The 72,089-nt window shown below is 42.1% G+C and overlaps 3 protein-coding genes across 4 annotated transcripts; 1 reads left to right on the forward strand and 2 right to left on the reverse strand.

Annotated features, from left to right (window-relative positions):
- Positions 1-18,669: 18,669 nt before the first annotated feature.
- Positions 18,670-26,156, reverse strand: LOC135547922 (heparanase-like). The gene is made up of 5 exons (XM_064977130.1): positions 25,993-26,156; positions 24,046-24,093; positions 21,678-21,784; positions 20,007-20,159; positions 18,670-19,559 (listed from the first exon to the last, which is right to left on the reverse strand). Exons 2-5 carry the CDS (start codon positions 24,058-24,060, stop codon positions 19,439-19,441), a joined length of 396 nt encoding a protein of 131 aa, XP_064833202.1. The 5' UTR covers positions 24,061-24,093; positions 25,993-26,156; the 3' UTR covers positions 18,670-19,438.
- Positions 26,157-28,294: 2,138 nt separating this feature from the next.
- Positions 28,295-32,631, reverse strand: LOC135548286 (BRCA1-A complex subunit Abraxas 1). The gene is made up of 9 exons (XM_064977732.1): positions 32,222-32,631; positions 31,974-32,061; positions 31,854-31,890; positions 31,648-31,714; positions 31,268-31,464; positions 30,215-30,334; positions 30,023-30,107; positions 29,805-29,913; positions 28,295-29,719 (listed from the first exon to the last, which is right to left on the reverse strand). Exons 1-9 carry the CDS (start codon positions 32,405-32,407, stop codon positions 29,298-29,300), a joined length of 1,311 nt encoding a protein of 436 aa, XP_064833804.1. The 5' UTR covers positions 32,408-32,631; the 3' UTR covers positions 28,295-29,297.
- A 1,252-nt stretch (positions 32,632-33,883) lies between these two features.
- On the forward strand, positions 33,884-42,537 carry LOC135548285 (glycerol-3-phosphate acyltransferase 3-like). 2 transcript variants are annotated; one of them, XM_064977730.1, is made up of 13 exons: positions 33,884-33,999; positions 34,307-34,505; positions 34,895-34,967; positions 36,725-37,019; positions 37,210-37,284; positions 37,477-37,566; positions 37,673-37,766; positions 37,885-38,000; positions 38,241-38,296; positions 38,638-38,723; positions 39,101-39,229; positions 39,416-39,495; positions 40,899-42,537. In XM_064977730.1, exons 2-13 carry the CDS (start codon positions 34,338-34,340, stop codon positions 41,029-41,031), a joined length of 1,395 nt encoding a protein of 464 aa, XP_064833802.1. In that variant the 5' UTR covers positions 33,884-33,999; positions 34,307-34,337; the 3' UTR covers positions 41,032-42,537. The 2 variants fall into 2 exon arrangements, with proteins under 2 accessions (XP_064833802.1, XP_064833803.1); XM_064977731.1 differs by having other exon boundaries at positions 33,891-33,991.
- Positions 42,538-72,089: the final 29,552 nt, after the last annotated feature.

A 72,089-nucleotide genomic window follows, 5' to 3' on the forward strand; every position in this document is an offset into this window, starting at 1 on the left:
GATCCCCGTTAACAACGGCATTAAAAACATACAGCTGGCGGGTTATACACTCTATCGGCAGGACAGAACTGCAGCCTCTTTATTGCAATAATTATTCAATATTAAATAAAGATAATTGTTTGAAGAAATGACCAAATCTCTCTCAGTACTGAATTTCCACGACAACATACCACCACAGACTGATGCTGGCGTAAAAAAAAAAACGCACTCAATGAGTTGCATACCGCCATAAGCAAACAGGAAATTGCTCATCCAGAGGCGGCGCTCCTACTGCCTGGGGACTTTAATGCAGGGAAACTTAAATCAGTTTTACTTCATTTCTATCAGCATGTCAAATATGCAACCAGAGGGACAAAAATTCTAGACCACCTGTACTCCACACACAGAGACACGTACAAAGCTCTCCCTCACTCCCCATTTGACAAATCTGACCATAATTATATCATCCTGATTCCTGCTTACAAGCAAAAATTACGGCAGGAAGCACCAGTGACCCAGTCTGTAAAAAAGTGGTCAGATGAAGCAGATGCTAAGTTATAGCACTGTTTTGCTGGCACAGACTGGAATATGTTCCGGGATTCTTCTGATGGCATTGAGGAGTGCACAGAGGACGTTGTCCCCACAGTGACTCTACGTACATACCCCAACCAGAAGCCATGGTTTACAGGCAACACTCGCACTGAGCTAAATTGTAGAGCTGCTGCTTTCAAGGAGCAGGACTCTGACCTGGAAGCTTATAAGAAATCCTGCTATTCCCCCCGACGAACCATCAAACAGCCAAAGCGTCAATACAGAACTAAGATTAAATCGCCTCTGACACTCGTCGGATGTGGCAAAGCCAACAAACTATTACAGACTACAAAGGGAAGCACAGCCGAGAGCTGCCCAGTGACACGAACCTACCAGACGAGTGAAATAACTTCTATGCTAGTGTAGCCGATGCGAAATGGCTAGCTAGTTAGCGGTGGTGCGTGCTGGTAGCATTTCAATCAGTGACGTCACTCGCTCTGAGACCTTGAAGTAGTGGTTCCCCTTGCTCTGCAAGGGCCATGGCTTTTGTGGAGCGATGGGTAACGATGCTTCAAGGGTGACTGTCTGTGTGCAGAGCGTCCCTGGTTCGTGCCCAGGTCGGGGCGAGGGGACGGACGTAAAGTCTATACTGTTACACTCGCTTCGAGGCAAGTAACACTGAAACAGCTCTCCGCAGCTGATGTGAATAAGACCTTTGAACTGTCTTGGTGTGCTTGGACCATGTTAGTTTGTTGGTGATGTGGACTCCAAGGAACTTGAAGCTCTCAACCTGCTCCACTACAGCCCTACCGATGAGAATGGGGGCGTGCTCGGTCCTCCTTTTCCTGTAGTCCATAATCATCTCCTTTGTCACAAGGCCGCAGGGCCAGACGGATTACCAGGAGGTCGAGTCCAAACATGTGCTGACTGACAAGTGTCTTCACTGACATTTTCAACCTCTCCATGTCTGAGTCTGTAATACCAACATGTTTCAAGCATACCACCATAGTCCCTGTGCCCAAGAACACTAAGGTAACCTGCCTAAATGACTACCGACCTGTAGCACTCACGTCTGTAGCCATGAATGCATTGAAAGGCTAGTCATGGCTCAAATCAACACCATTATCCCATAAACCCTAGACCCACTCCAATTTGCATACCGCACCAACAGATCCACAGATGATGCAATCTCTATTGCACTCCACCCTGCCCTTTCACACTTGGACAAAAGGAACACCTATGTGAGAATACAAATTAATTGACTACAGCTCACCGTTCAACACCATAGTGCCCTCAAAGCTCATCACTAAGCTAAGGGGCCTAGGACTAAACACCTCCCTCTGCAACTGCATCCTGGACTTCATGACATAAAGATATAAAACTGTATTTTTTTGTGAAGAATCAACAACAAGTGGGACACAATCATGAAGTGGAACGACATTTATTGGATATTTCAAACTTTTTTAACAAATCAAAAACTGAAAAATTGGACGTGCAAAATTATTCAGCCCCTTTACTTTCAGTGCAGCAAACTCTCTCCAGAAGTTCAGTGAGGATCTCTGAATGATCCAATGTTGACCTAAATGACTAATGATGATAAATACAATCCACCTGTGTGTAATCAAGTCTCCGTATAAATGCACCTGCACTGTGATAGTCTCAGAGGTCCGTTAAAGGCGCAGAGAGCATCATGAAGAACAAGGAACACACCAGGCAGGTCCGAGATACTGTTGTGAAGAGGTTTAAAGCCGGATTTGGATACAAAAAGATTTCCCAAGCTTTAAACATCCCAAGGAGCACTGTGCAAGCGATAATATTGAAATGGAAGGAGTATCAGACCACTGCAAATCTACCAAGACCTGGCCGTCCCTCTAAACTTTCAGCTCATACAAGGAGAAGACTGACCAGAGATGCAGCCAAGAGGCCCATGATCACTCTGGATGAACTGCAGAGATCTACAGCTGAGGTGGGAGACTCTGTCCATAGGACAACAATCAGTCGTATATTGCACAAATCTGGCCTTTATGGAAGAGTGGCAAGAAGAAAGCCATTTCTTAAAGATATCCATAAAAAGTGTTGTGTGTTAAAAAAGTTTGAAATATCCAATAAATGTCGTTCCACTTCATGATTATGTCCCACTTGTTGTTGATTCTTCACAAAAAAATACAGTTTTATATCTTTATGTTTGAAGTAGTCACCACAAGCCAGCCTTCGTCCCCATTACCCTGCCCTGAAACTTAGTCACCATTCTAGGCTGCCACCCAGTACTTTGCCCTGCAACTTGAGACTGCTGCCCTATGTACATAGAGTCATTAGTCACGCTCTGACCTATTGCACCATAGAGAATCCCAAGGATCCCCCCCCCAAAGGTCTCTGACCGCAAAACATGAACCTGGAAGGGGAGGGCTAGGGTGGGCAATTAGCGCCGGTGGCGGCTCCGGTGCGGGACGTAGCCCACGCTCAGACCACAGATCTGGTCATGAATGCGGGCTGAACGCCATGCCCGGACTGAGCACCGGAGCAGAGGAAGGCTCCGGCCATGGAGCAGGACTGGACGCCGTGCCTTGACTGGGCACCGGCGCAGAGGAAGGCTCCGGCCATGGAGCAGGACTGGACGCCATGCCTGGACTGAGCACCGGCGCAGAGGAAGGCTCCGGCCATGGAGCGGGACTGGACGCCGTGCCTGGTCTGGGCACCGGCGCAGGGGAAAGCTGGACTGTCACTGGAAGCTCCAGACCGTTGACCGTCACTGGAGGCTCCGGACCGTTGACCGTCACTGGAGGCTCCGGACCGTTGACCGTCACTTGAAGCTCCAGACCATTGACCGTCACTGAAAGCTCCGGACCGTTGACCGTCACTTGAAGCTCCGGACCGTTGACCGTCACTTGAAGCTCCGGACCATTGACCATCGCTGGAAGCTCTGGACTGTGAACCGTCGCTGGAAGCTCTGGACTGTGAACCATTGCTGGAGGTTCCGAGCTGTAGACCGTCACTGGAGTCTCCGGACCGTGGACCATCACTGGAAGTTCTGGACTGTGAACTGTCGTTGGAGGTTCTGGGCTGTTGAACATCGTTGGAGACTCCGGACTGTACACACGCGCTGGTGGACGAGTGCGGGGAGCCGGCACAGGACGTACCGGGCTGGGGAGGCGCACTGGAGGCTGGGGAGCTGGCAGGCGGACTGATGACATGCTCTTCCTGGTGCGTGCGCACTGAATGCCTGGTGCGTGGAGCTGGCACAGGTTTCACCGGACTGATGAAACACTCTTCAGGGCGAGTGCGGGGAGCCGGCACAGGACGTACCAGGCTGGGGAGGCCTGCGCTGCAGCATACTCCTAACCAAAACCTCTCTCCGATATCCTTCCCTAAACTGCTCCACCGACTCCCAGACGGTCTCTAGCTCTCTCCTCAGTTCAGCCGACAGCTCTTTGTGCCACCCCCAAAAAAACTGCATCGTCGCTGTCCTCCTATACTCCTTGGCGACTACCGCCAAGGAAGGGTCTCGCATCCACCCATTATAGCACATAGCACTAAACCAAAACAAAACAACATAGAAATTCTAGACTAGAACACCCCCTAGTCACGATCTGACCTATTGCACCATAGAGAACCCGCATGACAAAAAAATGAGCAAATCAGATCTGAAAACTTACTGGTACTGTGCCGAATTTCAAACAAAAATCTTAAAACTAATAGAAATAAAAACTAATATAAAAACATCAAATTATTTTAGCCTTGGATAAGACTGATACAGCATGTCAGTTCACTAATGCTTATTAGTAGGCTGCTACAACATTTCTGTAGAGTTTTTTCTTGTGTCTGTCGAGAGAGTTATTTTCCCGTTTGATGAAATAATTCCAGAAGAAAGTGGAGAGCACGCTACTTTCAGTTGACATGCGCCATGCCAGAGATACTGTATACAATAACGACATGGTCTTATCTCCTGCCTAACAATGGGAGTCGTTGTCCATTTGGAAGACCCATTTGCGACCATGCTTTAACTTCCTGACTGCTGTCTTGAGATGTTGCCTCAATATATCCACATAATTTTGCTTTCTCACGATGCCATCTATTTTGTGAAGTGCACAAGTCCCTCCTGCAGCAAAGCACCCCCACAATATGATGCTGCCACCCCCGTGCTTCATGGTTTCTGAGGTCTTGGCTGATTTCTTTTGATTTTCCCATGATGTCAAGCAAAGAGGCACTGAGTTTGAAGGTAGGCCTTGAAATACATCCACAGGCACACCTCCGATTGACTCAAATTATGTCAATTAGCCTATCAGACTAAGCCATGACATCATTTTCTGGAATTTTCCAAGCTGTTTAAAGGCACAGTCAATTTAGTGTATGTAAACTTCTGATCTACTGGAATTGATACAGTGAATTATAAGTGAAATAATCTGTCTGTAAACAATTGTTGGAAAAATCACTTGTGTCACGCACAAAGTAGATGTCCTAACCGACTTGCCAAAACTATAGTTTGTTAACAAGAAATTTGTGGAGTGGTTGAAAAACGAGTGTATGTAAACTTCCGACTTCAACTGTATGCAAGAGGTTAATAAAATGAGTGTCAATTCACATCTACCTGTTTTTACTCATAATATATGTTGTTAACTAGATCATCTGAAATGGCTGTAGGCAAAAGGATCAGCACTGCAGCAGTCACACAATGCAGTGACTGTCAGACTCCTGACAGTTGGCCTGCTTTGGAGTAGCAGCCTATTCCCAGAAAGGGTTATAGCACCACAAGGTGGCCACATTGTGCTTTTGCCACCTCTTTTTCACGAGGGAAGTATTTTTGGCAATTTTTTTGTAAAGGGGCGAGAGAAAAACATTTCTCTCTGTGCTAATACAGAAGTAGTAAAGGCCCAGTGCACTACTCTTGTGAAAAGAAAAAAATCCAGTGCTGCAGACGGCTATATTGTTCCACTAATACAGAAGTTGTAAAGGCCCAGTGCACTATTTTTGTCAAATACAAATATATACAGTACCAGTCAAAAGTTTGGACACACCTACTCATTCCAAGCTTTTTCTTTATTTTCACTATTTTCTACATTGTATAATAATAGGGAAGGCAGCAAAACTATATGGAATCATGTAGTAACCAAGAAAGTGTTAAACAAATCTAAATTTATTATATATATGAGATTCTTTAAAGTAGCCACTCTTTGTCTTGATTACAGCTTGATTGCTTAAAGCTTTGCACACTCTTGGCATTCTCTCAACAAGCTATATATATATATATATATATATATATATATATATATATATATATATACGCACACACAATATTGAACAATCATATCCTATTTACTTTTCATACGTTCTTTGAGTGGGGCAGAGGCGATTGATGCATGCACCTGGCACCAGTCAGTTTAACTTTCTTTTATCACCTTGCATACAGTGATGGATCAGATGTCACGTGTTGCTGCTTTTGACTTTGAAACACAGACACTGAACAAACACAGGATAAGTTTACCATTCTGCTTGGGATGTTTGGCACGTGGGCTTGGCACGTGGGCTTGTCACAAGGGGAAAGAGGAACTGTTTGTAAAGGCTTGCACTAACCAGACTTCACATGAGTCTGTCAGATAAAGGATGTACTTTTCAGTCTGAACACCGTAGAATATGTCAATTTGTTTTATTTTCATTCTTCAACCACAAACATTTTAATAATACATACACTACCGGTCAAAAGTTTTAGTACACCTACTCATTCAAGGGTTTTTCTTTATTTTTACTATTTTCCGCACATTGGCTAACCGGGCTATCTGCATTGTGTCCCGTCACCCACCACCCGTCAACCCTTCCTTTACGCTACTGCTGCTCTCCGTTCATCATATATGCACTCATTTTAACCATATCTACATGTACATACTACCTCAATCAGACCGACTAACCGGTGTCTGTACGTAGCCTCGCTACTTTTATAGCCTCGCCACTGTATATACCCTCGCTACTGTTATTTTTCACTGTCTTTTTACTGCTATTTTTATTTCTTTACTTACCTATTGTTCAACTAATACCTTTTTTGCATTATTGATTAGAGCCTGTAAGTAAGCATTTCACTGTTGTATTCGGCGCACGTGAAAAATAAACTTTGATTTGATTTCTACATTGTAGAAATAGTGAAGATATCAAAACTACGAAATAACACATATGGAATCATGTAGTAACCAAATAAGTGTTAAAAAAAATCTAAATATATTTTATGTTTGAGATTCTTCAAATAGCCACCCTTTGCCTTGATGACAGCTTTGCACACTCTAGGCATTCTCTCAACCAGTTTCATGAGGTAATCACCTGGAATGCATATCAATTAACAGAAATATATTATTTACATAAGTATTCAGACCTTTTGCTATGAGACCCAACTCGAATTTGAGCTCAGGTGCATCCTGTTTCCATTGATCATCCTTGAGATGTTTCTACAACTTGGAGTCCACCTGTGGTAAAGTCAATTGATTGGACATGATTTGGAAAGGCACACACCTGTCTATATACAGATGATAGTGCATGTCAGAACAAAAAGCAAGCCATGAGGTCGAAAGAATTGTCCGTAGAGGTCTGAGACAGGATTGTGTCAAGGCACAGATCTGGGGAAGGGTACCAAAAGATCTCTGCAGCATTGAAGGTCACCAAGAATACAGTGTCATCCATAATTCTTAAATGGAAGAAGTTTGGAACCACCAAGACTCTTTCAAGAGCTCGCAGCCCGGCCAAATTGAGCAATTGGGTGAGAAGAGCCTTGGACAGGGAGGTGACCAAGAACCCAATGGTCACTCTGAAAGAGCATTAGAGTTCCTCTATGGAGTTGGGAGAAACTTCCAGAAGGACAACCATATCTGCAGCACTCCACCAATAAGGCCTTTACGGTAGATTGGCCAGACAGAAGCCACTCCTCAGTAAAAGGCAAATGACAGCCCGCTTGGAGTTTGCCAAAGGCACCAAAAGAATCAGATCATGAGAAACAAGATACTCTGGTCTGATGAAACCAAGATTGAACTTTCTGGCCTGAATGCCAAGTGTCATGTCTGGAGGTAACCTGGCACCATCTCTGCGGCGTAGCATTGCGGTGGCAGCATCATGCGTTGGGGATGTTTTCAGCTGCAGGGACTGGGAGACTAGTCAGGATCGAAGTGAAGATGAACAGAACAAAGTACATAGAGCATGAAGACATTCTCCAGAGCGCTTTGGACCTCAGACTGAGCGAAGGTTCACCTTCCAGTGTCACGAACCTCTCCGAAGATGGTGCCTCTTCCTCTTCGGGCGGTGCACGGCGGTCGTCGTCGCCGGCCTATTAGCTGCCATCGATTCCCTTTCCGTTTGTTTTGGTTATTGGGTAATTGGGTACACCTGTTTTGTGTTAGGGTTTGTTTGTAGGCTATTTAAGGGCTCTAGGCCCGCTGGGTATTTGTGCGGGCTTGTTTCTTGTTAATCTGTTTGGATGGTGTTATTTTGTTCGTGTCTATTTTGTCCTGTTGTTTGGACTGAGAACTTGTACACGCCCTGTGTGTTGGCGTGACCGGTTTTGTTGCGCCGGTAAATAAAATTGACAAACGACTGAACCCTGCTCTCTGCGCTTGATTCCACCCATCACTCCTAGTTTATCGTAACAGAAGCCCACAACACCAAAATGGAATCAGCAGGAGCAGCGACCACCCCTCTCCCCACTATGGAAGAGCACGTCCATCACCACACAGCTGTCCTCCATCGGATCGGTACAGCGATGGACCAGATGATGGAGAGGATGGAACGATGGGAGAGGAGTGGTCTACCGACATCTCCCCCAGCTCCCCCACAGCTGACACCACCTACTCCACCTACGTCGTCCTCTGGGTCCAGCGCACTGCGTCTCTCCCCCCCGAGGGAGTATGATGGAGCAGCGGCTGGGTGCCAGGGAATTTTGCTCCAGCTAGAGCTCTACCTGGCTACTGTGCGTCCGGCTCCCTCGGGTGAGGAGAGTGTGTGTCTCCTCGTCTCCTGTTTAACGGGTAGGGCCCTGGACTGGGCCAACGCTGTCTGGAACAGTCCGGACTCGGCTCGGGACAACTACCTGGAGTTCACCCGCCGTTTTCGAGCTGTGTTTGCAGGACTTCGCGTTGGAGTTCAGGACCCTAGCTGCTGGTGCTGGGTGGAGTGACAGGGCCCTGATGGACCATTACCGGTGTAGTCTCCAGGAGGACGTCCGCCGGGAGCTAGCTTGCAGGGACACCACTCTCTCCCTGGATGAACTAATAGACATGTCTATTCGATTGGACAACCTGCTAGCTGCCCGCGGGCGTTCAGAAGGGGTCCTGTCAATTCCACCTTCCAGCTCTCCCACTCCCACTCCGATGGAGTTGGGAGGAGCTGCATCTAGGGGGACCAGAGGAGGAGGCTCCTCCTGCTCCTAGTGTGGACGGAGAGGACACACTTCGGACCGGTGCTGGAGGAGTTCCTCTGGGAGTCGAGCTGGTCGGCGGAACACTCCTCGGCCACCCCAGGTGAGTAAGCACCATACTCACTCAGAGCTCCCTGTTGGTCACATGTTTTTGTTTATTTTTTTTCCTGCGTTTTTCCCCTCTCTTCAGCATAAGGCGCTAGTCGATTCAGGCGCAACTGGGAATTTCATGGATCGCGGACTCGCCCGTAAATTGGGTAGACCCACCTGTCCCCATGCACTCCTTAGATAGCCGACCGTTAGGGTCAGGGCTGGTCAGGGAGGCCACGATTCCGCTGGACATGGTAACGCAGGGGAATCATAGGGAGAAGATCAGTTTCTACCTTATCGATTCACCTGGGTTTCCAGTGGTGTTGGGGGTTCCCTGGCTGGCTATTCACAATCCCCTTATTTCCTGGAAACAGGGGGCTCTTAAGGGGTGGTCAGACGAGTGTTCAGATAGGTGTATAGGAGTTTCCATCGGTGCCACGACGGTGTAGAGTCCAGACCAGGTTTCCACCGTGCGCATTCCCCCAGAATATGCCGATTTGGCTATCTCTTTTAGTAAGAAGAAAGTGACCAAATTACCACCCCATCGACGGATAAACCTCCAGGAGAACGCTGCACTTCCCCGGAGTCACGTGTACCCACTGTCACAGGAGGAGACGCTGGCTATGGAGACATATGTCACGGAAGCTCTGAGACAGGGGTACATTCGGCCCTCCATGTCACCCGTCTCCTCAAGTTTCTTTTTTGTGAGGAAAAAGGAGGGAGGTCTGCGTCCGTGCATTGATTATCGAGGTCTCAATTCGATCACAGTGGGTTTTAGTTATCCGCTACCTCTCATCGCTACAGCGGTGGAATCATTCCACGGAGCGTGTTTCTTCACAAAACTGGACCTCAGGAGCGCGTATAATCTGGTGCGTATTCGGGGAGGAGACGAGTGGAAAACAGCGTTTAGTACCACATCAGGCCACTATGAGTACCTCGTCATGCCGTATGGGTTGAAGAATGCTCCAGCCATCTTCCAATCCTTTGTAGATGAGATTCTCAGGGACTTGCACGGGCAGGGTGTGGTAGTCTATATTGATGACATCTTGATTTATTCTACCACACGCGCCACGCTCATGTTTCCCTGGTACGCAAGGTTCTTGGGCGACTCCTGGAGCATGACCTCTACGTCAAGGCTGAGAAATGTGTGTTCTCCAAACCAGCCGTTTCCTTCCTGGGTTATCCCATTTCCAGCTTGGGGATGATGATGGAGTGTGACCGCGTTAACGCCGTGCGTAATTGGCCGACTCTGACCATGGTAAAGGAGGTGCAGCGGTTTTTAGGGTTTGCCAATTACTACCGGAGGTTTTTCCGGGGTTTTGGCCAAGTAGCGGCGCCCATTACCTCACTGCAGAGGCTGATGGAGCCTTCAACCAGTTGAAGGCGCTGTTCACTTGGGCTCCCGTGTTGGCGCATCCGGACCCTTCGTTAGCATTCATAGTGGAGGTGGATGCGTCCGAGAATGGGGTTGGAGCCGTGCTGTCTCAGCGCTCGGGCACGCCACCGAAGCTCCGTCCCTGCGCTTTCTTTTCTAAGAAGCTGGGTCCGGCGGAGTGGAACTATGATGTGGGGGACCGGGAGTTACTAGCTATGGTAAAGGCCCTGAAGGTGTGGAGACACTGGCTAGAGGGGGCTAAACACCCTTTCCTCATCTGGACTGACCACCGTAATCTGGAGTATATTCGAGCAGCGAGGAGACTGAATCCGCGTCAGGCTAGGTGGGCCATGTTCTTTACACGTTTTAGATTCACGATCTCTTATAGACCAGGTTCCCTCAACACTAAGGCCGACGCGCTGTCCCGTCTCTATGACACCGAGGACCGGTCCATCGAACCCACTCCCATCCTTCCAGCCTCTCGGCTGGTGGCCCCAGTGTTATGGGAGGTGGACACGGACATCGAGCGGGCGTTGAGGGTTGAACCTGCGCCTACACAGTGTCCGACCGGTCAAAGTTACGTACCGCTTGGTGTCCGTGATAAATTGATTCGGTGGGCTCACACACTACCGTCTGCAGGTCATCCGGGGATTGATAGGACAGTGCTGGGTCTTAGGGGGAAATACTGGTGGCCCACCTTAGCTGGGGATGTGAGGCTCTATGTCTCTTCCTGTTCGGTATGCGCCCAGAGTAAGGCTCCTAGGCACCTTCCTAGAGGGAAGTTACAGCCCCTCCCGATTCCACAACGGCCATGGTCCCATCTCTCGGTAGATTTCCTTACTGATCTTCCCCATCTCAGGGGAACACTACCGTTCTGGTCGTTGTGGATCGGTTCTCTAAGTCCTGCCGTCTCCTCCCATTGCCTGGTCTCCCTACGGCCCTACAGACTGCAGAGGCTCTATTTATCCATGTCTTCCGGCACTATGGGGTTCCAGAGGATATCGTCTCCGATCGGGGTCCCCAGTTCACATCCCGGGTTTGGAAGGCGTTTATGGAGCGTCTGGGGATCTCGGTTAGCCTTACCTCTGGTTATCACTCTGAAAGTAATGGGCAGGTGGAGAGAGTAAACCAGGAAGTGGGTAGGTTTCTGAGGTCGTATTGCCAGGACCGGCCAGGCGAATGGGCGAGGTACATCCCGTGGGCAGAGTTGGCCCAGAACTAACTTCGACATTCATCCACGAATATGTCGGCATTCGAATGCGTACTGGGTTACCAGCCGGTCCTGGCTCCGTGGGATCAGAACGAAGCTCCTGCGGTGGAGGAGTGGGTACAGCGCTCTAGAGAGACCTGGCGGGCAGTCCAGGATTCTCTCAGGCAGGCCAGTGAACGGCAGAAGAGAGACGCTGACCGCCACCGCAGTGAGGCCCCGGTGTTCGCACCAGGGGACACGGTCAGGCTCTCGACCCAAAACCTGCCCCTCCGCCTGCCCTGCCGGAAGCTGGGGCCGCAGTGTGTGGGGCCATTTAAAGTCCCGAGGAGGAAAAACGAGGTGTGTTATAGATTGCAACTTCCTTCCTATTATCGCATTAACCCCTCGTTTCATGTGTCTCTCCTCAGGCCGGTGGTAGCTGGTCCCCTACAAGACAGTGAGGTACCGGAGGTCCCTCCACCCCCTCTGGACATCGAGGGATCCCCGGCGTACACAGTACGAGCGATTCTGGACTCGAGATGCCGGGTGAGGGGCCTGCAGTACCTCGTGGACTGGGAGGGGTACGGTCCGGAGGGGAGGTGCTGGGTACCGGGGAGGGACATTTTAGATCCTTCCCTCTTGAGGGATTTCCACCGCCTCCATCCGGGTCGTCCTCGAGGCCGGGGTCGGCGCACTGCGGGAGCCGCGCGTCAGGGGGAGGGGGGGTACTGTCACGAACCTCGCCGAAGATGGTGCCTCTTCCTCTTCGGGCGGTGCTCGGCGGTCGTCGTCGCCGGCCTATTAGCTGCCATTGATTCCCTTTCCGTTTGTTTTGGTTATTGGGTAATTGGGTACACCTGTTTTGTGTTAGGGTTTGTTTGTAGGCTATTTAAGGGCACTAGGCCCGCTGGGCATTTGTGCGGGCTTGTTTCTTGATAATCTGTTTGGATGGTGTTATTTTGTTCGTGTCTTTATTCTCCGGACTATTTTGTCCTGTTGTTTGGACTGAGAACTTGTACACGCCCTGTGTGTTGGCGTGACCGGTTTGTTGCGCCGGTGAATAAAATTGACAAACGACTGAACCCTGCTCTCTGCGCCTGATTCCACCCACCACTCCTAGTTTATTGTAACATCCAGCAGGAGAACAACCCTAAGCTCACAGCCAAGACAACACAGTAGTGGCTTTGGGACAAGTATCTGAATGTCTTTGAGTGGCCCAGCAAGGGCCCAGACTTGAACCCGATCGAACATCTCTGGAGAGACCTGAAAATAGCTGTGCAGCAACGCTCCCCATCCAACCCGACTGAGTTTGAGAGGATCTGCAGAGAAGAATGGGAGAAACTCCCCAAATACAGGTTTGCCAAGCGTGTAGAGTCATACCCAAGAAGACTCAATGTTATAATCGCTGCCAAATGTGCTTCAACAAAGTATTGATTAACTTGTTGAGTGTAGGGGGCAGTATTTTCGTTTTTGGCAAAAATAAACGTACCCATTTGTAGCGGCCTATTTCTCAGGCCCAGAAACTAGAATATACATACAATTGTCAGATTAGGATAGAAAACACTCTATAGTTTCCTAAATTGTCAAAATATTGTCTGTGAGTATAACAGAACTGATATTGCAGGCGAAAACCTGAGGAAAATCCAACAAGGAAGTGCTGTTTTTCCTGAAAGCTCTCTGTTCCATTGGATGCCTTGCCTCCATTTAAAGGGATATCAACTAAATTCCTTTTCCTATGGGTTCGTCAAGGTGTAAACAGTCTTTAGACATAGTTTCAAGGCTTTTATTTTGAAAAATGAGCAGAGTTTTTAATGCGCAACAGCTATTTTCTCTCTCTCTCCTATGGAAGAAGCTACATTCCTGTTGACATATTATCGATTATATATTGTAAAAACAACCTGAGGATTGATTATAAAAAATGTTTGACATGTTTGTACGACCATTACGGATACTATTTGGAATTTTTGTCTGCGATGTCGTGACCTCTCGAGCCTGTGGATTTCTGAACATAACGTGCCAAACAAATGGAGGTATTTTGGATATAAAAATAATCTTTATGGAACAGGAGGAACATTTATTGTGTAACTGGGAGTCTCGTGAGTGCAAACATCCGAAGATCATCAAATTTATAGCTTTTCTGACTTTCGTGACCAATCTACCTGGCTGCTAGCTGTTTGTAATATTTTGTCTACTGAGAGAGATGTTCTTACATAAACGCTTGGTATGCTTTCGCCGAAAAGCTTTATTGAAATCTGACACGCCAGGTGGATTAACAACAAGCTAAGCTGTGTTCTGCTATATTGCACTAATAAATATTCCTAGTAATTTAATTTGAATTTGGCGCGCTGCGATTCAGCGGATGTTGATGAAAATGATCCCGCTAACGGGATGGGTGCGTCAAGAAGTTTTAAAGGGTCTGAATACTTATGTAAATGTAATTTAAAAAAAATGATATATATATATATATATATATATAAAAACTGCCAAACATTTATAAAAACCTGTTTTTGTTTTGTCATTATGGGGTATTTTCTGTAGATTTGAGGGACAAAAAAAAACATTTAATCAAGTTCAGAATTAGTCTGTAAAATAACAAAATGTGGAAAAAGTCAAGGGGTCTGAGTACTTTCCGAAGGCAATGTAGATACTATAACTAATGCGTTAGTAAACCCGCCATAATCAGTGTACAATCAGCAGCAAGCAGTTTAGCAGTATTGCCCCGGTGGCAATAATTTAATAAAACCAAAAGCATACCTTGACTTGGAAGAGTTCCAGTGTTGGACAGCCATAGTCAGCTAGGTAACATAGCATCCCTTTCTGTTTGAGCTGGGTGTTTGAGTAGGCTAAACTACCTAGCAGCATTCCCTAGTTAAGTATGTTTAAGTGAAAAACAATACAAAATCTGTCTCTTGATGCTCCTTCATTTTTGAATAAATAATTTGTTAAACTATTGTCTTTTCTCTCTTCGAGAAAACTATCCATCCTGCCATGCCTTTCTAAAATCTTCGAAAGCATAGTTAATAAACAGATCACCAACCAGTTCGAATCCCACCGTACCCTCTCCACTATGCAATCTGGTTTTCGCGCTGGTCATGAGTGCACCTCAGCCATGCTCAAGGTCCTAAACGATATCATAACCGCCATCGATAAAAGACAGTACTGTGCAGCTGTCTTCATCGTTCTGGCCAAGGCTTTCGACTCTGTCAATCAACGCATTCTTATCGGCAGACTCAATAGCCTTGGCTTCTCAAATGACTGCCTTGTCTGGTTCACCAACTACTTTTCAGATAGAGTTCAGTGTGTTAAATCGGAGGGCCTGTTGTCCGGACCTCTGGCAGTCTCTATGGGGGTGCCAATTGTTGGACCGACTCTTTTCTCTGTACATATCAATGATGTTGCTCTTGCTGCTGGTGATTCTCTGATCCACCTCTACGCAGACGACACCATTCTGTATACTTCTGACCCTTCTTTGGACACTGTTAACAAACCTCCAGACGAGTTTCATTGCCATATAACTGTCCTTCCGTGGCCTCCAACTGCTTTTAAATGCAAGTAAAACTAAATGCATGCTCTTCAACCGATCACTGCCCGCACCTGCCCGCCTGTCTAGAATATGTGGACAACTACAAATACCTAGTTGTCTTGTTAGACTGTAAACTCTCCTTCCAGACTCATATTAAGCATCTCCAATCCAAAATTAAATCTAGAATCATCTTCCTATTTCGCAACAAAACATCCTTCACTCATGCTGTCAAACACACCCTTGTGAAACTGACTATCCTACCGATCCTTGACTTCGGCGATATCATTTACAAAATAGCCTACAATACTCTACTCAGCAAACTGGATGCAGTCTATCACAGTGCCATCCATTTTGTCACCAAAGCCCCATTTACTACCCACAACTGCGACCTGTATGCTCTCGTTGGCTGGCCCTCGCTTCATATTCGTCGCCAAACCCACTGGCTCCAGGTCATCTATAAGTCTTTGCTAGGTAAAGCCTCATCTTATCTCAGCTCACTGGTCACCATAGCAGCACCCACCCGTAGCATGCGCTCCAGCAGGTATATTTCATTGGTCACCCCCAAAGCCAATTCCTCCTATGGCCACCTTTCCTTCCAGTTCTCTGCTGCCAATGACTAGAATGAATTGCAAAAATCACTGAAGCTGGAGACTCATATCTCCCTCACTAACTTTAACCATCAGCTGTCAGAGCAGCTTTCAGATCATTGCACCTGTACATAGCCCACTTGCCATCCAACTACCTCATCCCCATATAGTTATGCTTTTCTATTTTGCTTCTTTGCACCCCAGTGTCTCTACTTGCACATTCATGTTCTGCACATCTTTCACTCCAGTGTTTAATTGCTAAATTGTAATTACTTCGCCACTACAGCCTATGTATTGCCTTAACTCCCTAATCTTACATCATTTGCACACACTGTATATAGACTTTTCTATTGTGTTATTGACTGTACGTTTGTTTATTCCCTGTGTAACTCTGTGTTGTTGTTTGTGTCACACTGCTTTGCTTTATCTTGGCCAGGTCGCAGTTGTAAATGAGAACTTGTTCTCAACTGGCCTACCTGGTTAAATAAAGGTGAAATAATAAAATAAAACTACTCGCCACATTTTATGCACTACAGTGCTAGCTATCTGTAGATTCATTCTCTGATCCTTTGATTGGGTGGACATGCTGCAAGTACTCCGATTGGTTGGAGGACGTCCTCCGGACGTTGTCATAATTACTGTGTAAGTCTATGTAAGGGAGTGAGAACCACACGCCTCCTTGGTTATGTAATGAAGTCAATGTAACCAGAGGATGACAAAAACTAGCTGTCCTCTGTCTACACCATGGTGCTACCCTACAGAGTGCTGTTGAGGCTACTGTAGACCTTCATTGCAAACGGTGTGTTTAAATAAATTATTTGGTGACGTGAATATATTTTGTATAGTTTTATGTGAAAAGGTTAGCTTTAATGCTTTACTATTTTTTATGAAAATCACTGACGATGGTCCTCTTGCCTCTCTGAGGAACCTCCACTGCTACAAGCGCGTACTGATGACACAAGCAAACAAGTTTACAGCCGAGGTGGTAAGAGGCAGATAACTTTTAATACTGTAAACCTTTTTAAATGTACGATATAAAGATTACTTTTGTGGACAATTTGGAGCATCCGCAGGTCAGGTGTACAGCAGGCTAGATAAACCCAGTACCACACTTACAGGCTGTGTGCTACCCTCTGTTTATTGTGCGACAATAAGTAACGTGAATACCCCATGTCTGTGATTCATTTTAGGTGAAATAGATGTTGCAGTCATCTACCCCGACCCAGCAGGATACATGGACTATAAAATACCTGTTACATTATCACACACACAAGGAGGAACAGGAGGAGTAAAAGATCTGTAAGCGACATATCAACATCCATGTTAGTGTTGTCAGACAGGAGCTGGTGGTTCTACTGCCTGTTCCGTGTATAAAGTCTGCATTAATGACCCTCACTGATTCAAATTAAGTTCAGTAATGGTATTAAGAGAATATTAAACAAAGAATATGAACTTTATAGCATGACATGCTTTGAATTCATTAATGAATTTATTTTCTCTTCAAAAATAATTTTGTACAAAGATATTAAAAACAAAAAGTTTATAATAGAGTTGTATCCCAGTGTACCAAAATAGAAAACTGAAAAATGCAACTAATAAGTGTAAACAGAATGTAAACAAGTTGTGTTTAGTGTCAGGGTTTTGGGATCAAATATGAAACAATTGTACATTAATTAAGTATTGCCTATATATACAGTTGAAGTCGGAAGTTTACATACATTTAAACTCAGTTTTTCACAATTCCTGACATTTAATCCTAGTAAAGATTCCCGGTTTTAGGTCAGTTAGGATCACCACTTTAGTTTAAGAATGTGAAATGTCAGAATAATAGTAGGGTGACTGATTTATTTCAGCTTTTATTTCTTTCATCGCATTCCCAGTGGGTCAGAAGTTTACATACACTCAATCAGTACTTGGTAGCATTGCCTTTAAATTGTTGAACTTGGGTCAAACGTTTCAGGTAGCATTCCACAAGCTTCCCACAATAAGTTGGGTGAATGTTGGCCCATTCCTCCTGACAGAGCTGGTGTAACTGAGTCAGGTTTGTAGGCCTCCTTGCTCGCACATGCTTTTTCAGTTCCGTCCACAATTTTTCTATGGAATTGAGATCAGGGCTTTGTGATGGCCATTCCAATACCTTGACTTTGTTGTTCGTAAGCCATTTTGCCACAACTTTGGAATTATGCTTGTGGTCATTGTCCATTTGGAAGACCCATTTTTGACCAAACTTTAACTTCCTGACTGATGTTGCTTCAATATATCCACATAATTTTCCTTCCTTCAATGCCATTTATTTTGTGAAGTGCACCAGTCCCTCCTGCAGCAAAGCACCCACAACATGCTGCTGCCACCCCCGTGCTTCACGGTTGGGATGGTGTTATTCGGCTTGCAAGCCTCCCCCTTTTTCTACCAAACATTACGATGGCCATTATGACCCAACAGTTCTATTTTTGTTTCATCAGACGAGAGGACATTTCTCCAAAAAGTACGATCTTTGTCCTCATGTGCTTTTGCAAACTGTAGTCTGGCTTTTTTATGGCAGGTTTTGGAGCAGTTGCTTCTTCCTTGCTGATCGGCCTTTAAGGTTATGTCGATATGCGACTTGTTTTACTATGGATAGAGATACTTTTACTCCAGCATCTTCACAAGGTCCTTTGCTGTTGTTCTGGGGTTGATTTGCACTTTTTGCACAAAAATACGTTAATGTCTAGGAGACAGAACGCGTCTCCTTCCTGAGCGGTATGATGGCTGCGTGGTCCCATGGTGTTTATACTTGCGTACTATTGTTTGTACAGATGAACGTGGTACCTTCAGGTGTTTGGAAATTGCTCCCAAGGATGAACCAGACTTGGCTGATTTCTTTTGATTTTCCCATGATGTCAAGCAAAAAGGCACTGAGTTTGAAGGTAGGCCTTGAAATACATCCACAGGTACACCTCCAATTGACTCAAATGATGTCAAATAGCCAGAAGCTATCAGAAGCTTCTAAAGCCATGACATCATTTTCTGGATTTTTATTTGCCATTTAAAGACACAGTCAATTTAGTGTATGTAAACTTCTGAACCACTGGAATTGTGATACAGTGATTTAATTTGTCTGTAAACAATTGGACAAATTACTTGCGTCATGCACAAAGTAGATATCCGAACCGACTTGCCAAAACTATAGTTTGTTTACACAAAATTTGTGGAGTGGTTAAAAACTAGTTTTAATGACTCTAACCTAAGTGTATGTAAACATCCCGACTTCAACTGAAATATATATATATTATATATGTATAGAACAAGTTTGGACACACCTACTCATTCAAGGGTTTTTCTTTATATTTACTATTTTCTACATTGTAGAATAATAGTGAAGACATCAAAACTATGAAATAACTGATACGGAATCATGTAGTAACCAAAGAATTGTTAAACAAATCAAAATATATTTTAGATTTGAGAATCTTCAAAATAGCCACATTTTGCCTTGATGAGAGCTTTGCACACGCTTGGCATTCTCTCAACCAGCTTCACCTGGAATGATTTTCCAATAGTCTTGAAGAAATGTTTGACTGGCTCTGTAGCTGAAAACAAAGTTATTTAAAATATATATATTGAATCATTTTACCACATTCACCTTTTTAACATTCTTTGGCAAAAACATACAGCAGTGTTTAGAGTAATAGTCAAGTGTTTCCCTGTTAGTCTAGACAGTGAATATACATCCATCTTCTCAAGTCCTCCTCTCCAGTTGGGGTCATCGGCAGGCCAGTGCCTGGGCCTCACTGAGGAGATATTAGGCAAAGGAATAACCAGGGAGTCTGAGATGTTCTCCTGCAGCAAGAGGAGTTCCCTGGAGTGATGGAAGAGTTCGATCATCCACCATCTTCAACACCTCTCTGTTGAGTTTCACAGACCTGGAGATCACAGCACACAGATAGTCTCCATTATAGTTTTTTAGCACGGTATTGTTTACACTGACAATGTTACAAGGCAAGACAAAAGCAGAAACAGGTAACACTTCCTTGTACAGGGTTCCCGAGTGGCGCAGTGGTCTAAGGCACTGCATCTCAGTGCAAGAGGCATGGCTAAAGTCCCTGGTTCGATTCCAGACTGTATCACATCCGGCCATGATTGGCAGTCCCATAGGGCGGCACATAATTGGCCCAGCGTCGTCCGGGTTTGGCCAGGGTGGGCTGTCATTGTAAATAAGAATTTGTTCTTAACTGATTTGCCTAATTAAATAAAGGTTCAATAAAAATAAAAATTACAATAATAATAATAAAAAGCCAGCAAAAAGGTTCAAGCAACAAACTTAAGGTTAGTGGCCCCATTGATGGGAATAAAGATTAATGGTAGCCTACTTCGAGTAGAGTCCCTCCTCGCCAGGCTGTTCAGACTGAAGAACGAAGGCCTCTACAGGGCTTTTAGGGACCATGGCAAGCACAGCAATCCTCACAGGGCTCTTACTCAGGTTCAGAGCAAACAATGTGACTGCTCCACTTTTGTAGCTTGTACTGGAGAAGAGAGGAAGAGAAAATTGAGGGACAGGCAGGATGGTTGTCTCAAACACAAGTGATTGTCTCACATCTTAAAGCTGGAATGCATAATTGGTGAAACTCCCACGTCCGTTTGAGACACTACAACAAGGAAATTACTGCAAACAGTGAACACTTTCTGTCACATTGCATGCGTTATAGAACAGCAGAATGTGCTGGAATTTCTTTTAATACGCTGCCTGTTTCGTCTAATTCGTCTAATTTCGTCTTGCGGATTCCATCTTTAATACAGCTAGATTGTGAAATGCCTTTTCTTGTTAGTGCAGTGTAGGTAGACCCGTACTCTTTCCCAAAATGGAAAAGGCTTCTATACTCAGCACCTCTGGTCCAGCAAGCCTCTTGTACAGAACTGATAGCCAGTAATCCTGCCAAAGTGATACAAATATAAACCAGATAATTTACTATATATAGAAAAATGGAATACTCCTAGAATAGACAAACTCTTTTTTTTAATAAAAAAAATACTTAATTGGATCATTGGCGTTTTTTCAGGAATTCAAAAGACATGAGGAGAATAAACAAGAATTTCTCTTACAGGATGTGGATCGAGGTTATCATCTACCAGGTGGTAAGTCCCAGATCCAATCAAAACCTGCCTGATTACAACATCTAAACCAAGCTTTGCACCAAGGCCCAGTTTATCCAGTCACCTGTAATCATTAAAGAGTTATTTTACACCACAAATACACTACTGCAGGGGTAGGCCACCCTGGTCCTGGAGTGCCGCAGGCACTTCATGTTTTTGATTTAACCAACCAGGAGGACCAGGTGTGTTGAATTTAGAAAATCACTGAACTGATCAATTAGCTCAGTTGGTCAGGTGTGGTGCCTAGTTGAAACAAAATCCTGCAGTACCTGCAGCATTCCATGAACAGGGTTGCCTACCCCTGCAGTACTGTTTCAAGACACTATAAAAAAAAATGGGACAATAATGAGATTCAGCCACATATCATCTGATCTAGAAACAATCAACTGTATTCATGCTCAATGAGAATTACATTAGATGTAATCCCTTGTAAGAAAATACTTCCCTCACACTGGATTAAGTCAATGTTGGATACATCATGGGACATGCATTTTTGTGGCATTCCTTTAAAATAATTTGGCACGCGAGACTACTATTGTAAGTCTTCCTGGAACAGGGCATGGTTGAAAGATTGATCATGAGATGCAGGCTGACAGGTGACCTGTAAATTCAATGAATTCCACATTCCCAAATAGCAGAGATTCCCTTCCATGAGAGTAGACTAAAAACATAATTGACTCAATTGCTGCTAGTGCACTGAGCATGCAAAGCTAGGCTGTCTATAGTCTCTCTTCCCACAGTGGAGCGCCATGAGTCTGGCCAGTATGAGTAGGCTGCCTGTTACAACATCCAGACTAAGTCAGACTAAAATGATCACTCCGGCTCACGTGGTATCAGGGTATGATTCTGAATGGGTCTATCTTTCTGTCCTCACAGACACACACACTCACATGAATCCAGCGACAAATGTGTCAGACAGCCCCTTAGCCCCGCCTCCATAGGCAGAACTAGACTCTCCAAGCCACACCTTCTTCCCAGGGGATGCCAGATCAACGGTCTGAGGATACAAGACACCGGACAACCAGTTAATTGCCTTTACTGAAATATAAAACATACACATTTTTATTTCCTGTGAAATTGCTGTGCACTGGCACTCATCTATAAAATGAAAAATATCTTATATACTATGATTAGACTCGTACTTCCACATCTTTTCATTACCTCCATGTGTTTTCAGGGCTAAAGTGTATAGCACCTCAGGGTCTAGGAAATATTTTAAAGATGTGTGTCTTCCGTTGACATAGTAACTAATAAAAATACAGAGTAGTCGATTAAAGATCAGTTCTTCAAATTTGGGGCGGCAGGGTAGCCTAGTGGTTAGAGCGTTGGACGGTTGAAAGTTCAAACCCCTGAGCTGACAAGGTACAAAACTTTCGTTCTGCCCCTGAACAGGCAGTTAGCCCACTGTTCCTAGGCCATCATTGAAAATAAGAATTTGTTCTTAACTGACCTGCCTAGTTAAATAAAAAAAATAAAAAATCAAAGTGACATGACAGAAACATACAGTACCAGTCCAAAATTTGGACACACCTACTCATTCAAGGGTTTTTCTTTATTTTTTATACATTGTAGAATAATAGTGAATACATCAAAACTATTAAATAACACACATGGAATCAAGTAGCAACCAAAAAAAAGTGTAAAACCAATCAAAATATATTTTATATTTGAGATTCTTCATAGCAGCCAACTTTTGCCTTGACAGCTTTGCACACTCTTGGTATTCTCTCAACCAGCTTTATGAGGTAGTCACCTGGAATGCATTTCAATGAACGTGTGCCTTGTTAACATTTACTTTGTGGAATTCCTTTCCTTCTTAATGCGTTTGAGCCGATCTTTTGTGTTGTGACAAGGTAGGGGTGGTATACCGAAGATAGCCCTATTTGGTAAAAGATCAAGTCCATATTATGGCAAGAACAGCTCAAAGGAGCAAAGAGAAATGACAGTCAAATCAAATCAAATGTTATTTGTCACATACACATGTTTAGCAGATGTTAATGCGAGTGTAGCAAAATGCTTGAGCTTCTAGTTCCGACCATGCAGTAATATCTAACAAGTAATCTAATCTAACAATTTCACAACAACTACCTTATACACACAAGTGTAAAGGAATGAATAAGAATATATACACAAAAATATATGAATGAGCGATGGCCGAACAGCATAGGCAAGATGCAGTAGATGGTATAGAGTACAGTATATACATATGAGATGAGTAATGTAGGGTATGTAAACATTATGTAAAGTGGCATTGTTTAAAGTGGCTAGTGATACATTTATTACATCCATTTTTCATTATTAAAGTGGCTCAAGACGAGTCAGTATGTTAGCAGCAGCCACTCAATGTTAGTGATGGCTGTTTAACAGTCTGATGGCCTTGAGATAGAAGCTGTTTTTCAGTCTCTCAGTCCCCGCTTTGATGCACCTGTATTGACCTCGCCTTCTGGATGATAGCGGGGTGAACAGGCAGTGGCTCGGGTGGTTGTTGTCCTTGATGATCTTTTTGGCCTTCCTGTGACATCGGGTGGTGTAGGTGTCCTGGAGGGCAGGTAGACCAAGAAGGAGAGTGAAGGAGTGCTGCATCGGATGACCTGGCCTCCACAATCAACCGACCTCAACCCAATTGAGAAGGTTTGGGATGAGTTAGACCGCAGAGTGAAGGAAAAGCAGCCAAAAAGTGCTCAGCATATGTGGGAACTCCATCAAGACTGTTGGAACAGCATTCCAGGTGAAGCTGGTTTAAAGAATGCCAAGAGTGTGCAAAGCTGCCATCAAGGCAAAGGGTGGCTACTTTGAAGAATCTAAAATATATTTGGATTTGTTGAACACTTTTTTGGTTACTACATGATTCCATATGTTATTTCATAGTTTTGATGTCTTCACTACTATTCTACAATGTAGAAAATAGTAAAAAATAAATAAATAAAATGAAGGTGTGTTCAGTCTTTTGACTGGTGCTGTATATGTATCATTAAAATGTCTGGAATTAAACAATGGAAGAAAAAAAAAGTTACATATTCTATGGTGTTCCGACTGAAAAGTACATCCCTCATCTGACAGACTCGTGAAGTCTGGTTAGTGCAAGCCTTTACAAACAGTTCCTCTTTCCCCTTGTGACAACCCCATGTGCCCAACCTTACAAGCACACTAATAAACTAACACTGTGTTTGTTCAGTGTCTGTGTCAAAGTGAAAAGCAGCAACATGTGACATCTGATCCATCACTGTGTGCCAGGTGAGGACAGACAGTTCAACTTACTGGTGCCAGGTGCATGCGTCAATTGCTTCTGCCCCACTTTCCAAGAACCTATGAAAAGTAAATAGGATATGACTGTTCAATATTTTTTATATACATCTCTGGAAAAAGTTAAGAGACCACTGCAAAAGTATCAGTTTCTCTGGTTTTATTATTTATAGGTATGTGTTTGGGTAAAATTAACATTATTTTTTATTATATAAACTAGTGACATAATTTCTCCCAAATAAAAATGGTCATTTTGAGCATTGCTGTTATTTGGACCAGTTGCCATTTTCTGCAAATAAATGCTCTAAATGTCAATATTTTTATTCGGAATTTGGGAGAAACGTTGTCAGTAGTTTATAGAATAAAACAAAAAAATGATAATTTTACCCAAACAAATACCTATAAATAGTAAAACCAGAGAAACTGATAATTTTGATATAACAGTCAAAATTTTGAACACACCTACTTATTCAAGGGTTTTCTTATTTTTTTTACTAGTTTCTACATTGTAGAATAATAGTGAAGCCATAAAAACTATGAAATAACACATATGGAAACATGTAGAAACCAAAAAAGTGTTAAACAAATCAAAATATATTTCTAGCCACCCTTTGCTTTGATGACAGCTTTGCACACTCTTGGCATTATCTCAACCAGATTCCCCTGGAATGCTATTTCAACAGTCTTGAAGGAGTCCCCAAATATGCTGAGCACTTGTTGGCTGCTTTTCCTTCACTCTGCGGTACAACTCATCCCAAACCATCTCAATTAGGTTGAGGTCGGTTGATTGTGGAGGCCAGGTCATCTGATGCAGCATTCCATCACTCTCCTTCTTGGTCAAATAGCCTTTACAAAGCCTGGAGGTGTGTTGGGTCATTGTCCTGTTGACAAACAAATGATAGTCCCACTAAGCGCAAACCAGGTGGAGTGGCGTATCGCTGCAGAATGATGTGGGAGCCATGCTGGTTAAGTATGCCTTGAATTAGAAATAAATCACAAACAGTGTCACCAGCAAAGCACCATCACACCTCCTCCTCCATGCTTCATGGTGGGAACCACACATGCAGAGATCATCCGTTCACATACTCTGCGTCACAAAGACACGGCGGTTGGAACCAAAAATATCAAATTTGGACTCATCAGACCAAAGGACAGATTGCCACCGGTCTAATGTCCATTGCTCATGGATTCTTGGCTCATGATTCTTCTTCTTATGGGGTCCTTTAGTTGTGGTTTCGTTGCAGCAATTTTACATTGAGGCCTGATTCACGGAGTCTCCTCTGAACGGGTTGATGTTGAGATCTGTCTGTTACTTGAACTCTGTGAAGCATTTATTTGGGCTTCAAATAAATTCATTAAAAATCCTACAATGTGATTTTCTGGATTTTTTTTCTAATTTTGTCCGTCATAGTTGAAGTGTACCTATGATGAAAATTACAGGCCTCTCTCATCTTTTTAAGTGGAAGAACTTGCACAATTGGTGGCTGACTAAATAGTTTTTTGCCCCACTGTGTATATATTTTTTTGTCTGCCGTTTCCAGCTTCAATAGTAATTTACAACATTAACAATGTCTACACTGTATTTCTGATAAATTTTATGTTATTTTAATGGACAAAAAAATGGTTTTCTTTCAAAAATAAGGAAATTTCTAAGTGGCCCTACACTTTTGAACGGTAGTGTATAAATTATTAAAAATAAAGAATTAAGAAGCACATAAAGGCTCTACTGCTGACATAGAGCACTTTGGCTAGAGTCATCTCAATGATAGCTCCTCTGCTACCATCACCCAACATGTGGAGCTAATAAAAACAGAGAAATAATTACACACTGTTGTACAATATAATTGATTGCATCAAATACACAATGCATCAGAGGATTCACTTTTAGTGTTTAGTGAGTGGCTATTCTATATTTGCCAATGATAATGTCTTAGATGTTTATGTAATAAGATATTTTCATACCTCGTCAACAACCACCAGCCCCACATTGTCCAGTCTGATGGCCTCTGAGGGAGTTGACCAGGCTGTGGGCCTTCTCTATGGTGCCGATGTACAACTTGCCCCTTCTCTTCACTGTAGGGAACCTGCCCTTACTGCCAGCATACTCCTCCACCATGAAGTCCAGCTCCAGGCCAAAACTGGCCAACCCTCGAACCTTGAAATGCATGCAATACAGTGCTCAGATTTGCCATTGGCATGAGTTTTGTGACAATTTCCTAACCCAAATGTGACCTCGAATACTAAAATGTTGGATAATAACCCCTGTGTAGTTGGATGAAAGGGGAATTATAGATATTTTGTAAACATAATATAATGACCACAATACCTTCTCCTGCACTAGAGATATGTATGGCAGGGTGAAAAGGACATCCCTCTTTCTGCATAGAAGCTCTGTGAGGATGAGAATCTCAGCCACCAGAGTCTTCCCACCGCGGGTGGGCAGAGAGTAGATGAGGTTTCTCCTCTGCTGAACTGAGTCCAGGTTTAGACAGTTCTTCTGCCATTCTGAAATAGAAGAGAGCATTGATTATGATCCTCTGTAATATGAAGCAGGGCAATAAATACAATTACTCAAGACAACCACACACTTTTAAAAAGTGGTAAAACATGGTAAAATTGACAGAACTATAGTGAGGACATGCAATTAGACAGGGAAAAGGGGCAGAAAGCTATTCAGCATATACAGTGGTGCAAAAAAGTATTTAGTCAGCCACCAATTGTGCAAGTTCTCCCACTTAAAAAGATGAGAGTGGCTTGTAATTTTCATCATAAGTACACTTCAACTATGACAGACAAAATGAGGGAAAAAAATCCAGAAAATCACATTGTAGGATTTTTTATGAATTTTATGTTAGCAACACATACCTACTGTAATGAATTAGAGTTGGATCCGTTGAGATTTGTCTAATGCTTTACTAGTAAACATGCGTTTATTTAACGGATTAGCCCATCAGAGACGAGTAAATATATAAATCTAACTTCAAATTGAGTCCAGTGGAGTAAATAGACTGTCTTTATTCCGACCTATTGACGGTGATACAATTAGTTCATATTTGCAGTACCATATTTTTATATTTTAGATTCATTATATTTGTTATAAGGAAGTATTAATAAGGAAGTATTAAGATGTGTTATATGGAAATTTAACAAACTATCACTTTGAAAATCCATTAATTTTGGGAGGAACTACTGATCATGCACCAACATTTAAACTTGAACAGGATGTGACGTCAATGTTGTTTTCTAAACACAGCAGGTTAAAAATGCTCGCTGTCCGATCTTTATAATGAAATGTTTCACGGCTTGAAGGCAAATATAAGAATGCAGTTTTATTATTGTGTATACAATTCATTGCTAGGGACAAAAGCACAATCATACTGACGTTTGTAATGATTAAGATAACCTAGTATTAGCTAGCCAAATGGCTAACCTCTAACTGTAGCTATGCCATCCATTGCTAGCTAACGTTAACTAGCCACATGTGTCCTATAAACTAGCTAATTATCCAGCATCCGACCCGTTTACTTACAGCTGCATTGGGGTCGGACATCATTCCTGTGTAGATTAAGAAACCACAGAGCCAGTGCTGTAATATTTGGGATACTGAGACATTTCGGGGTACAAAGCATTTGTCATCCCTGGATTGATGTACATTTCCCAAACCATATATTTTGCCAGTTCCGCGGTGGCTTAATTTACACAGGAATGCTGTCCGACCCTATGTAAGCAAACGGGTCGGATCTGCTGGCTAATATACTAGCTAGCTGGCCAGAGTAAACTCTATATTTGATGTAAACTAATGTCTCCTTTACTCTTATCGCAGAACAATGTCTCGGAAGTATCCCAAGCTCGTCTAATGTAGTCCAGAATAACGATGAAAGTCTGCATATGTAACGTTACTATAAGCTAGCTATCCATCTAGGAAGAGTACACAAAGAAAAACTATATGGATGGAATAATTGGGTTTCGGATGACATTTGAAAATGCAAATATAATTTGATTATGTACTCTTAGTGCTCAAGGTGTGACATTCCACATGACGAACATTAAAGTTTTAAACAGGATTTGAAGCTGTCTCATTTGTTTACGTATATGGCAACGACATTGTTGGATGTATTCACATAACTTTCTGTACATTTTTATCTCCCCAACCATTATGGATGGAGAATCGATATGAACAACCACAGAAGGGCTGCATTCTGTGACATCACAGTGGACTTCAAGAATGTTCAGGTCTGTCAGACTACAGTACATAATACCATACTGATGAGCAGAGATGCAATTGAGCAATGTTTAATTACAAAATGCATATAATCCAAACTTCTTTCCAATAGCTGCTGTCCCTGTATATAAACCCCAACACAGGAAGAATTTACAGTAGGCACGTAACATGTGAGAATTTGGTCAGATAAAGCTAAAACATGTTCATATCACATCACCAGAGGCTGTCATGCCATTTTAACAAGGTGTTATTCCTTTCCAGGACTGTGGTAAGAAACAGAGGGAGATTTCCAAAGCCATGAAGAAAGCTATGGGTAAGTCATCAAATCACTCACTTAATTATTGACTGGTCTTGGGACAGAATATTATATGATCCAATACTCTTGGGTCAGCAGCATTAAGCCTTGAGGTTGCTCTGTGATAGTTTCTCTTTGCAAATGCACCATCACTACTTACCAGAGGGTACTGATGACATTGTGCGCGACAGACCTATAGCTCAAAATGACCATGTTTTGATCGTTTAGGCCTTTCTATAATAAATACTCCGAATATTTTCCTCCGTAAGATTCATGTCTGGACCCACATTATGAAAGATACAAACACCGTCGACAACCAGCACTTGGAGTAACTGTGTCAGCCTGTACTAGTGTAGCATATATACTGTAATAATTGTATTAAAATAATTCTTAATGTGGAATATTGCTTGTTAATCTAGTCTGAGCTGCTATGCTTGGGTTGAGCCATGAGACCAATAATCATAACTCACTACACGTAAAAATAATTGTATGTAATTATGTACAAGTTCAATAACCGCTTGAATATAAAAAATTGTTGATAAACTAAAGTTATTATAATCAATAACTTGGACAGTCACTTTAAAACATGTTGCCCCTAAAAATAAGCTAATTGAAGGCATCCCTGCAAACATATCAAGTTTTCAGTTATTGATGGAGGACTGTTACAGGGGAATGTCACAGAATGTCCTATAATCCATACACAGTGACATGTAATGCAAAGTGACCATTCTTGAGCGGTCCTTTTGGTCCTCAGAAGACGGGGGAATTGGACACATCTAAATCATTTCCGTTCTGATTGGCTGGAATCAAATCATCCTCGGTCTCGGACCCACTGACTGACAAAGAGTCCTCAGTCTCCTCCAGCATGCCTTTCTTCCTCTTGGGCACCTCAGATGATTCACGAAGGGGACGTTTTCTCCAGGATGTACCTCCGCCTCTCCCAAGCCTCCCCTTCCTGGCTTTAGGGAGTGTATGACTCAGGATCAAAGGCAGTGCTGTAGCGATGTCTATGCCATGGTCAGTGCTGCAGCAGAACTCAGGCAATGGAAACCCCTGGAAGTTTAGAGCCTGCGTTTGGAGTAGAGATGCCCCAGGAAATAGTGTTTTGATGACCTCACAGAGCAGCACATTCTCCTGGGGCTGTGCCGGGGTGGAGGCTCCATCTGCTGAGACTGGAAACACAAACGTAAATAAAATGTTTAATACACACAAGAGAATAAATCAAGACTGATTCATCAATAGAAACAAAGGTTATACTTTCTCCCAGCTCTTGTTTCCTATCATTGACCATCCTTCTTAGATCAGAAACGTCTGCAAGCAGCTTCTCGACCAATCGTTCACTCTCCTCCACTTTCTTACATGCCATCTGTGAAAAGAAATAAACAAATCCCAGGTGACACCATGTTTACCAAAGGTTGTACTGTACAGTCTTTTGTACATGTTTTTACATTTCTCTTGCCATCAATTCAACTTACCGTCAGTTCACCCTGCAAGGAGTTGTTCATGTCATTAATCTCATCCACCTCATGCAGAGATCCATCGGAGGAGAAGAATTTAGATCTACACAGGGCAAAAAGTGTAAGACTAGTCATACAGGTACCAGACAAACACACATATTACATTTTTCAAAGTCAACAGTGCCCAGTGCTGAGGCCCAGTAGTAGTACCTGTGTTTCCTAACAGCATTGTTGTAGTTGACTGATGAACAAGATGCAGAGAGTCTCCAGTAGTCCTGCTCTTCCAACAAACCCAGGTTGCTGACCAGGACAGGTACACTGCAATACTGACTAATAATAATAATTTAAAAAAAAAGGTATTTCTTGAAAGGTGCTTTAAATCCAAGGACTGTACAGCAAGAGTAAAAAACAAAACAAGGATAAAACTACAGTATACAGGACATTAGGAATACCTGATGATTCCATTTTATTTAACTAGGCAAGTAATTTAAGAACAAATTCTTATTTACAAGGAAGGACAAAGCCTCCCCTAACCCGGACAATGCTGGGCCAAATGTGCGCAGCCCTATGTAACTCCCGATCACAGCCGGTTGTGACACAGCCTGGGAATGAACCAGGGTCTGTAGTGATGCCTCTAGCACTGCCTTAGACCGCTGTGCCACCCGGGAGGCCAGGTGAAGGCCATGATCCCTTATTGATGCCACTTGTTAAATCCACTTCTATCAGTGTCGAGGGGGAGGAGGGGACGCGTTAAAGATAGATTTGGTTTAGCCTTGATACAATTGAGAAATGGATTGTGTATGTGTGCCATTCAGAGGGTGAATGGGCAAGACAAAAGATTGGAAGTGCCTTTGAACAGGGTATGGTAGTTGGTGCCAGTCACACCAGTTTGAGTGTCAAGAACTGCAACACTGCTGGGTTTTCCACATAACAGTTTCCTGTGTGTATTAAGAATATTCCACCACCTAAAGGACATCCAGCCAACTATGTGAAGCATTGGAATCAACATGGGCCAGCATCCCTGTGGAACGCTTGACACCTTGTAGAGTCCATGCCCCGACAAATTGAGGTTGTTCCGAGAGCAAAGTGGGTGCAACTCAATATTAGGAAGGTGTTCCAAATGTTTTGTACTCGGTGTAGAATATATAAATATACACGCACACACATTTTTAACCGCTTAAGCTAGAGCTGACAGACTACTCACAGTGCAACACAGTTTGTTTCAAAACAGTGTGAAGGCCATCAAAATGTGAATGTACTGACCTGCCATGTGATCTGAAGACTGCATACTCCAGTTTGTGAGTGGAGCCTGATGTTGTGATCTCACTGGGTGTCAGTAGCAGAAAGACCAGCTCGTGGTTGGAGAGTGCTCTCTTCAGGTTCTCGTGGACTACTTGCTCTCTGAAGGTAATTTGTTGATCTGTGTTTCTCCGCTGTTTATACCAACCAATCACATTCTCCTGGATAGAAAATTGAAATAGAAGAAAGAGGGTGAATAAAAGTGTGCTTTGTTGGCTATCAAACAAGATAGGAAAGAAATGCAAACAACTTGCCTAATGGCACAGGTTCCTTTACTCCCTGGACTTAGTTGCAATACCACCATCTGTGACATCAATATTACCACACTATCTTCTTCCACTTACCTCCTTATAGTTGGATAAAATGTGCCTTATTTCATCCTGGTTCACCTCCCCTATTCTATTATAGAAGCTAAGGGAGGTGGAGAGAAAAATAGATTTGTTTAAGTGACATGCTTCCAGAAAGAATATATGATAGTAAGTGATACTGTTGAAATAGTTACACACAGCTGAATCACACTTTTAAGAAACCTCTAGTCTCTGCAGTTTACCTATTGAGCTTGCGACATGATATGTGTTTCTGAATGTCTGGAATAGAAAGCAGGGTGAGACAACAGTCAGTACACACCAAGATTATGTTATAAAATGTAAGTACACAGCTGATGACTCACTTATTGTATGCTCAAACTGTATGTTGTCGATTTGAGAGTCAGTGATGTTGCTTCGCTCTTCGCTCTTCTCCCCGAGAATGAGACCTTCCTGCAAAATGTTATGAGGTAACGTTACATACATGTTTACGGTCAGTTTAATAAAATAACTAGTATTTGAATGAGTAAGCTATTTGGTCAGACCTATCTGTTGTGGTGTTAGCCAACTGGCTAACGTAGCTAGTTAGCTAGCGATCTCGCCAACTACTTACCACATCAGAATCACTGTTCAAGTGCTGAAACATCAATGAACCAAGAACAAACCCGGAGACGCGTATATAAGAGTTTGAGTCCTCCATGCTTCTTTTTGTCAGAAAGACAACATCAAAAGTGTTACCACACAAACATAAGGAGTAACCCAGACACGTCACGTCACAGGGGCTATAAAGCTGAAGCATCCGTTTAGAACGTTTTCTCACCGCCAAATATGGTAGTGAGAGGAAGTTCAGTCGCGGGTAGTGGGAGAGGATGTGACTAGGTGAAACTGTACTGACATTCTGCTAATTTTATCATCGATGAAACATCTGATCTCCAATACATTGTTCTGTTCCCAAAACTACAATCTGTTACGAACACAGTGCACTAAGATGAATACACTTGACGTTTTGCCAAAGTTTTAAAAAATGGCGTCGTTTTGTCGAATTGCGTTAATGCACACGCCCATTTCATTTGCGAAGACGCTCCCTAAACATAAATATGCAAATATATGCCAATAGGATCTCCGCTCGCTCGTGCTTGGCTTTGCCCACCTCCTTGCTTGTTCTGCCCACTAATGCTTCATTTCCTCCCACTGTAAACGTCACAGATAAACTATATCGGGTTAGTTATAAATATATTTGGTGTTACGATTGCGTAAAAACAGCGCTACCTGCAATTGCAGACGCATCGCTTTTTCTGTGTAGCTGAATATGCACGAAAGCTGAACTTTTTTCGAGCAACTCGCCAGTGGGGGGAGTGGTTTTATTATTTCCACTAGATACCACAGCCATAAAGTCAAATGGCTATATAGTAAAAACTCATATAAACAAAAAATAGCTTTTGGTCTTAATTTATGGTTAGGGTTAGGTCTAAGGTTAGCTGTTTGGTTAATGTTAGAGTTCGGTTTAAAATCGCTTTTTAGGGAGATACAGTGGTGTACATTACTTAAGTAAAAGCACTTGAAAGTACTACCTAAGTCGTTTTTTTTGTGTATCGGTACTTAAGTTTACTATTTATATTTTTGACAACTTTTACTTTACTACATTGCTAAATACAAGTATGCACTTTTTACTCCATACATTTTCCATGACACCCAAAAGTACATTTTGAATGCTTAGCAGGACAGGACAACTGTCTAATTCACACACGAATCAACAACCCTGGTCAACCCTACTGCCTCTGATCTGGCGGACTCACTAACACAAATGCTTAGTTTGTAAATTATGTTTTGGAGAGTGCCCCTGGCTATCCGTAAATAAATTTAAGAAACAAGAAAAGTATGCCATCTGGTTTGCTTTATATTAGGAACTTGAAATGTATTTATACTTTTCCCTAAGTATATTTTAGCAATGACATTTACTTTTAATACTTAAGTATTGTAACGACCCTGGGTTTATAAGCGCCGAAATCGACCCTGCCGCATCTGCTCCCTGCTGTTTCATTACAGTATATTTAAAACCAAATACTTTTAGACTTTTACTCGAGTATTATTTTACTGGGTGACTTTCACTGTTACTTGAGTTATTTTCTATTACGATATTTTTACTTTTACTCAATTATGAAAATGGGGTACTTTTTTCAACACTGAGAAGATGCATTGTATTGTAGAAATAGGCGCGGTTTCTGACTTTGTGAATTCGGTAACTAGTGACGTCCTGGTTTTATTTTTACAGCAGATCTTGCGCACTGTCCTGTGGCTGACTACACTGCTGGGTTGCAACCTGCAACCACTACCGCTACAGCGAGGTACAGAAGAATGGAAAACTCGTTAAGACAACGAAGAGGTCTTCAGGTTACTATTTCTCTTTAATACATTTGGAAACATTTCATGTTCTGCAGTCAACCTCGGATATGGTATGCCCAATAATGTAAGCTATTTCTAGTGCTTCTCTTCTCGGCTTGGCTGCACATTAGTTAGCTAGGCTATTTCGGTGTTCATATCCCGTTTCAGATCCTGTTTACCTAGCTAACTTTACATAGCTAACTACCTAGCTCGGCCCAAGTCAAACATATGAATTCAGCCTCCTCTATTATAAAAAACAAAATGTAATGCTTATTTGGAATGAATAGCTAATAAACGTTATGTCTCTCTTCTGTAGATAACTTGAACCCTATGTGCCATACCAGTGGATGACAGATCTCTGTGAGGGAGGGATGGGTGACCTGTGGAGTATAACGACTTTGTTGCTGCAGGTGTGGTTCTCGGTGATGATTGGGCTCATCATGATACCTGCTATGTTTGGCCTCTCCCTGGGGGTCACTTCGGTCTATATTCAGATTCTGGTCAAGATATTGGAGGTAACTGCTGGAAGTTCTGGAAGAGCTCAAATTCTGAAATTTCGGGAATAGCTCACTATTTCTTATTTTATTCTGAAACATTTTATTGAAGCATAACCTCATATAGCATCTAATAAAGAACTATGTTATTCTTTTTGTGAACAGATGATTTATGAAAATATAAATATTTTTTGTATAAATGCATTAATCGGATGTTAATTGATTTAGATTCACTACTATATGTAGGATATTGTGCTCTGTATACTGTATTCATGTTTCCCCCTGACCCCTTAGAACAGACTGACATAGTTAATGTTCAATGCGGGGAACGCGGGGCAGTTGGGCAAGATGCAGTATGTAGAAAGCATTGTGTGTGAGGTCAGCTGAAAATAACTCTGTTCTATGGGCAGTGGGCCACCCTGCGGATCCAGAGAGGACACAGGGATCGACCCACTCTGCCAGTGCCTGCTCCGCTACCCAATGGTGAGTGACATTACACTCACTACCCATCGATGAATGAGTTCATGCTGAGGTCCGGAGGGACCCTGTCTGTGTAACGTATTGTGGATGACTATCAAACTGTAGTCTAATCTTTATTTTCTTCATTAACTTTTGTACTAAGCAATTATTTTCTATGGTTCCTGTGCTGAATGATACCATTTGAATCAACACTCTTTAGTTTGTATTTGCCCCTAACTGAAATGTGAATAGCCCTGTGATAATTATTAGGCTAATTACACAGTAATAAGGTAATTATACATCCAGTAAGTTGAGTTGAGTTCTGATGGTCTATAGGAGATATTTGAATTCAGCAGAACTGCATTTCAAACATCCCATTGGCATGTGGAGTTCTTGGTTCTGTTCTTAGAGCATATTGTTCTGTAGTATGAGGAGTTGAATTCAGCTCTATCTGGAAGGAGTAGAGTAGACCCTGTACATGTGACTGTGTGTCAGTGTGGTGACTTATGATTGGTCAGCTTATGATTGGTCAGCTCAGCTGATGTGGGGTTGCGGAGTGGTCATCACGAGCTTCTATACCCACAATATCATAAATAAAGTCTGCCCATTTCTATAATTTATCTTCTTAAAAGTATATATTTAAAAGTAACCTTAACTCTAACCATAACCACACCGCTAACCTTACGCCTAACCCTAAGATTAAATTAAGACCGAAAAGCACATTTTTATAGCCAAGTTTTACTTTGTGGCTATGGAATCTGACTTTGGGGAACCGGAAGCTAGTGGAAACCGTGCGGAGTGGAGCAGCTGTGTCCCACTCTGATGATGCAATAGAGGATTGCATAACTTCAGGCAGAAAACTGACTCTCTATGTGTAGCTTAACTCTCAACCCATGCTGTGAAATACTGTATGCCCCCTTCATCTTCTCTTCCTGGATACTGTACAACGTTTGAAAGACGTCACGTCACCATCTTCAGTGGAGCTATGTTGAGTTAAATTTGATACCTATTAGACATGTATATCATATTCTATTTTGAACTGCTTTGAAGATTCCAGAAGATTGGATTTATACTGGGGACTTTTTGTGGTGTCTCTAAGTTGTCTATCTGTAATCCTACCCTATGTTGTTGAATTAACACTCAATCATGTTTTGATCACAGAAACATTGGCATTCTAAATCAGGGTTGACAGGAAACTTAAAAAAGGAAATTATTTCTTTGTATGGAAGGACAAAAAGGTCACGTCAACGCAACGTTATTATGCAATAAGATTTAGAAAACCATTCAGCAGCAGAGATGACAAAACCCACCATACTTTTGTCTAAATCTCTTCTGTGAACATAATACTAAAGCATATATAACTGTATAATCATGACACAAGCTAATTGTTAACTAGTAAGTTATTAGACAAGTATTCATGTTTTACTGGAACTGGGTAAAATACAGTACATCAATGCTGAGTACAGAGAAAAGGAATGTAAGCTCAGTGCTCTCACTGGTAATTGGTACTGATAGGCTATGCCACAACAGTCTTCCCATCGCATTCCTCATCGGCATTTCCTTCTCTGGGATCTCTTTATACCAATAGAGGAAGAGCACAGATACAGGTAGATACAGTGCCTCAATTAGTAGGTGTATATTTTACTCTATACATACAATCCTTCTTATACATCCCCACTCTACAGGCTTTTCCATCATATTTAATGTCCTACATCTGAAAATCTCTGACTATGCTACCCACTCAGTGATTTATCTGTGCTGTTCCTCTCTTCTCTTCCCAGGACTCATCCAGAGGGAGGGTGGCTCTATGGAACAGGAGATGGGGGAGCTGCGTCGGTATCGTACCCAGTCCATATCGAGGGGAGAGTTTGCGCTGAGCGACTCATTCTACTTCTACAGAAAGGGCCTGGAGAGCATCGTGGATGACCAGATCACTCAGCGCTTCTCCTCTGAGGAGCTGGTCTCCTGGAACCTCCTGACTCGCACCAACCACAACTTTCACTACATCAGCCTGCGCCTCACCGTCATCTGGGGCCTGGGCGTGATCATACGTTACTGTGTCCTTTTCCCTCTCAGGTGGGTCTGACCACACCTCCCCTTAACTCTATCCATCTCAGACCAATCAACAGCCCATTTGTTCAGTTGAGTTTCTGTCAACTGATGTGGATTTATTGGATAGAGTGCAATTATTACTACTAATATTATTATTATTAAACACGATTTGAATGTTATTTATTTTTTACATTTGTTTTGTTTGTACTTTCAGGATAACCCTGGCAATCATAGGGATTAGCTGGCTGGTGATCGGGACAACTTTGGTGGGGTTTCTACCTAACAGGAGGTAACGATGTACACAACAAAGGTTTTAAAGAATGTTTTACAACTTTCATAAAATGTGGTGATAGGAACATTGATAGGAACATTCAATGTTCCTATCTCTTATAACAGCTAGCTAGCTAGCTCGAGAGTTGATATACGGCTTGAGAGAATAGAATTTCCCTAGCTGTTACTGTACTTTGCTCTTGTGTTCTAGAGTGAAGAACTGGCTCAGTGAGTTGGTCCATCTGATGTGCTATAGGATCTGTGCCAGAGGCCTCTCTGCCACCATCCAATACCACAACAAGTTAGTATACAGCCCAACCTACCTAAAATAAACATTTAGGAAGTAATATTAGTATCAATGTTTTCAATGTCATGATGTCATTGAAATAAATACTTATTTTTTACAGAAATAATAAACCACAAAAAGGAGGAATATGCGTAGCAAACCACACCTCACCTATTGACATTGTCATTTTGGCCAATGATGGATGCTACGCTATGGTGGGTAACATGAACATGGCTGTGTCAACATATCACTGATTTTTGATATTGTATACATCACTTTTGGTTCTCAGCAGACTAGAGTTGTCATGCTCACTGTGTCCGGGTTTATTCCCAGGTGGGTCAAAGTCACAGTGGGCTGATGGGGGTCATCCAGAGATCAATGGTGAGGTCCTGCCCCCATGTGTGGTTTGAGAGGTCGGAGATGAGAGACCGGCATGCTGTTACTAGTAGGTGAGACAGCAAGTACATGGGAAAAGATGTCAGGAGATGCATTTAGTATGTCTTTTTCATCTATACATTTACTCAGTTGTCTTCTGTGAAGTGAATAAATTGCTTGCCAATGTCAATTTATTGCTTGTATAACGATATACATTACCATTACTGCCACTCAATCTCCTCATACATTGTATTGTTTTCATCGTGATTAGTTTTGTCCTGGTTATTGATCTCCCTCCCTCCATCCTCTTCTAGATTGAGGGCTCATGTTGCAGCGAAGCGCAATCTACCCATTTTGATTTTCCCAGAGGGTAAGTCTTTATACTTCATTGTAGTCTTTATACTTTATTCTACTCCTTATACTATGATTTTATTGTAGTCCTTATACTATGATTTTATTGTAGTCTTTATACTAGGACTTTATTGTAGTCTTTATATTAGGTGTATCGTCCACCTTTATCTGCTGTCTGGAATGTGTAGTTGGGGTCAATTCCATTTAATTTCAGTCAATCCATAAAGTCAACTCGTATACAATTTTTCTGATAAAATGTCAGTCTACTTCCTGAATTGACTTGAATTGAAATGCAATTGACTCCAATGCTCCTGGAAGTTTGTGGTTGTGTTGGTCTTGTGACCTTTTTATCTCCTGCAGGAACCTGCATCAACAACACATCAGTCATGATGTTCAAAAAGGGAAGCTTTGAGATTGGAGGGACAATATACCCAGTTGCAATCAAGGTACTCTCTACAGTCTTCAGTAAATTGTCCATTGTCTGAAATGCCTCTCTTGTGTTCTAACCCTGGCTCTGTCATCAATCAGCAGTTACTGTATGAGGTTTAACATTGTTACATATTGACCTTCACTTGTTATGTGTTGACCTTGTCGGCTATTTTTTATTTCATTTCCATGTAAAAGTCTTTTGATCAGTGGAGGCTGAGGGGAGAACAGCTCATAATATTGTACTGAACGGAGCAAATGGAATGGCATCAAACACCTGGAAGCCATTCCAGTAATTCCGCTCCAGTCATTACCACGAGCCCGTTCTCCCCAATTAAGGTGCCATCAATCTCCTGTGCTTTTGATTAAAATACGCTTGGATCTCCTTCCCTGTTAGTATGACCCACGCTTTGGAGATGCCTTCTGGAACAGTGCCAAGTATAACATGGTGAGCTACCTACTGAGAATGATGACCAGCTGGGCCATCGTGGTCAATGTGTGGTACCTGCCCCCAATGACCAGACAGGTAGGTCGTCACAGTCTATATACGGTATTACTGCTACTCCCTCCCATGACCAACTGGTCAGACCTTATGTTGTGTTTTATTCCCAAACCTTTATAGAGTGCACACTCCTCTTACCCCCAGGACCATAGACTCCTCTGTATATATATATTTTTTAATGATATCCTTCTTCATTACCGCTTTGAATAGGAAGGGGAAGATGCTACCAAGTTTGCCAACCGAGTGAAGTCTGCTATTGCACATCAGGGAGGGCTGTTGGACATGGCATGGTAAGGAAACCCTCAGCAAACTTTATTTTTCACTGCTTTATTCTCACTAAAGATCCTTTAAAACATGTCATTCTGTCATAATAGAGTTCTGTGATCAAAAGAAAATGTGCTGGGAACCATACTGCTCTATAATAATGTGTTTCTAGTTAGAAGCTGGAGACTCTTACCTCCCTCACTAGCTTTAAGCACCAGCTGTCAGAGCAGCTCACAGATCACTGCACCTGTACATAGTTCATCTGTAAATAGCCCATCCAATCTACCTCATCCCCATACTATATTTATTTATTTATCTTGCTCCTTTGCACCCCAGTATCTCAACTTGCACATTCATCCCCTACATATCCTACCAATCCAGTGTTTAATTGCTATATTGTAATTACTTTGCCACCATGGCCTATTTATTGCCTTACCTCTTATCCTACCTCATTTGCACACGCTGTATATAGACTTTCCTACTGTATTATTGATTGCATGTGTGTTTATTCCATGTGTAACTCTGTGTTGTTGTATGTGTCAAGCTGCTTTGCTTTATCTTGGCCAGGTCGCAGTTGTAAATGAGAACTTGTTCTCAACTGGCCTACCTGGTTAAATAAAGGGGAAATACAAAATAAATGAACAAGTAGGCCGCAGCTAAAGTCTGAATTGCAGTACACAGCACATAGAAGTAAACATATCTCAAGGTGCTTAAAAAGCTAAACAAACATCAATAAGAAAAATTGAATGACATGAGTATAGGTCTGGACTACAAAGTTCTGAGTAGGCTACTTCAATGTTCTGAGTAACTTACTTCAAGTTCTGGGTAAGCTACTTCAATGTTCTGAGTCGCGTACTTCAGGTTCTGGGTAGGCTACTTCAAACCTCCAACAGATGGAGTGACAGTCAATAGCACAAGGCTTGAACAGAGGGAGGTGCAGGTGGTCAACAGGGAGAGCTGAGCAGCCAAATCAGGTCGTCCGGGGGCAGGTACCTGAAGCTGGGTGTCTTGCCTTCCGCGTCTTCTCCGTGCTGTAGGACACTGCCGTTGGTTTTTTATCTTCCCATGCACTCACTCAGGATACAGTATACTCAACTTTGAAGGAATGCTCTTGAGCAATGAATTCCTCACTGCCAACTCAGCACTGCATTGTAGTCTTGGATCAAGGAGACCGTAGAAACATTCCAATGTAGGCCGACCGAATTCAAGTCAAAATAGCAGATTTTGAAAAGCTGTTTTGCTGTTCATTCTCAGGCAGGAAACAAGTAAGATGTAATCCAGACTAAATCTATACTCGTTTTGCTAATCAAAAACAAAAATTGAAAAAACATACATTTATGAAATATTTACTAAATATACAGGAGCTCTCTGCCAAGGCTGCCAAAATGGCACCATGGCATCTGTAGAACGTCTGACTCTCTCTCTACAGGGATGGGAGCTTGAAAAGAGACAAGGTGAAAGAAGAATTTAAAGAGCATCAACAGAAGATGTACAGCAGTATGGTTGTGGGAAAGAAAGCTAGAAACTCACAAGAGCCTCACACAGAGAGCACCAAGAGCTAATGACATTGGAATTAACACTGGACAATCTCTGACAGTGGGCGATAACTTCAAAGTGTTTTACATACTGCAATGCATACGGACTGAAGTAATTCCAAATCAATGGCCTTTGTTATTGAATACAAGGATTCATTATAATTGTGTGGTATCAGACTCTGATACGCAACATATAGTTTATCCGTTTTTAATGCATGAAATGCCTTTTTTTTAAAGAATTGTTTTATAGAAACTTAAACATATCAAACTTAACTGCAAGTAGTACTAATCTGTATGATATATTAAATTATCTCTGATAATGTTACAGTAATACTACGTTTTCAGATTGCACTAAACTTAACATTATTCAAGAATGTGTTTACGTTGACACAGAATTTGTACTGGTATTAGTATTCATTTGTGCAATTTTCTTTCTTATGTTACGTTATGCTCCTTACAATGCAACTCCTTACCCTAAATAGCCCCCTACAATATACACTGAGTGTACAAAACATTAAGGACATCTACTCTTTCCATGACATAGACTGACCAGGTGAATCCAGGTGAAAGCTATGATCCTTTATTGATGTCACTTGTTAAATCCACTTCAATCTGTGTAGATGAAGTGGAGAAGACAGGTTACATAAGCATTTTTAATTCTTGAGACATGATTTGTGTATGTGTGCCATTCAAAGGGTGAATGGGCAAGACAAAATATTGAAGTGCCTTTGAACAGGGTATGGTAGTAGGTGCCAGGCGCACCGGTTTGTGTCAAGAACTGTGACGCTGCTGGGTTTTTCAACAGTTTCCCGTGTGTATTAAGAATGGTCCACCACCAAAAGGATATCCAGCCAGCTTGACACATCTGTGGGTAGCATTGGAGTCAACATGGGCCAGCATCCCTGTGGAACGCTTTTGACATCCTGTAGAGTCCATGCCCCTACAAATTGAGGCTGCTCTAAGGGCAAAAGGGTTGGGTGGGGGACACAACTCAATATTAGGAAGGTACTCATAATGTTTGTTCACTCAGTGTATACTGTTCACCCATGGTCATGTTTGAAGGTGCTTTGATCAAAGTCCAAAACAAAGACTGGGGGTTTATTGTTAATTATTTACATAATTTAAATGTTATGAAATCTACATTTTGGCCTGGTCCAGAATCAACCACTTGCCCTGCTCTAACCCGTAGCCACTTATGCAGATCTGAGAGGGTAGATGTATAGGTATAAAGAATATGGAAATGCCTATTTGACATTTACATGTTAGTCATTTAGCAGATGTTCTTATCCAGAGCGACTTACAGGAGCAGTTAAGGTTAAGTGCCTTGCTCAAGGGCACATCGACAGATTTTTCACATATTCGGCTCGGTTACTGGCCAAACGCTTTTAATGGCTGGGCTACCTGCTGCCTGTAGAGGCTAATTAGAAGTTGTCTCTGGACCTATACTGAACAAAAATATAAACACAACATGTAAAGTGTTTATACAACGTTTCATGAGCTGAAATAAAATATTCCAGAAATGTTCCATACACACATGAAGCTTATTTCTCTCAAATTTTGTGCACATATTTGTTTACATTCCTGTTAGTGAGCATTTCTGCTGACAGTTGTGGCATATCAAGAAGCTGATTAAACAGCATTATCATTATACAGGTGCACCTTGTGCTGGGGACAATAAAAGCCCACTCTAAAATGTGCTGTTTTGTCAACCAACACAATGCCACAGATGTATCAAGTTTTGAAGGAGCATGCAATTGGCACACCGACTGCAGGAATGTCCACCAGAGCTGTTGCCAGATAATGTAATGTTCATTTCTCTAACATAAGCCGTCTCTAACGTAATTTTTAGAGAATTTGGCAGTACATCCAACCGGCATCAACCACAGAGCACATATATGGAGTCTTGTGGGTAAGCGGTTTGCTGATGTCACGTTGTGAACAGAGTGCCCCTTGGTGGCTGTGGGGTTATGGTATGGGTAGGCATAAGCTACAGACAATGAACACAATTGCATTTTATCAATGACAATTTGAATGCACAGTGATACCGTGACAAGATCCTAAGGCCCATTGCTGTGCCATTCATCTGCCACCATCACCTCATGTTTCAGCGTTGTAATGCACAGCCCCATGTCGCAAGGATCTGTACACAATTCCTAGAAGCTGAAACCTTCCCAGGTCTTTCATTGCCTGCATACTCACCAGACATGTCACCCATTGAGCATGTTTGTGATATTCTGGATTGACGCTTACGACAGCGTGTTCCAGTTCCTGCCAATATCCAGCAACTTCGCACCGCCATTGAAGAGGAATGGGACAACATTCTCATTTTCTCTTCCACACCCCTACTTTTTTTTAAAGATAACTGTGACCAACAGATGCACATCTATATTTTCCAGTCATATGAAATCCATAGATTAGTGCCTAATGAATTTATTTAAATTGACTGATTTCATTATATGAATTGTAACTCAGTGAAATTGTTGCATGTTACATTTGTAATTTTGTTCAGTAGTTTTCAAATTTTGCTTGTACTGTCGTAAATGAAACACTAGGAGTCAGTGTTTGCAAACAAATAACAATCATGTCACCAACTTACTCGGTCAACGATCAGAAGGATCCACTCACACAAAAAGATCTCACTACCTTGACTAAATATCAACACCTCATTTACAATCCAAAAGTTTCAATATAAGAAAGAAAGATATGCTATTAAGTTGAATAGTATGGGGTGTGGGGATAATGTTAGACGGTGGCTGATTAAAACTGTAGTTTACCATAAAGCTTTGGTTTTACTCATACAAAACACAAACAAACTATATTTGATTTAATTTATTTAAATGTATTTAAATGTATACAAATGTGATATAATGATGACCTAAATATTTACTAAATAAGCTGAGGTCTTGGTGTGTAAAAGTAATACATTCCTGTTCTGTTACTTTGTGAAAGGATGATGAGAATGATGGTTGACCGTGTGATAATATTACTTATTTTACTAATAGCCTGATACATATAACAATATGACACCTATCATCTAACCAGGTTCACTCTTTTGGGACAAGGTTTCTTGTCTGTGAGAACCTGTATGTGCCCTGAGAGTGACACGGTGGGTTAGGGAGGTGGGAAGAGAGAGAGTGAGGGGGTTAGATGATCCCAAATAAAAAAGGCTGTACAGATAAACGTGGGTAAGACATGTTTACTGTGCCGGTGCTTTAATAAAGAAAGCAGATACTGTGAAATAGCATGGAGTTATTCTTCCACACACAGCGAGCTGGAGCCAGCTTAAATTTCACAACCTCTCCTCTGTCGCAGACCCACACCGAGACCATCTCCCAGCACGGCTCAAGCACCCGGCTATAATAACAATCCCACAACTTAAATTGCTTGAACAGAAATGTTTGTTCTCTTCTAACAGGATTGTGAATTATTAATCGGATCTAAAGCCGATTTTATAACCTTATTGTTGAGGTGGGACTCTTGGCAAGTGATGCTGCACCACACCATTTACTGTGATGAATGTGTGTGCACATCTTTATAGCCAATTTAATGTGATTCGTATAGATTTCGAAGGGACATCATATAGAAAGCATGGGAGTGACCCATGCAGGACCTATATGACTGCAGACTCCATACAACTGCCCAGTATGTCTTAATATGTTGATTAGATTTTCTCCATTTCATTTTTACTTTGAAGTGATCTATACAAATGTAATGCAGGTACACTCAGTAAATATGAATACATTGTCAAATTGAATCATTTCCTCCAGAGAATATAGTTCATGGAGGACATCATTTTAAATCGAAGTTTGTCTGGAACTGAGCATCTTAACCATTCAGGAGGTTAAATGACTCTAGCTCTGTCTAAGACCTGACATTAGTTACAGCATAATGTCTTTAAAAACATTGTTCTGCCATCCCTTCTGTGCTTCGAGTGGAACTCCTACGCTAATGTAGGGCTATGTTATGTTGAAGAACAATGTGACTCACAGAGAGAAATCAATATAGAGGCATTTGTATTTGTATTTATTATGGATCTCCATTAGTTCCTGCCAAGGCAGCAACCTACTCTTACTGGGTTCTGGCAAAATGAAGGCAGTTATACTGTACAATTTCAAAAACATTACAATACATTTGTTACAGAATTCATAACACACCGAGAGTAATATCTGGAAAGTCTATTCATTCTAGACCCATGATGCACCTCAATGAAATAGTCTTCTTCTTGTTTTTATCTCTGCCCACAGCCCACCCTAATGTTATTGCATTAAATTCATCACAAACTCCCCCTTAGTGCATTTTGGCTTTAGTCAAAAGACAACCGTTGGGTACATGGATGGGCAGAGTATTCTGATGAGCTGGAGTGTGTGTCCTTCCTCCAGCAGTCATCCGTCGCTTAAATCCCACTTCTTCAGACTGTGTTTCTGACTGAGAGAGAGATCAGGAATTATTCATCAAGACAATTTATTGTTTGCTTATTGTGTGATTTGACTTCATTCTTCATAAGAAAGAATAAGTCAATTACAATATATTCAATACCTGCTTTATTCCATCACATACTTAATCAGACTGATAGTTATCAAATATGATATGTTTTGGGGAAAAGTCATTGTTTTTATTATTTTTGTTGCACGGCACCAGTGAAAACCTGACTATATATAAAAAAAAAATAGATTCCTGCTACAATTGGAATGAAGGATGTCTGTCTGTCTGGCTGATAAATAATACAATGTGACAATCTGTCAGTGTTGTGGACAGTGTGTCTGCTGTTCCTCGGCATGGTCCGGACTGGACCCTAGCTCCAGTCACAGGGTGAGTGTGATGCTGTGACATGTCACATTATAGCCAGGACCAAATCAGGCTGAACACAGGTCAAAGCAAGCCTGTCACATACAGACAGACAGTATTTCCAGGGTTTTTGGTTCTTAACAAACAGCACAAAACATAAAGTGTGAAAAAAAACATCAACAAAGTTGTGCAAAGTTTCAAGGATTTCCATCTCCAGTTGTTTTTAGTGTGTGAATGTGTGTGTTCATTCCCTCTATACAGTGACTTGGTGGCCAGGAGGGGGAATATATGATTTGCCTACACTAATGAAACAGGCTATAATTGGTCCACATTGATCTATTTGATTGAGCTGCAATGGAGTCTGAAGTTGTTCAAGTGGAAAGCTGATTGATTTGTGGTTAAATTCAAAATCATTTAGTTTGGAAATAATTATGTTCTTATCTAGTTATCTTCAGATGCTGAAAGGAATCTTTTTGACTAGATTGTATGGTTGACTTGAAGGAATGTTCTCTCCTTTTCCCTCCACTATTTGCAAATCTATTGGTGAAAATGGCATAAAGGAATATTATTTTCCATAAGATAACTTGTACAGTATAGTAATTTAGCAGATGCTCTTATTGCGAGTGCATACATTTTCATACTTTTTTCATACTGGTCCCCCGTGGGTATCGAGCCCACATCCCTGGCATTGCACAGGACCACAATGTAGCCATATTATATGAGGGAAAGGTGTTGCCTTATGACAATATTATAACCATGAATATAACATTTTAATACATCTAACAGTGAAGCAAAGTTTTGTTGTGCCCAGTAATTTTCATCACAATCCTTAAACACAGTTTAGAGAGTCCACAGATTTTTTTCCCCCCTCATTTTGACAAAAAATAAATAAATGCATTGTGTTGGGGGGGGGACAGAAAATGGTGAGGTACATGACAAATGTCCTTTGGTGAGGTACATGAAGGTGTGTAATTGCAGACTACACTTTGCCCTCAGCCCTGTGCCTCAAAAGGTATTTCTTCTGTTATTGACAGAGTTGGAGCTGAGCTGGCAGTGGCTCCCTGCGTCCACCCCCCTCCCTCTGATTGCTTTTGTTTCCAGGTCACCTCCTATCTATTGCAGCAACTTTTCCAATTTCTTAGGACTTGTTATAGGAGGATAAAAGACATGGCCAGTGGTTGCTGAAGGCAGACTGAGACCGCTCTCTGGAAATGTACATAAACCTATAACGAAACAATACCAAAAAGAACAGATTCAACACTCCTCACTTTCATGCTCACTGAGCAATGGAGATGATCTAATCTAAGAATTGGATTCAATGAAACTCACTGTGGTGCAAGTTTATCAAATAAATAATGTAATAAAAAATGTTGTCCATTAATATACAATTATCTTTAGCCTTGATGATTAATTGCATTAAACTTTTGAAAGTGTGTTTTGTACAAATCAAGGGAGGGGGGGAAATGATGGATGAGGAGTAAGGGTATGATGAATGAAGAAAGCAACAGAACTAAATTGAAAGTGTACTCATCCATTCTCTCTTTCACAACTAATGATAAATTGAGCATGTCACATTGAACAATACATGTTCAGGTTTAAACATCGTCTCCTCCATAGAGCAGTAATGTGGACTGACGGCAAGGCAAGCAGGTAGCTCACTCTGACGGAACTCTTCACACTTCTCAGATGACTTTTCCATTGCAGGCAGGGTGTAGAGTAAGAGAAACGCTACTTTGCTTTGATTTGCAGGGAATAATTGAGTGCCTTTGATGAACGACATATCCTTTGTGTACCTACAAGAGTCATGGCCTGTGGGAGACCAGTTTTCAGAAGTAGATTTAGACCTGATTCAGGATCTGATCCTAAACTACATTTAATTAATCAACATGAACAATACGTATTCATATACAGGTAACTGCCAAAATGACAGAAACACTTGAGTAAATGAGGGAAACAAAGTATATTGAAAGCAGATGCTTCCACACAGGTGTGGTTCCTGAGTTAATTACATCACATCATGCTTATCATTTATAAAACTGCTGGGCAGAATTAGTTTGTCTACCATGGCTAGAATGACAATGCCCCCATCCACAGGGCATGAATGGTCACTGAATGGTTTGATGAGCATGAAAACGATGTCAACCATATGCCATGGCGGTCTCAGTCATCAGATCTCAAACCAATTGAGCACATGGGAGATTCTGGAGCAGCAAGTGAGACAGCGTTTTCCAACACCGTCAACAAAACACCAACTTATGGAATGGTGTCACATTCCCCCAATAGAGTTACAGACACCTGTAGAATCTATGCCAAGGTCCATTGAAGTGTTCTGGCTTGTAGTGGCCCAACACCCTATTAAAGACATGCTCTGGAACTTTGGCGACTCCTCAGTATTTTTTAAACATCACGCTTTGGCCTGGATGTGTCAATGTGTAGTTCATACATGCACAATCTATGAGCAGAATTACTGTCTTACCTCAATTAGAGACGAAGTCCCTAGTTTGAAAGTAATTGTTTTTCTGGAAGCTGTGCTGCGCCATTTTCCGCAAATTTTCTCCAATGCGAGCCAGCCCCCTTGGAATTTGAGTTCAACCAATGAGCTTCATCCCCTTGCAATTTGAGTGACAGCTAGCAAGATGCAAATCATGCACACACATCAGAGTGAGAGAGAGAGGGCAATGATGTGGTGCACATCTCCTCACATATGTGAAGTTTACGGGGACCACTTTTGGCTCGTGAGCTCTTTCAGAACTACTGGCTAAAAAGTATGCAACGGTACTGTAGAATCTCTTTAAGACACTTTATGTTGGTGTTTACTTTATTAAGGTAGTTACCTGTATATCTAATGTAAACAAGAAGCATATACTGTGTACTTATTCACTTGATTTATGCAATTCCCGTTTCCTGTGGAGATTTTGTATTTGTGCGTGTAACCTTCTCTTGCACAGCCTTTTCACAGAAGTCTCAACCTTTCACGTTGTCTTCCCAGAAAAGTTTCAACAAGTCAAAAGAACTGGGTGCTGCCATATTGTTTGCTTTGTTAAAAAACTAACTAATTGACACACAGCCAAAGTTACAGATGATCAAATTCCTATTAAGATTGCATCTGGCTTGGCTCCAGGCGACAGCCTATATTGTAAATAATATTGCCATCTGTGAGATGGCGACAGCTGGGAAATTAAGAAGACACGACGAGGATGGAATTAATAGGGAGAAAATAAGGATGGTTTCTTGGGATCTCTATAAACATGCAGTAATGCAACTTAAATTACACTACTCTTAGTTATTAATTTTCAAATAAACACAATTTAATAACCATTGCTAACCATACACATTGCTGCATAGTATGGATATCTCTGTTACAGATAACAAATTAACAAAAGCTATGTCAAGGCTTAGTCCCCAGAAATGAAAATGTTCATCCTTCCATCCCAGCAATTGTGTGAATAACATTTCCCCCTGCTTTAAACAATTATTATAGTCACAGTAAATAAATATTTTATTGAGCATATGCAGTAGTAAAAACAGGAATGGACTGACATACCGGACCATTTTTGTCTTTGAGGACCATATTTTCTGTGACGCTTCCATTGTTTGCACGATAATTAACATTTTTTTTGGGGGGGGGGAACAATAAGACAGGCCCATTGGGCAAAAAATGGACCAGCCCATCCAGTGGCATAAAGCAGTTTCGTGGGGCCCCGCACAAGGATCGAGCAAGCAGCCAGCTCGTGCTCGGGTGTGTACTATGCCAGTGAGCCCATCTGCCATTTATGGCCAGTCCGCCCCTGAGTAAAAGTCCAGACTAACATTTCCCATCATTCCTACAGAATGTGACCTAACATACTGTATGTAGCCTTTCCTGATCATAAGGAATCTCTCATAATAGGTCTCTTAGGCATTTGGGGGATTCAGCTCCATTTTTTCTCCAGCAGCGCCATAATCCACAACTCCACTGCTGTAATTTCATTCTCTAAAGCAGCTCTGCAAATATCAGTTAATCGGAGCACTTTGCAACTTCTAAGCGAAATGTATACTTTTTAATTTATCTGCCTGGGATGGCCCGAGGCCCCAGGACAATGTTGATGGATGATATTTTAATGCTGATGAATGTTATTTGTACTGAACATGGGAAACTATAAATGTTACTTCATTGGCAATGATCGTGCCCTATGCATAAAAGTGTGGCGGGTGTGCGTTGCTCATGAATAATTGCCTTTAGCAGCAGATGTTACTTTGCAGAAACCAATTCCTCGGATAAGATTTGCAAAGATTAATTGTCTACAGCTGTTTCATGGCCCGGTGCAATCTTAATACATTTATGATAAGTTTAAAAGCTCACTAGAGGCAATGGAGGCTCCCATGTGAGACTGCAGAGAGAAAGGGCTGCTTTATTCCTGCATCTGGATTCATATCCTCTGTCATATTCATCATTAGCCTTTATGCAAGCCGACCCAAGGCGCTGTGGATCATTATTGTGCAAGGTGCAACAGTGTCCTCCCCCTTCCCCCTCTTTTTTATTTCTTTATCCTTCCTCTCTTTCTCACTCATCATCCCATCATATTTCTTTTTTTTTGTGAGCGAATTATTCAAATTTGTGCAAATGAGTTGTTTCCATTTTTCTCCTCTCCGAGTGGAAATTGAAAGTGACCTGGAGTGACCCACATCTATTACTGGTTCTAAATTGCAGGGGATGTGCCGTCCGTATCACTCTAATGGCACAGGGCCGCGCCAGAGATTCGTTAACGACTGAGATATGACCCTGCCCATGAATAGCACTTGCAGTAGTTAGGAACAATCAGAGTTTTATGGCCCATACTCCAGGCTTTATAAAGCACTGTTTGAATATTCCACAGAGAACCCCGGCAATCATGTTCACTATGCCAATCGTGTGTCAGGGGTCGCACTCAACAGGACAGTCATTTAAAGAGGAGAGTTTTAAAGAATCATTTCATGTTTAAAAGTTCTTGACATAAGCAGCAGGAACACAGATTGTCTGTGGATTTCATTTGCTCTGTGTTTAACCCTGTGCAGCTAGTCCCTCTAAGTCATTGTGTGCTTTTCATTCCACATTAGCTCATATAATAGCATGGCAGGGTTTTCTCTCCCAGATGACACAGCTGCCGATAGATTGTCTGCATCCATTATTTATATGTGAATCCTCAAAACACTGTGACCTGTGAGTTACATTACTCTCCTGCACTGTGACCTGTGAGTCACATTACTCTCCTGCACTGTGCCACTATCTACATGTTTATTTATGCTACAGATATAATTTTAGTCTCTTGATTTCCTCAAAAATATATAACCTCACGTGTACTATACCATATCTCACCTATAGTGTTATTGTATAATGTGCACATTTTGTTACTGTCTGTAGATAATGTATCACAGTCGTGGTTCAGTTAAATCTAGGGCCTATTGTTGATGACCATTTTCAAATAAGAAATGTTTTTACAGGTGTACAACAGTTTGAAATGTAGTTGAGGCCTATGTCTAAAGCCCTTTTACCTAACCAAAGAGCCAGTGTGATTCCAACCTATCAACCCAATGCTGATATTTCAAGTGAGGACATTGTAATGACCCGGTTGTTGTCAATGCGAGGGTAATCAGTGTGGGTTAGAGGCTATGTGTGGTTAGAGGCTATGTGTGAATAGAGGCTATGTGTGGTTAGCGGCTATGTGTGGTTAGAGGCTATGTGTAGTTAGAGGCTATGTGTGGTTAGAGGCTATGTGTGGTTAGAGGCTATGTGTGGTTAGAGGCTATGTGTAGTTAGAGGCTATGTGTGGTTAGAGGCTATGTGTGGTTAGAGGCTATGTGTGGTTAGAGGCTATGTGTGTTAGAGGCTATGTGTGGTTAGAGGCTATGTGTGGTTAGAGGCTATGTGTGTTAGAGGCTATGTGTGGTTAGAGGCTATGTGTGGTTAGAGGCTATGTGTGTTAGAGGCTATGTGTGGTTAGAGGCTATGTGTGTTAGAGGCTATGTGTGGTTAGAGGCTATGTCTGTTAGAGGCTATGTGTGGTTAGAGGCTATGTGTGTTAGAGGCTATGTGTGAATAGAGGCTATGTGTGGATAGAGGCTATGTGTGGTTAGAGGCTATGTGTAGTTAGAGGCTATGTGTGGTTAGAGGCTATGTGTGGTTAGAGGCTATGTGTAACCTGTAGCGTCTGTCTGTCTGATGATCTTTGTCAATGCCCTCACCTTCCCCTATAGCACATTTAAGTGCAATAAAAGCCAGCTTAGTATTAATTGACAGGTAAGCCATGAATAACGCTGGCTAACCTTGAGTGTTGCTTCATTTCCACACCAGCTCCTACATCGAACATGACTTAATATACAGCAATAAAACTAAACCTTCAATTCATACATTTGCATGATTTATATGTAGGATATTAAATTAATTTAGCGTAATAAATATTCAACAACATGAAAACGATGTAGCTGCATAATGTTAATTTATTCTAATATGATGATGGCCATGGGACTTAATTAGTCATTAGCAGAGGTGGAAAGTAAAGTCATACTTGTCATACTTGAGCCAAAGTAAAGATACCTTAATAGAAAATGACTCAAGTAAAAGTGAGTCACCCAGTAAAATACTACTTAAGTAAAAGTCTAAAAGTATCTGTTCTTAAATATACTTAAGTATCAAAAGTAAAAGTATAATCATTTAAAATTAATATTAAGCAAAGCAGACGGCACAATTTTCTTGTTTTTAAAATGTCTCGATAGCCAGGCGCACACTCCAACACTCAGACATCATTTACAAATGAAGCATTTGGGTTTAGTGAGTCCACCAGATCAGAGGCTATAGGGATGACCAGGGCTGTTCTCTTGATTAGTATGTGAATGGACCATTTTCCTGTCCTGCTAAGCATTCAAAATGTAACAAGTACTTTTGGGTGTCAGGGAAAATGTATGGAGTAAAAAGTACATTATTTTCTTTAGAAATGTAGAGAAGTTAAAAGTTGTCAAAAATGGAAATAGTAAAGTAATTAATACTTTAAAGTATATTTTTACTTAAGTACTTTACACCACTGAGAATTGGTTCCTCTTTCTCCGCTTTCTGTTCATTATCTAAAATAATTAACTCAATGCATTTAATATTTGCCTCTACCTTTTATTATGTTTGCAAGTAAGTAGAACCTGGTGTATGTGCTGAGGATGGATGAAGGTGCTTTACAGTAACTGATGTGTAACATCACGGTAGAGGGCAACATCACCATAATGTGTACACAACAAAGGGTGTGCCGACATGGCCATACTTGTATTCATAAATTGAAAAAACTGAAGTGGTTGCAGGCACCCTAGTGGTTAGAGCATTGGACTTGTAACTGAAAGGTTGCTAGATCAAATCCCAGAACTGACCAGGTAAAAATCTGTTGTTCTGCCCCTGAACAAGGCAGTTAACCCACTGTTCCTAGGCCATCATTGAAAATAAGAATTTGTTCTTAACTGACTTGCCTAGGAAAATAAAGTTAAAATAAATAAATATGTCTAAATAGATGTTAGCTAAATTCCTCCCTACACATTCTCACTGTAAAAAAATAACAACTGCAGATTAGGAGCAGCGTGCAGAGGGATGTGTGTGTGTCCTGAATTTGTAGTGGGCAACCAAGTTTGCTGCCACTCAGTCAGAATGCTCATCAGCATTTCATAATTTTTCCTTACCCTTGCCCCGCTTGTTAGATATTATACACATTGATAGCAAATGTCCTTGCCATGTGATTTATCATAATAGCAGGCAGCAGCAATCTAAATGATCAGACCGAAAACATGTGAGGAAAACTGATCGGGTGAAATTATTAAATGAGTGGACGGAGAGATACAGATTCACTCTATCCATTCAGAACAGCAGGATCAAAGTACAGCCCACCAGACATTCAAACTACCCATTTGATTTATTTAGACCACATAGAACCTCACACATGTCTGACTGACTGACATGTGAAAGATGCCTGCTGGCACCTGAATATTTTTTTTCCAATCATTAAAAAGAATACAAAAATACTTATAATCGTATCCAGAAAATTGTCCGTATCCTGGTACGATACTCGTTTTGTCTAACTAATCGGCACATCCCTATGCACAAAATGTTTAACCATTTGGTTGCTATTAAGTAAAGCAAGGATGACCAGGGACATGGAGAATACTAACCCTTTGGTAATCTACCAGTAATGCCTTGGATGGTTTAACCAGGGACCTGGAGAATACTAACCCTTTGGTCCTCTACCAGTAATGCCTTGGATGGTTTAACCAGGGACATGGAGAATACTAACCCTTTGGTAATCTACCAGTAATGCCTTGGATGGTTTGGCCAGGGACATGGAGAATACTAACCCTTTGGTAATCTACCAGTAATGCCTTGGATGGTTTGGCCAGGGACATGGAGAATACTAACCCTTTGGTAATCTACCAGAAATGCCTTGGATGGTTTAACCAGGGACATTGAGAATACTAACCCTTTGGTAATCTACCAGTAATGCCTTGGATGGTTTAACCAGGGACATGGAGAATACTAACCCTTTGGTCCTCTACCAGTAATGCCTTGGATGGTTTGGCCAGGGACATGGAAAATACTAACCCTTTGGTCCTCTACCAGTAATGCCTTGGATGGTTTGGCCAGGGACATGGAGAATACTAACCCTTTAGTCCTCTACCAGTAATGCATTGGATGGTTTAACCAGGGACATGGAGAATACTAACCCTTTGGTCCTCTACCAGTAATGCCTTGGATGGTTTGGCCAGGGACATGGAGAATACTAACCCTTTGGTAATCTACCAGTAATGCCTTGGATGGTTTGGCCAGGGACCTGGAGAATACTAACCCTTTGGTCCTCTACCTGTAATGCCTTGGATGGTTTAACCAGGGACATGGAGAATACTAACCCTTTGGTAATCTACCAGTAATGCATTGGATGGTTTAACCAGGGACATGGAGAATACTAACCCTTTGGTCCTCTACCTACAGTATATGAATAGCAGTGTGCGAAGCCAGAGTAGATCTGGACATGAATGCGTATCCTCTTCCTCTCCCTGGAACAGTTAACATCATCATTCCCCTGTGCCTCCCTTCCTCCCCCGCCTGCTCACCTTCCCGGCGTATAAGAGGAATTGGATGCCTCCTTAACAAATGCCTCATTCTTTGCAGATTATTTACTTTTAATGGGTGCGAGGATGAGAAAAGCACTTAATATGTGCTCACACGAGGCGTGATGTATGGGGTCACCGTAACGCTGGTGGCATCGCCCCCACTTTGCTCTTTTCATATAAATCTATCAGAGGGGAGGAGAGGGGTTGAGTGGAAGGTAAACTGTATACTACAGGGACCTGGGAAAGCTGTGTTCTCTCAGGACAGAGAGGATAGTCAACACCTCAGAGGAATAATACATTGTTTATTTTTTCCCCCTTTTGGGTGCGACCAAGCATGTGTTTCGTCAGTAGTGGTAACTTTTTTAGTATGTCACATTCTTGAAAAGGGATTTTTGTGAGAACCAAAAATGATCTAAAAGGGGCCATTTATTTGCAATTGGCTAATAATATTCACGTTAAATAGCTGAATATTATCAACAAGACATCATAGAGGCATTAATAGTATCTTATTAATGACTACCGGTAGGTTCACCTAACCCTTTATAACTACTTGCCCCACTGCTTCCATTCATTCATCTCTGAACTCTTTTAACGATCAAAAGTATTAATTCCCACAGTATTCTATTATTAATATCCTGAACAGAGATAAAAGTCGTATTAACATAAAGACATAGTCATTACTTTATCCCTGTCACCATTTGTCTTATTTAAATATCAAAAGATAACACTTTATAACAATAAAAAAAAGACATTCAATTTATTACATTTTTTGTGCCAAATAATCAAAATAATGTTTTGCAGAGCACTAATCAAAACTTGTAAAGTTCTATTATAAATCTTCTGAAAGATATGGATCATTTATACCATGTATGTTTTGAATGAATCTAATTTCTCTTTAGCCCTATCTGAGTGGGCAGAGAGAGCATCCTTAAAACAGTCATCACATTTTATCCAATATGAATATGTACAGCAATAAAACATGTTTTTGCATGAAATCAACAATTTAATTTGTCAACATTTACATTTTTAATCTGACACTTAATTTTGTCATATTTTACAACAAATTACATTTGTTGGAGCATCTGATACATAAAGGTCAAATATTATAATGTCTTTGAGGTCCCACGGGTAGCTACGTCAAATCAGAAAATAATACAATTTATTTTATCTTTCTGTTTTAGTTCAGATTCAATTGTGAAAATACTCTTGTTTCCTTAGCTGTGTTTGTTTGGAAAGACAACTAGTAAAAATCCAATTTCTTCAAGACAATGCCATCTGAGAGGGAAAAAGCTACCAGTAACACAGACTCTCTGTATTGTATGCACTTTGCGGTTTCCTTATAAATTCTTCTCTAAACATTTTTGACAATATATTTTGCTACACTCTCTGCCCTAATCTTGACTGGCTTTATTATAAATTGCAGGGTTGAGGTCAATTGACATAATCATTTAATTAGGAACATCTGCGTAAAGAGTTAACTGTTGATTGCTGATTTTGGAATATTAATGTTTTTCCTTTTTATTCTCAAAATCCCCATTTTGAGTGTGAAATCAAAAAGGCATACAGACAGACTCCAGACAGTGTACTGTACGCTTTATGAGAAGTGTACTGTACTCTCACAGAGGGGACCTCAACTGGATTGAGAGGCATTTTGGCTGGCTGGTTGGCTGACTGGTTCTCCAGCTGGCTGACTCATTGTCTGTATGGCTGGCTGGTTTACTGGCTGACTGGTTGGTTGTCTGGCTGACTGGCGGTTTTTCTGGCTGGATGACTGGCTGGTTGTCTGGCTGACATGTGGGTTGTCTGGCTGGTTGTCTGATTTTTGTTGTGTGTAGAGTGAGCTGAACAGTGTTTCATCAGCAGGGGGACTAGGGGGTACTGGGGGGCTGCTACACTTGCTGATGGGGAGAGTGAGGATGAAACACTAGATAAGGGATGGGCATCTTTCAAAAAATCTGAACTCAATGTGAGGCGCCTCAGTGGCTCGCAAGTCTGCGTACCCACACCCATGCCCACACATGCAATCAGTTTGCTTCAGTTCTACGTATTTTTCCATGTTTAGAGAAGGTTTTGCAATTTCATAACAAATTTCATGCAATTCTACTCATGTTTGCCATGGAGCATAGAGAAAACTTTGCAGTTTTAAAGCAAGTTTGCGTCAATTCTACATATTTTGGAATGGGGAACAGAGAAGATTTTTCCATTTTATAACTCAGTTCATGCAATTCTACTAATATCGCCATTGGGTGGAGAGATAAATGTGCAATTTTACAGCTAATTTTCTGTAATTCTACAAATGTTGCCATAAGGTGCAGAGAAATATGTGCAGGTTTTAATATTACATTTGAGTGAGAGTGACTAACAAAATAAATGTGGGCCCCAAATCAATTTACCCATCAAACATTTTTTTACTGACATGGGCGAGTCACTGATGTAACAAGAGAAACTGCTGATGCACAAACAAATTTCAAAATTGCACCTTGTGTATTCTACTATTCTAACTGTCAACAATAAGTTGAAACCCTGAGTTCCAAAAATGATACACTTTATTTTCTTCCAATTTTTTTTATTTGTCCACTGGCCTACAAAAGGGCAGCCAGTTGCCCATCCCTGCACAAGATCATGTGCCGAGCCATGCACTCAGAAAATGAGAATAGAGGCCTCAGCCAACACCACCTTCCTATCATCCTTTTATAACCTGTAGTATTGTAGCAGGAGATTTCTGTCACGCCCAGTCAGATTGATGGGCTGGCCAATGAAACATTACAAGTGCAGAGTAGACTGACCAAACATCTAAACATATATATTTTTTTAACGGGGTTACTCTCTGGACCCCAGGAGGAGAGCAGATAGTCTTTAGTTAAGATGATCCCATTTCCAACAGCAATTTATAGTCTATTGACTGGAGACAGTGTCTTTTCAGATGTACGGAAATTGTCTTACATTGCAGATGAGATGCTTTGCTTGACACCGGATTCTCGGGCCACGGCAGGAGCAAATACTGTATCACATTAGATGTCCGGGAGAGGGAGAGATGATATCACAGTGAGATTCTGGTCTGGACAGACACAGGCTCATATCCGCCCATCTCCTAAACACAATTTGCACCCACCCTCCCTTGCACACACGCACACACATAAACACGACATACCACTTGAAGCCAGACAATCCCACTGATTGGTAGGAGAAACAATGCCTTTTGTGACACCTATCATATTGTTAAGGGCCGCTGAGACTTTATGCTTAAGTGGCGTTTCTCATTACCTCTCAGGCAGAGCTGTTTTGACAGGGGGATCCTTGACTGCCACTCAAGTCTATCAATGTCAGGAAAGGGCTTAGTGGCATACCCATATATTTGGATTAAATAGTCAGAGTCATTACGCCGAATGTTATTGACCTTTTAAGATACAACTTTAATAGCTTTTATTTCCCCTCTCTGTCTGTTTGCTTCTGAAACATGAGAGGCTACAGTGCTTATGAAGTCCCTCTCAGGGTTTTGTTGGAATTGGACTCAAATGCTGTGGATCCCCTCTTCCTTGTGGGTGATTCCAAGGGCTTTGTTGCTGAAAAAGGAGAAATTAAACTGCACCACAATGGGAAAGAGGAACAGGCGATCAGGAATACACGACAGGCTACTCATTTTCCAGTAGTTAGCCAAGCTAGACAAAGCCTGGCTAGGACCACATCAACGGGATTTCAATATGGTGCAGTTGAGCCATCTATAAAATAAATATTCAAATGGGAAAGTTGTCAATCTCTTTGATCAGGAAAAATATGATTTTAATTCTGTACTATACTGCACCATGAATTCATTGGATTCAAATGAACTTGTTGCACTGTGGTTTGTTTTACATTCCTAAAAGGGTGTGTGTGCGTGTGTGCATTTGTTTGCGTATGAGAGAGAATGGGTTCTGTGAGGTTAATATCCTGCCCTGTCAGAACTTACATTTTTCATTTCAGGTGTGTTTATCTTAAGTGGATGGTTCTGGAGGATGACTAATATGGGATGGTGATAGTCGCTGTGAACCAAAACACAGAGTACACTATGTGATTTATCATGGCTAACATGAGCTATGTGCTATTTCATATAGCCTCTCACTACATCACAGTAAAAGATAGATAAACAAAAAACTTTCTCTGATGTTATTCTTTTCTCAAACTACTCTTACTCCTACAGACTGTTGTTTGATATAATATTTCACGACTGTTAGACTGTTTGAAACTATTCAGTCCCAACGACATGTATCCCTTTTTCACTATCATTTTACAATCACTTCACCTGTGCTCCATACATTCTCCATTTCACCATCTGTCCATACCAGAGCAATAATATTCACTTGTCTCTGTCTCTTTTCCACCATTTTACCTGTCCTGACTTCTGTCAAAGCCTGTCCTGTTATTGACTGTCACTAGCCATCAGCTTTTTACGATATCAGGCCCAGGGAAGTCGCAGCTCTTTGTACAAGCACCTACAGTAATTGAATTTGCTGCAGAAATAGTGAGCTGGAAAATGTCATTTTCTTCCCCATCGTGGGTGTATGTGAGGGGAGGCAGGAGCAGGCGGGTCATATCCCCTCCTTCTTAACTTATCTATCCTCTCTTCCATGTTCCACTCTCTCTCCTTTCTCACATATACCCATCCCACTCTATCCTACTCTCTCAAAATCTCCTCTGTCCTCTCACTCCATCCTACTCTCTCCCAAAACCTCCTCTGTCCTCCCACTCCATCCTACTCTCTCCCAAAACCTCCTCTGTCATCCGCAGGTAACCTAGTGGTTAGAGCGTTGGACCAGTAACTGGAAGGCTGCTGGATCAAATCCCCGAGCTGGCAAGGTAAAAACCTGTCGTTCTGCCCCCGAGCAAGGCAGTTAACCCACTGTTCCCTTGGTGCCAAAGACATGGATGTCGATTATGGCAGCCCCCCGCACCTCTCTGATTCAGAGGGGTTGGGTTTAATGCAGAAGACACATTTCAGTTGAATACATTCCGTTGGACAACTGACTAGGTCTCTCCCAAACTCCCTCTGTCCTCATCTTACTCTCTTCTAAAACCTTCTCTGCCATTCTACTCTCTCCCTAAACCCACTCCATCCTACTCTCCTTTCTTCTTCCAACCTCTCTGTCCTCTTGCCTGCCCCCTCTCTGCCTCTCCCATCCCTCTGAACCCCTCTTCCCTGATATAGAAACCTCTCTGGCAATTTTCACCCAAATACATTCCACAAACAATAGTTTTCAGAATGAGCATTAACAGGGTTGATCACACGAAATGGCCCTTTTAATTTACAGCGGGATTCTATGGATCACAGGGGGGGGGGGGCGTAGATTAAAGCGTTCAATGAAGCCAGTGATGAGGTATTAACCAGCTAGAGCCCCTCGGGTGCCTGGGGGAGCAAGACGCTGGCCAGAGCTCTGCCTGCTGTGTACAGTTATTCCCCTGTAATGAAGTGCCTCTATGCGCCGGCATGGAGCAGAGGCAGAAAAAAATAGATTGAAGATGATGAGCTCTTCAAAGTCATTTCTCGCTCTCTCATTCCACCTCATGCCCGGCCTGCTCCTCTTGTCCCGAGCTCTCGTCTCCCCAAAATGCCTGGGATTTACTTAGCTAGCTGAACAGACCGATGCAATTTTTATGACCTTATTGCTTTTTTTACCCTGGTAATAGTTTTGAATCAATTTATCAATCTGCAGGAACCATCAGGCATGTTGCCCTCAAAGATCAAGTCCAGGTCATTCCATCAATGCACTCAGGTGCACTGAGATGGAAAGGGAAAGGGGGGAAAATGGGCCTCCCCCACAGACCCCCATCTCTGGTGTCACCCATATGAGAATGTGCTTCAAACGGCTTAGCAAACATGCTCTTACCAGTTTAACCCCTCATCCCAAACCCCCACAATCATGCTGTCTTTAAAATCAGTTGTAGGTGAGGTCGGGAGCACTGGGATTTCTTAATATCTATAGCAGCCTGGGACTGGAAAAGAGGATAGACAAAATAAGGGACCTTCCCACTCCTTCTACTCTATGACAAAGAGCATCTCTTTCAATTCTGTTTTTGTATAAATAAGGTTTACCGTGATACTACTATAATCGCACAAAATAATATTGATTTAAATTAATTCCCATAAATATAGAGAAATATGAGCACTTTCATTCAATTAAGATGAATTATCTGAGGGACTGGCTACTGTACACCAAATAGTGGTAGCTCAATAATGTGATAATTGCAAACTAGCTTTGTTTTGCATGACTCTAGATTCATACTCCCTCCCACTGCTTCCAAGATACACTGATATGTTACCTGTGACTATGATATCATGTCTACTATTTTGCTTAACAATATTTTAATGATATTTTAAGTTTTTTTTAAGTTAAAAATACAATCATTTTTTTGGCAATACATTTTGTTCAGATTTTTTGCAAATTCATTTGGTTGTCCACACATCTTATGTCAACTGCGTCTATGAACATTAACTAGCACATGATGGATATTTATATTTGAAATATTTTATAACTGCTGCAATATGTCCTGCATAAACAAAAACAGTGTGAGCATGTGTGCAACTGTAGCTATATCATGCATGTCTCTGTGCCCTCTACAAGTTCTAGATGTGTGTTCATACATTGTTGCGCCTGTGGTATGTCTCCATGTGCGTACCTGTGTCCCTGTTTCTCTCTCAGAACCTGTGGAGAGGCTTCTCAGTTGGGGCGCTCTATATTTAGCCTATCCTGTGAAAGCCATCTGCCCTCCCTGTATCCCTGTCCTTTTGCCTCCCTCACAAAGGACCCATACATCTCAGACCTTCTAGGCAAATCACACACTAATGAGCCTCTTTAAGGCTCTTTGAATTTCTAATGAATAACACTGTGCAGGAAAATAAACACATTGCTATTGATCATGCCTCAAAGATTTAGACTAATTTAATAAGTGGACCAGAGCTTGGCTGGGGCTTTGGCTGGCCTGTTTTCTGGGCACCCTGTTCCTCGCTCCTCAGCCACACAACGGGGTGCTGCTGTCTCTGTTGTTAATGTACTGATCTGATCATCAGGCTAGATGGTTAGAGACCCCAAACCCCACTGTTAAGGAAGACTCTCTTTGTGGGAATTGTGATGTATAGCTGCAGTATACTATAATGTAAACAAAATAAACCTACAAGATTAAATGTTTTCTGTTGCATAATTTCTGCTCTGTATTATCATGGGGTAGCTAGGGGTTGGTGTCCCACCCTCTTGAACTGATCTAATACCGATATACAGTGGAGCAAAAAGGTATTTAGTCAGCCACCAATTGTGCAAGTTCTCCCACTTAAAAAGATGAGAGAGGGCTGTAATTTTCATCATAGGTACACTTCAACTATGACAGACAAAATGAGAAAAAAAATCCAGAAAATCACATTGTAGGATTCTTTATGAATTTATTTGCAGTATGATCCTCATTAGCTAGGCCACTGAATTCATCTGGTACTGAGCTGCATTCTGAGCCCAACCAGAATGCAGCTGGTCCCTATTAATTCTCTCCTAATATATTGAAATATTATGCAACATGTTTAAGTCATAGATGAGAAAGATCGAGGTGGAGGCAGGTGATTGATTATTTGATGACACTTGCTGGTAGTTTTTAACATCCTTTTAAGGCAGTGCTTCTGGGCCACTGGGGTATTAGACAAAGGACAGTGGTCATTCTGTAGGGCAAAGCCTGATGAATATTGAAAATGTATCTTACATGCAACTGTGCCAAGGGTGCTCATAGTAGACCCTGTAGTGGTGAATACTGGAGCTACCAGACATGTAGTTGTAAAGCTGTTTATATTGAAAAATTAAGTAGGTTAGATTTCAACGGCAACAATCTATTGATAGCGATCAGTTATCAATATATATTTTTCTTGTTACTCCATAGTTACATTTAGACAATTGTATACCATCTCAATTGACTGATAAACATTCTGTATACCTCAGCATATTATCCACAGTCCATATGATGCAACACGTGAAGGAGTGGAATCACTTGTTCACTGAGGTGGTCATATAATTGAATGTCATCTAGTAAATGTTAACCGGCCCTTTGAGGTCCAGTGACTTTGTTGATGGGCTACAGTACATTACAGTATGTCTGATGAGGAGGCTAGTGAGGAGTGGGTCGGCATCCAAAGCCCTCTTCCTGACCTACACCATTCCCAGAAAGAGGCCCTGTTCTCTGGCAAATATTAGACTAACCGCCCTTAAAAAGAGCATTAAGCAAAGAGCTAATGGAATTCAGGGTATAATAATATAGGGATATAGTGAGACAATTCTATTAACAAGATATAAATCATGTTGAGTGTGAGGTAAGTGTTTTTTAATTGATTGATGGAAACGGATATCCATAGGTTTTCTGAAGACTAACAGTCATTTACCGTAACCTGCACAGTGAAAGAGGCAAAAGGGGAGCAATAAGGAAATTACAGTGAGCTGGGGATAAATGATTCAGAAAATAGAATCATTTTGTGCTGACATTACTAATGTGAAGAAGCATTTCATATCCCTCCTGTGGAATGGGATGGGGACCGAGGTGAAGGTTTTCATAAAGATTAAAACTGCATTCTGAACACTGCTACATGATTACCCACAGAATTAGTACCTTTCTGCTGTAATCAACAGCGGTTGTAGGGATGGAGAAAAAGTGGATTCCACAAAACAAACACATACTGTAAGCCTACATACATATCCCTTCCATGTTCAGATAAATTGTTTTAATTAGTATCATTAGTACAGGCGTTGAGAAGTGTACGTTTAGAGTTGAGTGACAGGGAGACAAATGTTAAGGCAGCAATAATGATAACATGCAAGTCAACAGAAAGAACATATCTGTCTGAACATCGACACCAGCCATCTTGAATCTTGAATCAACTGATGTCCAATATATTCCATCACCGACACCTAGATACTTTCATTAGAATTACACGAGTCACACATACAAACACCATTGTGAACACCAAAATACCTCATAAACCGATATGTGGTGTCAGCACAGACCCATTGTTTCAGAGATAATGCACATTATTTACAAGTCTTCATGTTCCCCTCCTCTCTCTCCCCCTATATTTCACCATGCTCCTTTTCAGAGGGTGAATTAACAGAGGAACAACACTGGTTGCTCAGAATGACAAGAGAAAGCAGCCCCCTGATAACCATCAAGTGGAACAAATTATAAGTGTTACAAAATAAGATGACAAAGGGGGGGTGGGGGGGAGTTGTAGTGTAAGTTAACAAGGTTGTGATCAATAGCAGACAGCAGGACCCTGTCTCTCTGTGCCTGCCTGCCTAGTGTTATCTCCCCTTCATGTTCATTACAGTCAGCCTCTTGTTCCCTCAGCCCAGACGCTGACATTGATTGACAGCTCCTATTAAGAGCCTTTCCCTTGCAGCTGGCAAGAGCAGATACATGAAATCAAACAGTTATTGCTTGTCATTGGGCCTGGCAAGTAAAATATGGCCACTAAATAGTTGTTGCCATCAGATGCGGTTTGATACAAGGTTTTAATTTGGGAGACTGCTCCATTACACTGATGCAATTGACACCAGCCTTTTGTTTGGGGGCGATATGATTGTGTACATGATCCCTGGGTTTTGATAGGCTGTTTCCTCAGGGGCTTTGTTTTGCTTTTTATATGTTTTTCTGCTTGTCAGAATACGCTCCCTGCCTGAACAGGGGATGTTATCACCCTCCTTCTCCTCCTCTTTTCTTCTCCTCCTCCTCCCCTCCTCTTTCAGCCCTCTGTCCTTGTCCCCTTATCAGGAGGTGTCTCGGTGTAGCAACCCTAAGCTCTCGCCTGGCTACAAGATAAGACATTCCTTATGAGCAGTAGGTATGGTGACACAACAATAGCCGAGGTTGTCAGGCTCAAATTACAGCTCTCGTCTCTTCCTGTGCCAGGACGATATCTAACCTCCCCTTCTTTGAATTACAACCGTGAAATGGGCCCTAAACGCTCATCTAATAAGGATGTATTAGTAACACCCCCCTGCTGTCACACAGACACACACTCCCCCCTAAAACTCTATGCCGAACACGATCACCGTGGCGATGTCAGGCCAGGAACAGGACAGCTGTGTGATGACGGGCAGCGGGTGGTGTGGGTGATGTCCTGTTCCCTGCTTTGTGTGCTGCATATTAAAAGTTTTATGGAGGCAATTAAATGTGTGCTTACTGGCGAGGAGTTGGCAGAATGGATGTACAATTGAATTAGTAGTTATGATGGGCCACATTTCAAGATTAAGTAAATGCAATTACCTCTGACGTTGTCTCCCTCCTCCCAAAAGGTTAGGCTGCACCATGTGACTTAATTACCCTCGTCACAGACACTTTTCCCACTGATGTCATTTCACAGCAGCTGGAAGGAAGTGAGAGGCTGGCCAGTCTCCTCGGTTCTGTGTGGAGAGTGAAGAGAGCCATTGATATTCTTCTCTGGGCCTGTTTTACAGCGTGAAGCATTGAAGCTGACTCATCCCAATAATAAGAGCTTTGCAAAAACACCTCGGCAGAGAGATTCCTGGGCTTGTCTCTGGCTTTGCAGGTTAACTAAATTGCATTATGGGGATAATGCTAAGTTATAGTATTGGATGTAAACTGGGACTGGACAGGGCAACATGACAGCTGGATGGTCTACACAGAGTCTGACTTCAAATCAATTCAAATTTTATTGGTCACATACACATGGTTAGCAGATGTTAATGTGATTGTAGCGAAATGTTTGTGCTTCTAGTCCAACAGTGCAGTAACATCTAAAAAGTAATTTAGCAAATTCACAACGACTACCTTATACACACAAATGTAAGGGGATGGAATAAGAATATGTACATTTAAATATATGGATGCACGATGGCCGTGCGGCATTGGCAAGATGCAATAGATGGTAAAAAATAAGGTATATACAGTTGAAGTCGGGAAGTTTACATACTTAGGTTGGACTCATTAAAACACGTGTTTCAACCACTCCACAAATTTCTTGCCAACAAACTATAGTGTTGGCAAGTCGGTTAGGGCATCTACTTTGTGCATGACACAAGTTATTTTTCCAACAATTGTTTACATACAGATTATTTCACTTATAATTCACTGTATCACAATTCCAGTGGGTCAGAAGTTTACATACACTAAATTGACTGTGCCTTTAAACAGCTTGGAAAATTCGAGAAAATTATGTCATGGCTTTAGAAGCCTCTGATAGGCTAATTGACATCATTTGAGTCAATTGGAGGTGCACCTGTGGATGTAGTTCAAGGCCTACCTTCAAACTCAGTGCCTCTGCTTGACATCATGGGAAAATCCAAAGATATCAGCCAAGACCTCAGAAAAAAAATGTAGACCTCCACAAGTCTGGTTCATCCTTGGGAGCAATTTCCAAATGCCTGTAGGTACCACGTTCACCTGTACAATCAATAGTAAGCAAGTATAAACACCATGGGACCACCCAGCCGTCATACCACTCAGGAAGGAGACGCGTTCTGTCTCATAGAGATGAACATACTTTGGTGCGAAAAGTGCAAATCATTCCCAGAACAACAGCAAAGGACCTTGTGAAGATGCTGGAGTAAACAGGTACAAAAGTATCTATATCCACAGTAAAACGAGTTCTATATCAACATATCAGCAAGGAAGAAGTCACTGCTCCAAAACCGCCATAAAAAAGCCAGACTACAGTTTGCAAACTGCACATGGGAACAAAGATCATACTTTTTGGAGAAATGTCCTCTGGTCTGATGAAACAAAAATAGAAGTGTTTGGCCATAATGACTGTCACTATGTATGGAGGGAAAAGGGGGAGGCTTGCAAGCCGAATAACACCATCCCAACCGTGAAGCACGGGGGTGGCAGCATCATGTTGTGGGGGTGCTTTTCTGCAGGAGGGACTGGTGCCATTCACAAAATAGTTGGCATCATAACGGATGAAAATTATGTAGATATATGGAAGCAACATCTCAAGATATCAGTCAGGAAGTTAAAGCTTGGTTGCAAATGGGTCTTCCAAATGGACAATGACCCCAAGCATACTTCCAAAGTTGTGGCAAAATGGCTTAAGGACAACAAAGACAAGCTATTGGAGTGGCCATCACAAAGCCCTGACCTCAATCCTATAGAAGATTTGTGGGCAGAACTGAAAAAGCGTGTGCGAGCAAGGAGGCCTACAAACCTGACTCAGTTACACCAGCTCTGTCAGGAGGAATGGGCCAACATTCACCCAACGTATTGTGGGAAGCTTGGAAGTGGTGATCCTAACTGGCCTAAAACAGGGAATTTTTACTAGGATTAAATGTCAGGAATTGTGAAAAACTGAGTTTAAATGTATTTGGCTAAGGTGTATGTAAACTTCCAACTTCAACTGTACATATGAGATGAGTAATGTAGGATATGTAAACATTATTAAAAGTGGCATTATTTAAAGTGACTAGTGATACTATTATTAAATCCATTTATTAAAGTGGCCAGTGAGTTGAGTATGTATGTTGGCAGCAGCCTCTCTATGTTAGTGATGGCTGTTTAACAGTCTGATGGCCTTGAGATAGAAGCTGTTTTTCAGTCTCTCGGCCCCAGCTTTGATGCACCTGTACAGACCTCGCCTTCTGGATGATAACGGGGTGAACAGGCAGTGGCTTGGTAGGTTGTTGTCCTTGATTATATTTTTGGCCTTCCTGTGACATCGGGTGCTGTAAGTGTCCTGGAGGACAGGTAGTTTGCCCCCGGTGATGTGTTGTGCCGACCACACTACGCTCTGGAGAGCTTTTCGATTGAGGGTGGTGCAGTTGCCGTGCCAGGCGGTAGTACAGCCTGACAGGATGCTCTCGATAGTGCATCTGTAGAAGTTTGTGAGGGTTTCCGGTGACATGCCAAATTTCTTCAGCCTCCTGAGGTTTAAGAGGCTTTGCTGTGCCTTTTTCACCACGCTGTCTTTGTGGCTGGACCATTTCAGTTTGTTCGTGATGTGTACGCCGAATAACTTAAAACTTTCCACCTTCTCCACTACTGTCCCGTCGATGTGGATAGGGGGGTGCTCCCTCTGCTGTCCACGATCATCTCCTGTGTTTTGGTGACGTTGAGTGAGAGGTTATTTTCCTTACACCGCACTCCGAGGGCCCTCACTTCCTCCCTGTAGGCTGTTTCGTCATTGTTGGTAATCAAGCCTACCACTGGAGAGTCGTCTGCAAACTTGATGATTGAGTTGGAGGCGTGCATGGCCATGCAGTCATGGGTGAACAGGAGGTACAGGAGAGGGCTAAGAACGCACCCTTGTGGGGCAACACTGTTGAGGATCAGCGGGGTGGAGATGTTGTTTTCTACCTTCACTACCTGAGGGCGGCCTGTCAGGAAGTCCAGGACCAAGTTGCTTAGGGCAGGGTCGAGACGCAGGGTCCCAAGCTTAATGATAAGTTTGGAGGGTACTTTGGTGTTTAATGCTGAGCTGTAGTCAATGAACAGCATTCTTACATAGGTATTCCTCTTGTCCAGATGGGATAGGGCAGTGTTCAGTGTGATCGCAATTGCATCGTCTGTGGACCTATTGGGGTGGTAAGCAAATTGGAGTGGGTCTAGGCTATCAGGTTGGGTGGAGGTGATATGATCCTTGACTAGTCTCTCAAAGCTCTTCATGATGACAGAAGTGAGTGCTACGGGGCGATAGTCACTTTGTTCAGTTACCTTCGCTTTCTTGGGAACAGGAAAAGTGGTGGCCGTCTTGAAGCATGTGGGGACAGCAGGCTGGGATAGGGATTGATTGAATATGTCCGTAAACACACCAGCCAACTGGTCTGTGCATGCCCCGAGGACGCGGCTAGGGATGCCGTCTGGGCAGGCAGCCTTGCGAGGGTTAACACATTTAAATGTTTTACTCATGTTGGCCATGTTGAAGGAAAGCCCACAGTCTTTGGTAGCGGGCCATGTCGTTGGAACTGTATTGTCCTCAAAGCACACAAAGAAGTTGTTTAATTTGTCTGGGAGCGAGACATCGATGTCCGTGATGGGGCTACGTCTCGTGTTTGAGCCGTTGAAATAGCGACTCTACTTTGTCTCTATACTGATGCTTTGCTTGTTTGATTGCCTTGCGGAGGGAATAGCTAATAGCTGTTTGTTCTTGGTCATGTTTCCAGTTACCTTGCCATGGTTAAATGCTTTCAGATTTGCGTGAATGCTGCCCTCAGGGAAGGTTTTAATAATCACAATGGGTACAACATCTCCAATGTACTTCCTAATAAACTCACTCACCGAGTCAGCGTATACGTCAATGTTATTGTCTGAGGCTACCCGGAACATATCCCAGTCCACGTAATTGGAGCAATCTTGAAGTGTATAATCCAATTGGTCAGACTAGTGTTGGATAGACCTAAGCACGGGTACAACCTGTTTTAGTTTTTGCCTATAGGAGGGGAGCAACAAGATGGAGCCATGGTCAGATTTGCCGAATGGGGGGCGGGGGAGGGCCATGTATGCATCACGGAAGTTAGAATAGCAGTGGTCCAATGATTTGCTCGAGTGGGTGCAACAATCAATGTGCTGGTAGAATTTGGGTAATCTTGTTCTCAAATTAGCTTTGTTAAAATCCCCAGCTACAATAAATGCGGCCTCAGGGTATATGGTTTCCAGATTACATAGAGTCCAGTGAAGTTCTTTCAGGGCCGTTGAGATATCTGCTTGGGCGGGGGATATACACAGCTGTGACTATAATCGAAGAGAATTCTCTTGGAACATAATGCGGCCAGCATTTGATTGTAAGGAATTCTAGATCAGGTGACCAAAAGGACTTGAGTTCCTGTATGTTGTTATGATTACACCATGAGTTGTTAATCATGATGCATACACCACTCCCTTCTTCTTACCAGAGAGATGTTTGATTCTGTCGGCGCCACGCATGAAGAAACCCGGTGGGTGTATCGACTCTGACAACATATCCCGAGTGAGCCATATTTCTGTGAAACAGAGAATGTTACAATCTCTGATGTCTATCTGGAAGACAACTAGTGCCCTAATTTCATCACCTTGTTGTCTAGAGACTGGACATTGGCGAGTAGTATGCTCGGAAGTGGTAGATGGTGTGCTGGCCTTCTATGTCTGACCAGGAGGCCGCTCCGTTTGCCTCTCCTGTGGTGACGACGTTGTTTTGGGTCAGCCTCTGGGATTAGAACCAATGTCCAGGGTGGAGATCCGAACAAAGGATCCGCTTCGGGAAAGTCGTATTCCTGGTTGTAATGTTGGTAAGTTGACGTCGCTCTTATATCCAATAGTTCTTCCCGGCTGTATGTAATAGCACTTAAGATTTTCTGGGCTAACAATGTAAAAAATAATACATAAAAATAAATACTACATAGCTTCCTAAGGACGTGAAGCGAGGCGACCATCTCTGTGGGCGCCATCTTGCAAGGAAACAACAAGGAAAATGGCCCGGATAAAATGTATATGGAACTTTTCACGGCTTACTTTGACCCTGGTTATGGAGGGTAAAAATGATTCCAGATTGCATCTCTTTCCACAGAAGCTGATCATTAGATCTATATGACTGTTTGACAGAGTGGGAAAATATATAAGATGATGATGAAGTCGCTCTGGATAAGAGCGTCTGCTAAATGACTTAAATGTAAATGTAATGAACTTTGAGTAACAGTTTGTAATTTTCTCTCTGAGAGGTCTAAGGTCACTCTCCAGAGTACTGATGAACTTTGATAAGTACATTTTGTGAGTAACAGTTTGTAAGTTTCTCTCTGAGAGGTCTAAGGTCATTCTCCAGAGTACTGAAGCAATACATCAAAGCAATTCTCTAACTGCCAGGCCGTTGACAGCGATAAGTGACCCTTGTATCAAGTGTCTGCCTCATATGATCTCTCTCTCAAAAGTATTTTTTTCTCCCTCACAGAGCAGTTTACATGGCCTCCCTCCCTTTCCCTCATCTCCACTCGCTCAGAAACAATTGATTAGTACTGAGCTCTTAGGCATCGTCATTTGCCAGTGATAGAAGCTCAGCAGCCAGTGTGAATCTGGTGTCCTTGCAGATTTAGTGGTCACTTCCCTCAACTTTGGCCATTAACCTGAGTACAGCAGGCAGTTGGCCCCCCTCTGAGCACCATGGGTACATTTATTACCCAGGGACACTCTAATGGATCCCAGTTAAGGTGTGTTAACAATTTTTCTATCGATTAATAGGAGGAGAATGATAGCCAGACTAACATAGCCCAGACGATTTAGTGGCTTTTAAGGTAGTAGCGATGAATATAATGCTTTCGAAAGAGCTTCTGGACATTATATATATGACACCTGCTACATTAAGCTACATTAAGGTTTAATACATCTTCATTACTGGCATTTTGCCCAACCCCTTCAAGGTTGAAATAGAGATCCAGCTTTCATTAGACTACCCATCATCGCTCTATGGAGAGATATTAAATAATAATGTAATTGTTGAAACAGTTCTGCCTTAGTTTTTAATGTTAATCGATGTATTAAATATTAAACAATTCCATAACAGGAGTTGGAGCCGCTCCCACCAGGACGATGCAGGAAAATGCTGCAGCAGCATCAGGCTAATCTACGCTCTCTCTCTCTTCCTGTAATTAGGCAAAGTAGAGGATGATGACAAACCCTGACCCCTGACCCCCGACCCCCGGCCTGCTACTTCTGGCTGCTGCTGCCTGGGAGAACCAGAGAGGAAAGAGCTGTAAAGTAGCTGTTGAATCAGAGGTACTGGAACTCATGTAGAAGCACATTTCAATAGGTAATTTTAGACTTTCATTATAAGACTTCCTGCAGTAGTAGCATCCCTGCTACTGTAGTTATTTTGAATGGTCACTGTGTTAGCCTCAGTTTGGAGTGCTTGAAAATGTACAGTGACTACAATTTATGGAATGGCTAATAAATTAATTCACACATCCAGTCTACCTTTTGATAATGTGTTGAAGAGGCAATGAAAATCATGTAACATTTGTATCATGTCATCCCTAAAGCATGCAAGCATCATTATTTTACTCTGTGTTGACATTTGTACTCGTATTTCATATGAATTATAGATTTGCAAATATGTGTTCAAACTCAAACAAACACTCAATTCTATATGGACAGAGGGCAAGAAACTCTCGAAGGGAATAGCTGAAGAGAAAATCCATCCCCAGAACATTAAAAGTAGAAGACCAAACCATGTTGGATGAGAGAGTAGTTTTGGCTGCCGCACACGACGCAGCAAAAATAAACGACACAGT

The sequence above is a fragment of the Oncorhynchus masou genome, chromosome 11 (assembly GCF_036934945.1).
Source record: "Oncorhynchus masou masou isolate Uvic2021 chromosome 11, UVic_Omas_1.1, whole genome shotgun sequence".
Lineage (NCBI taxonomy): Eukaryota > Metazoa > Chordata > Actinopteri > Salmoniformes > Salmonidae > Oncorhynchus > Oncorhynchus masou.

Coding starts and splice junctions, on each gene's coding strand:
- LOC135547922 (XM_064977130.1), bottom strand. Junction 20,160..21,677: donor ACATTTGTCGCTGGATTCAT/GTGAGTGTGTGT, acceptor TCTCTTCTCCAG/TACAAGCTACAAAAGTGGAG. Junction 19,560..20,006: donor GAGGAGGGACTCTACTCGAA/GTAGGCTACCAT, acceptor TGTGATCTCCAG/GTCTGTGAAACTCAACAGAG.
- LOC135548286 (XM_064977732.1), bottom strand. CDS start 32,407: ATGCTTCAGCTTTATAGCCCCTGTGACGTGACGTGTCTGGGTTACTCC. Junction 31,891..31,973: donor ACAGTTTGAGCATACAATAA/GTGAGTCATCAG, acceptor TTTCTATTCCAG/ACATTCAGAAACACATATCA. Junction 31,465..31,647: donor TTTTATCCAACTATAAGGAG/GTAAGTGGAAGA, acceptor TTTTCTATCCAG/GAGAATGTGATTGGTTGGTA.
- LOC135548285 (XM_064977730.1), top strand. CDS start 34,338: ATGACAGATCTCTGTGAGGGAGGGATGGGTGACCTGTGGAGTATAACG. Junction 37,567..37,672: donor ACCATCCAATACCACAACAA/GTTAGTATACAG, acceptor TATTTTTTACAG/AAATAATAAACCACAAAAAG. Junction 39,496..40,898: donor GGGCTGTTGGACATGGCATG/GTAAGGAAACCC, acceptor CTCTCTCTACAG/GGATGGGAGCTTGAAAAGAG.